The 61276-nt window shown below is 46.7% G+C and overlaps 2 protein-coding genes across 2 annotated transcripts; one reads left to right on the top strand and one right to left on the bottom strand.

Moving 5' to 3' along the window:
* The first annotated feature begins 16552 nt into the window (after positions 1-16552).
* On the top strand, positions 16553-32955 carry LOC100559168 (cocaine esterase). The gene is made up of 13 exons (XM_062973068.1): positions 16553-16709; positions 19497-19695; positions 22095-22224; positions 23121-23254; positions 23785-23938; positions 24393-24497; positions 25455-25565; positions 27461-27601; positions 27694-27774; positions 28245-28392; positions 28965-29114; positions 29724-29796; positions 32150-32955. The coding sequence occupies exons 1-13, from the start codon at positions 16622-16624 to the stop codon at positions 32334-32336; spliced, it is 1701 nt and encodes a 566-aa protein (XP_062829138.1). The 5' UTR covers positions 16553-16621; the 3' UTR covers positions 32337-32955.
* Positions 32956-37792: 4837 nt separating this feature from the next.
* Positions 37793-54462, bottom strand: LOC107983731 (zinc finger protein 420-like). Its single transcript, XM_016998559.2, has 2 exons — positions 54162-54462; positions 37793-42928 (listed from the first exon to the last, which is right to left on the bottom strand). The coding sequence occupies exon 2, from the start codon at positions 42748-42750 to the stop codon at positions 41218-41220; it is 1533 nt and encodes a 510-aa protein (XP_016854048.2). The 5' UTR covers positions 42751-42928; positions 54162-54462; the 3' UTR covers positions 37793-41217.
* Positions 54463-61276: the final 6814 nt, after the last annotated feature.

The following is a 61276-nucleotide window of genomic DNA, read 5'->3' as shown; positions in this document are numbered from 1 at the left end:
GTTGCATCTGTCAGGTATGAAATTTAGGTACCGCCTTATGTGGGGAGGCTAATTTAACTAATTGACGACCCCATAAAGCCTTCCAGCAGTGTGCGGATAGGAATGAGGAAGTACTCCATCAAGGACTCGGTGTCACAAGTGGACAGTGAAGCGGCAGCTCCCCCTGTGGTCAGAATCGAGCATACCCTCATGAAGCCAGAAGCTGGAAAATGTTAAATTGCCTCTGTGTCTTTCTATATATGTCTTATGTCTATGGCATTGAATGCTTGCCACGTATGATCCACCCTGAGTCCTCTTCGGGGTGAGAAGGCCAGAATATAAATACTACAAATAAAATAATTAATAAATTAAAAATGTCCCTGCCTCCACGTTTTCACCCTCTACTTGCCAGTTCTCCATCAGCCTGGTTGCTACCATCTTGGTTTTCTTGTAGTTGAACTGCCACCCAGCTTTTGCCTTTCCTTCCTTCTTCCTTTCCCCTTGGTGAGAAGGCTCCTCAGCTCCTCCTCGCTTCCAGCTTTCATCCGAGTGGTATCATCTGCATATTTGAGGTTGTTCATGTTTCTTCCAGCCATTTCAACTCCAGCCTTGGATTCATCAGTATACCCCTTTACACCGGCCTCCAGAATCCTTGGGCTCCAGCTTCTCTCCTCCCTTTTAATTCTGTCTCTTCCAAATGGTCATGTCTCAGGGCAGCTTCCCCAAAAGTGGAGGTGGTGAACTATTCCTTACACTGGGTTCGTCATTCCCCTTCCACGTTGAGCACCCTCGCCTGGCCTCCTTCTGCCTGAGGGCTGTCCAAGGTGCTGGGCCTGATCTGAGAGAGAGATCATTCCATAATAGTCCCATTGTTGTTGTCTTGCCATTTTCTACTGCACTTTATTGTCCAACTGTGAAATTTCCTTTTCCCATTTCGTATCACTCTGCATTTCGCCTGGGATCTACGAATTAGTCTCCTGTTTTTAACACTGTATCCTGCTTGTTGATTTTAATTATTGTTTTTATTGATGTTGATGTTTTTTACTGGGATAATTGTTTTATTGCTTTGTTACTGTTTTGTTTGTTTTATCGGGCCAGGCCCCATGTAAGCCGCCCCGAGTCCCTTCGGGGAGATGGGGCGGGGTATAAAAATAAAGTAATTATTATTATTGACACAATGACGTTGTATGACACAGCAAACAAGATAGATATGCTGGATTTTATATCACAAAATCACAAGTCGAACACTTCCCAAGTGTCTAGGACTGTGTCATGTATTATTATTATTATTATTATTATTATTATTATTATTATTATTATTATTATTATGACACATCAAACAAGATAGACATGCGGGATTTCATATCACAAAATCCCAAGTCGAACACTTCCCAAGTTTCTAGGACTGTGTGATGTATTTTCGGATGATGCTGCAGATCCCAGCAGGGTGGCCTTTTGCAGCTGGCAGATCGTAATTTTGTCAATGTCTATTGTTTCCAAATGCCAGCTGAGATCTTTTGGCACGGCACCCAGTGTGCCCATCACCACCGGGACCACCTGCACTGGTTTCTGCCAGAGTCTTTGAAGTTCAATCTTGAGGTCCTGAGAGCGGCTGAGTTTTTCCTGTTGTTTTTCGTCAATGCGACTGTCACCTGGGATGGCAACATCCATGATCCAAACCTTGTTCTTTTCCACAACTGTGATGTCTGGTGTGTTGTGTTCCAGAACTTTGTCAGTCTAGATTCGGAAGTCCCACAGTATCTTTGCGTGCTCATTTTCCAATATTTTTGCAGGTTTGTGATCCCACCAGTTCTTTACTGCTGGGAGGTGGGACTTGAGGCATAAGTTCCAATGGATCATTTGGGCCACATAGTTGTGCCTATGTTTGTAGTCTGTCTGTGCGATTTTCTTACAGCAGCTGAGGAGATGATCCATGGTTTTGTCGGTTTCCTTGCACAGCCTGCATTTTGGGTCATCAGCTGATTTTTCGATCTTGGCCTTCATTGCATTTGTTCTGATGTCTTGCTCCTGGGCTGCAAGGATCAGGCCTTCTGTCTCCTTCTTCAGGGTCCCATTCGTGAGCCAGAGCCAGGTCTTCTATTATTATTATTATTATTATTATTATTATTATTATTATTATTATTAATGGCCTTTGTCCTGATGTCTTGCTCCTGGGCTGCAAGGATCAGGCCTTCTGTCTCCTTCTTCAGGGTCCCATTCGTGAGCCAGAGCCAGGTCTTCTATTATTATTATTATTATTATTATTATTATTATTATTATTAATGGCCTTTGTCCTGATGTCTTGCTCCTGGGCTGCAAGGATCAGGCCTTCTGTCTCCTTCTTCAGGGTCCCATTCGTGAGCCAGAGCCAGGTCTTCTATTATTATTATTATTATTATTATTATTATTATTATTATTATTATTAATGGCCTTTGTCCTGATGTCTTGCTCCTGGGCTGCAAGGATCAGGCCTTCTGTCTCCTTCTTCAGGGTCCCATTCGTGAGCCAGAGCCAGGTCTTCTATTATTATTATTATTATTATTATTATTATTATTATTAATGGCCTTTGTCCTGATGTCTTGCTCCTGGGCTGCAAGGATCAGGCCTTCTGTCTCCTTCTTCAGGGTCCCATTTGTGAGCCAGAGCCAGGTCTTCTTCTTCTTATTATTATTATAGAGAGACAGAGAGAGAGGGGGGAGGGATGAGCCTCCTGGGAGGGTCCCAAGAGCCACCACTGGGGGGAGGCAGAGGGCAAGGGGAGGCCGGGCAGGAATCCCATCTCATCGGAGTCTGGAGGCCACAGAGTCTGCAGTGAGATGCTCCAGGAGTCCTCTGCATAGGTGCACTCTCGGGGAAATACACTCATGAATCTATTGGTTGCGTGGGAATTGACAGGCAAGAAGGGAATTGTGATACACTCACATCCTTATGTGTTTTGTAATGGGATCATTCACAAAACCAAAAAACCAACAATGGCTACTTTGAATGTTTATCCTTACAAATGACCTAACCCAGGCATCACCAGGTACCTAAGATAGTGCATATGGATAGTGAAAATATATATGTATGCATCTAGCTAATAATAATAATAATAATAATAATAATAATAAACTCCTCAAAGCACAGCAGACAAAAAACCAGTACAAGAAAACCGCACTACAAACTAGAGCTGACAGCTGGCACAACAAAACATTGCATGGAAAGTTCCTTGACAAAATTGAAGGAAAAGCTGATAAAGAGAAGACCTGGATCTGGCTCACGAATGGGACCCTGAAGAAGGAGAGAGAAGGCCTGATCCTTGCAGCCCAGGAGCAAGACATCAGGACAAAGGCCATTAATAATAATAATAATAATAATAATAATAATAATAATAATAGAAGACCTGGCTCTGGCTCACGAATGGGACCCTGAAGAAGGAGACAGAAGGCCTGATCCTTGCAGCCCAGGAGCAAGACATCAGGACAAAGGCCATTAATAATAATAATAATAATAATAATAATAATAATAATAATAATAGAAGACCTGGCTCTGGCTCACGAATGGGACCCTGAAGAAGGAGACAGAAGGCCTGATCCTTGCAGCCCAGGAGCAAGACATCAGGACAAAGGCCATTAATAATAATAATAATAATAATAATAATAATAATAATAATAATAATAATAGAAGACCTGGCTCTGGCTCACGAATGGGACCCTGAAGAAGGAGACAGAAGGCCTGATCCTTGCAGCCCAGGAGCAAGACATCAGGACAAAGGCCATTAATAATAATAATAATAATAATAATAATAATAATAGAAGACCTGGCTCTGGCTCACGAATGGGACCCTGAAGAAGGAGACAGAAGGCCTGATCCTTGCAGCCCAGGAGCAAGACATCAGGACAAAGGCCATTAATAATAATAATAATAATAATAATAATAATAGAAGACCTGGCTCTGGCTCACGAATGGGACCCTGAAGAAGGAGACAGAAGGCCTGATCCTTGCAGCCCAGGAGCAAGACATCAGGACAAAGGCCATTAATAATAATAATAATAATAATAATAATAATAATAATAATAGAAGACCTGGCTCTGGCTCACGAATGGGACCCTGAAGAAGGAGACAGAAGGCCTGATCCTTGCAGCCCAGGAGCAAGACATCAGGACAAAGGCCATTAATAATAATAATAATAATAATAATAATAATAATAATAATAATAATAATAGAAGACCTGGCTCTGGCTCACGAATGGGACCCTGAAGAAGGAGACAGAAGGCCTGATCCTTGCAGCCCAGGAGCAAGACATCAGGACAAAGGCCATTAATAATAATAATAATAATAATAATAATAATAATAATAATAGAAGACCTGGCTCTGGCTCACGAATGGGACCCTGAAGAAGGAGACAGAAGGCCTGATCCTTGCAGCCCAGGAGCAAGACATCAGGACAAAGGCCATTAATAATAATAATAATAATAATAATAATAATAGAAGACCTGGCTCTGGCTCACGAATGGGACCCTGAAGAAGGAGACAGAAGGCCTGATCCTTGCAGCCCAGGAGCAAGACATCTGGACAAAGGCCATTAATAATAATAATAATAATAATAATAATAATAATAATAATAATAATAGAAGACCTGGCTCTGGCTCACGAATGGGATCCTGAAGAAGGAGACAGAAGGCCTGATCCTTGCAGCCCAGGAGCAAGACATCAGGACAAAGGCAATTAATAATAATAATAATAATAATAATAATAATAATAATAATAATAGAAGACCTGGCTCTGGCTCACGAATGGGTCCCTGAAGAAGGAGACAGAAGGCCTGATCCTTGCAGCCCAGGAGCAAGACATCAGGACAAAGGCCATTAATAATAATAATAATAATAATAATAATAATAGAAGACCTGGCTCTGGCTCACGAATGGGACCCTGAAGAAGGAGACAGAAGGCCTGATCCTTGCAGCCCAGGAGCAAGACATCTGGACAAAGGCCATTAATAATAATAATAATAATAATAATAATAATAATAATAATAGAAGACCTGGCTCTGGCTCACGAATGGGATCCTGAAGAAGGAGACAGAAGGCCTGATCCTTGCAGCCCAGGAGCAAGACATCAGGACAAAGGCAATTAATAATAATAATAATAATAATAATAATAATAATAATAATAATAATAGAAGACCTGGCTGTGGCTCACAAATGGGACCCTGAAGAAGGAGACAGAAGGCCTGATCCTTGCAGCCCAGGAGCAAGACATCAGGACAAAGGCCATTAATAATAATAATAATAATAATAATAATAATAATAATAATAATAGAAGACCTGGCTCTGGCTCACGAATGGGACCCTGAAGAAGGAGACAGAAGGCCTGATCCTTGCAGCCCAGGAGCAAGACATCAGGACAAAGGCCATTAATAATAATAATAATAATAATAATAATAATAATAATAATAATAATAGAAGACCTGGCTCTGGCTCACGAATGGGATCCTGAAGAAGGAGACAGAAGGCCTGATCCTTGCAGCCCAGGAGCAAGACATCAGGACAAAGGCAATTAATAATAATAATAATAATAATAATAATAATAATAATAGAAGACCTGGCTGTGGCTCACAAATGGGACCCTGAAGAAGGAGACAGAAGGCCTGATCCTTGCAGCCCAGGAGCAAGACATCAGGACAAAGGCCATTAATAATAATAATAATAATAATAATAATAATAATAATAATAGAAGACCTGGCTCTGGCTCACGAATGGGACCCTGAAGAAGGAGACAGAAGGCCTGATCCTTGCAGCCCAGGAGCAAGACATCTGGACAAAGGCCATTAATAATAATAATAATAATAATAATAATAATAGAAGACCTGGCTCTGGCTCACGAATGGGACCCTGAAGAAGGAGACAGAAGGCCTGATCCTTGCAGCCCAGGAGCAAGACATCTGGACAAAGGCCATTAATAATAATAATAATAATAATAATAATAATAATAATAATAATAATAGAAGACCTGGCTCTGGCTCACGAATGGGACCCTGAAGAAGGAGACAGAAGGCCTGATCCTTGCAGCCCAGGAGCAAGACATCTGGACAAAGGCCATTAATAATAATAATAATAATAATAATAATAATAGAAGACCTGGCTCTGGCTCACGAATGGGACCCTGAAGAAGGAGACAGAAGGCCTGATCCTTGCAGCCCAGGAGCAAGCCATCAGGACAAAGGCCATTAATAATAATAATAATAATAATAATAATAATAATAATAGAAGACCTGGCTCTGGCTCACGAATGGGACCCTGAAGAAGGAGACAGAAGGCCTGATCCTTGCAGCCCAGGAGCAAGACATCAGGACAAAGGCCATTAATAATAATAATAATAATAATAATAATAATAATAATAATAATAGAAGACCTGGCTCTGGCTCACGAATGGGACCCTGAAGAAGGAGACACAAGGCCTGATCCTTGCAGCCCAGGAGCAAGCCATCAGGACAAAGGCCATTAATAATAATAATAATAATAATAATAATAATAGAAGACCTGGCTCTGGCTCACGAATGGGACCCTGAAGAAGGAGACAGAAGGCCTGATCCTTGCAGCCCAGGAGCAAGACATCAGGACAAAGGCCATTAATAATAATAATAATAATAATAATAATAATAATAGAAGACCTGGCTCTGGCTCACGAATGGGACCCTGAAGAAGGAGACAGAAGGCCTGATCCTTGCAGCCCAGGAGCAAGACATCAGGACAAAGGCAATTAATAATAATAATAATAATAATAATAATAATAATAATAATAATAGAAGACCTGGCTCTGGCTCACGAATGGGACCCTGAAGAAGGAGACACAAGGCCTGATCCTTGCAGCCCAGGAGCAAGCCATCAGAACAAAGGCAATTAATAATAATAATAATAATAATAATAATAGAAGACCTGGCTGTGGCTCACGAATGGGACCCTGAAGAAGGAGACAGAAGGCCTGATCCTTGCAGCCCAGGAGCAAGACATCAGGACAAAGGCCATTAATAATAATAATAATAATAATAATAATAATAATAATAGAAGACGTGGCTCTGGCTCACGAATGGGACCCTGAAGAAGGAGACAGAAGGCCTGATCCTTGCAGCCCAGGAGCAAGACATCAGGACAAAGGCAATTAATAATAATAATAATAATAATAATAATAGAAGACCTGGCTCTGGCTCACGAATGGGACCCTGAAGAAGGAGACAGAAGGCCTGATCCTTGCAGCCCAGGAGCAAGCCATCAGGACAAAGGCCATTAATAATAATAATAATAATAATAATAATAATAGAAGACCTGGCTCTGGCTCACGAATGGGACCCTGAAGAAGGAGACAGAAGGCCTGATCCTTGCAGCCCAGGAGCAAGACATCAGGACAAAGGCAATTAATAATAATAATAATAATAATAATAATAATAATAATAATAATAATAGAAGACCTGGCTGTGGCTCACGAATGGGACCCTGAAGAAGGAGACAGAAGGCCTGATCCTTGCAGCCCAGGAGCAAGCCATCAGAACAAAGGCAATTAATAATAATAATAATAATAATAATAATAATAATAATAGAAGACCTGGCTCTGGCTCACGAATGGGACCCTGAAGAAGGAGACAGAAGGCCTGATCCTTGCAGCCCAGGAGCAAGCCATCAGAACAAAGGCAATTAATAATAATAATAATAATAATAATAATAATAATAATAGAAGACCTGGCTGTGGCTCACGAATGGGACCCTGAAGAAGGAGACAGAAGGCCTGATCCTTGCAGCCCAGGAGCAAGACATCAGGACAAAGGCAATTAATAATAATAATAATAATAATAATAATAATAATAGAAGACGTGGCTCTGGCTCACGAATGGGACCCTGAAGAAGGAGACACAAGGCCTGATCCTTGCAGCCCAGGAGCAAGCCATCAGGACAAAGGCCATTAATAATAATAATAATAATAATAATAATAATAATAATAGAAGACCTGGCTCTGGCTCACGAATGGGACCCTGAAGAAGGAGACAGAAGGCCTGATCCTTGCAGCCCAGGAGCAAGACATCAGGACAAAGGCCATTAATAATAATAATAATAATAATAATAATAATAGAAGACGTGGCTCTGGCTCACGAATGGGACCCTGAAGAAGGAGACAGAAGGCCTGATCCTTGCAGCCCAGGAGCAAGACATCAGGACAAAGGCAATTAATAATAATAATAATAATAATAATAATAGAAGACCTGGCTCTGGCTCACAAATGGGACCCTGAAGAAGGAGACACAAGGCCTGATCCTTGCAGCCCAGGAGCAAGCCATCAGGACAAAGGCCATTAATAATAATAATAATAATAATAATAATAATAATAATAATAATAATAGAAGACCTGGCTCTGGCTCACGAATGGGACCCTGAAGAAGGAGACAGAAGGCCTGATCCTTGCAGCCCAGGAGCAAGCCATCAGCACAAAGGCCATTAATAATAATAATAATAATAATAATAATAATAATAATAATAATAGAAGACCTGGCTCTGGCTCACGAATGGGACCCTGAAGAAGGAGACAGAAGGCCTGATCCTTGCAGCCCAGGAGCAAGACATCAGGACAAAGGCAATTAATAATAATAATAATAATAATAATAATAGAAGACCTGGCTCTGGCTCACGAATGGGACCCTGAAGAAGGAGACACAAGGCCTGATCCTTGCAGCCCAGGAGCAAGCCATCAGAACAAAGGCAATTAATAATAATAATAATAATAATAATAATAGAAGACCTGGCTGTGGCTCACGAATGGGACCCTGAAGAAGGAGACAGAAGGCCTGATCCTTGCAGCCCAGGAGCAAGACATCAGGACAAAGGCCATTAATAATAATAATAATAATAATAATAATAATAATAATAGAAGACCTGGCTCTGGCTCACGAATGGGACCCTGAAGAAGGAGACAGAAGGCCTGATCCTTGCAGCCCAGGAGCAAGACATCAGGACCAAGGCCATTAATAATAATAATAATAATAATAATAGTAGAAGACCTGGCTCTGGCTCACGAATGGGACCCCGAAGAAGGAGACAGAAGGCCTGATGCTTGCAGCCCAGGAGCAAGACATCAGGACAAAGGCCATTAATAATAATAATAATAATAATAATAATAATAGAAGACCTGGCTCTGGCTCACGAATGGGACCCTGAAGAAGGAGACAGAAGGCCTGATCCTTGCAGCCCAGGAGCAAGACATCAGGACAAAGGCCATTAATAATAATAATAATAATAATAATAATAATAATAATAATAATAGAAGACCTGGCTCTGGCTCACGAATGGGACCCTGAAGAAGGAAGGAGACAGAAGGCCTGATCCTTGCAGCCCAGGAGCAAGCCATCAGCACAAAGGCAATTAAGGCCAAGATCGAAAAATCAGCTGATGACCCAAAATGCAGACTGTGTAATACTGGTAGCCAGATTTTGTTCATTTTCATGGTTTCTTCCTTTCTGTTGAAGTTGTCCACAGCTGTGGACAAGTCTACATAGGGACCACCAAATGCAGCGCCCAAACAAGAGTCAAAGAACATGGAAGGCACTGCAGACTAATTCAACCAGAGAAATCAGCCATAGCAGAGCATTTGATGAACCAGCCTGGACACAGAATACTATTTGAGGACACAAAAATGCTGGACCATTCTAACAACTATCATGTCAGACGACACAGAGAAGCCATTGAAATCCACAAGCATGTGGACAATTTCAACAGAAAGGAAGAAACCATGAAAATGAACAAAATCTGGCTACCAGTATTAAAAACTCAAAAATCAAAACAGTGGATGGGAACCAACACTCTGAACAAAGGATGCCCCCAGGCAAGAGACAAAACCTTTCCAATGCTAATTGGGATGATTAACTGAAACATTAATGCTGGCTTCCCAGTGACAAAGGACTCTTGCCACACCCTGGACTCTACACAGATATATATTCTTTCCTTTCCTTACTTAGTTTTTCCATACCTCACAACCTCTGGGGATGCCTGCCATAGATGTGGGCGAAACGTCAGGAGAGAATACTTCTGGAACATGGCAACACAGCCCGAAAGACATACAACATCCCTGTGATCCCGGCCATGAAAGCCTTCGACAACACATTCAATGCCATTTTGGACAGACAGGACTGAACAGAACAGACAGGAGGTATGTTGTGTTTTGAAGTCCAGGCTGTTCTCGGATTCAGCCACAGGGGGTGCTGTTGCTCCATTCTCTATGACAAAGAGCCATCAGGACTTCCTCCTTTCACCTTCCTTCCCACACTTTTTAGTGGTCCCTAATTTATTTACAAGAGCCCCCCCCCCATGGCATAGTGGACTAAGTGACTTGAAGGTTGGGTTGCTGACCTGAAGGCTGCCAGGTTCAAATCCCACCTGGGGAGAGCGTGGATGAGCTCCCTCTATCAGCTCCAGCTCCATATGGGGACATGAGAGAAGCCTCCCACAAGGATGGTAAAAACATCAAAACATCCGGGTGTCCCCTGGGCAACGTCCTTGCAGATGGACAATTCTCTCACTCCAGAAGCCACTCAAGTTGCTCCTGACACGGAAAAAAAAATATTTACAGCTCAGCTGTTTTCCAACTGGTTTGGTAAACAGTGCGGAGGACTTGACAGTCGGGTGCTCACCCCAACCAGGCTTTGAACTGACCACCTTTTGGTTGGTAGCTCTTATTCCTGCTGGTGATTTACCAGCTGTGCTACAGCTATGTATTTTCCAGGATGGCTCCCAGATCCAGAGAGCCCTGCGACACCCACCAGCAATGGATCTGGACCAAACTTGGAACAAACACACCCCTCCACCAATGACCAATTGAAAATATTGAAGGGTTTTCTTTGGAGGGGTGTGATAAAGGATGATGGGTGTTGTAGCCCACCCACATCTGGAGAGTCCTGTGATTCCCATTGATGATGGATCTGGACCAAGGTTGGCACACAGGCTCACCCCTTTAAGTACTGGTTCCGTTTGCAGGCAGTGACAGAGGATGATGGGGGTTGTTGTTTACCCACATCCTTACACTTTCTAATGGGACCACTCAGAAAACCCAAAACCAATGACATTATTTTCTAATGTTTCTCATTACCCAATCCCTAACCTGGGAATCACTAATCTTTTAATTATTTAGGAGGGGGAGAGGCTGCAAACGGGGCCGAGCCCTGGGATTCCCAGAGGGAGGGGCGAGGGGCCAGGCACACCTTGGAGGACAGGACCTCAAAGGGAGGCCACAAAGAAGTCCCAAAAGTTGGGGAGGGGTAGAATCATAGAATCATAGAACAGTAGAGATGAAAGAGACCTCATGGGCCATGTAGTCCAACTCCCCGCTAAGAAGCGGGGTAGGATAAAGGGTCTGAGAGGTGTCCCCAGCAAGAGGGTTGAACTGTCAGAAAGAGGGGGAAGTGCACCTGAGGAGCACCACCCCGCAGCTCTTGAATTCTGGGAAAGCAACTCCCTTTTTCAGAAATGGAAAAGAAAAGAAAAGAAAAGGATCCTCTTGCTGTTGCTGGAGGGACCTTGAGAGGGGCGGTGCTTCTCATGGGACTTTGCCTTGACTTAAGTCTGCTGGGAAGAGGCTGAGCGCCATGCAGTGGTGGCTTTCACAGGGCCCAACCTTCTTTCTCTCCCAACTGGCAACAACTTCCAGTCGCACATGGGGGGGGGGGGGGGTGGCAATGCCAGCAAGCATATAAAGTCTTCTCTTTATTGGAAAAATGTCATCGTGTACTGCTTAAGTCTCTATGGTTAGATAGGAAGCCTAGAAAACAGTTAGGGACACCTTCCCCAGTTCCATGCATGCTTTGATTAGGCTTTACTATTGTTTCCTCCCTCATGTCCTGTTTAGGTCAACCCCACCCTTTGATGCTTTAGAAATGTGATCTCTCCTAGGGCTTTGACATAACTTCCCCCAATTTGGCTTTTGGAATGTTTATGGCCCTAGAGAAGAAGCGACCCACGAGGCTTGGTCGCCATTCCATCTTTGTTCCAGAGAGGACGCACCTCTGTCCTCTTATTAGTCAAGATGTAGCTATCTAGAGCTTTGTTATTTTAATCCGTCTATGTGTATTAGATCAGGTTAGATTAGATAGTTAGCTCCAAACCTTTTCTATCCATCAATGGATTTCTTTCTACCTCAATAAATGCTTTTAAACTTTAAAGCTAACTTTGCATTCCTTTGCCTTCCTGAAGACACAGAGGCCTTCCAAAACTCACACTGTGTAAGTCTCACTGCTGCATTTTACTCTGCTATTTTAATGGGAATTTACGTCATAAAGGGGGTGATTAGAGCTTAGCAGCTCATCCATTCCCAACACTCTTAAAGATGAAGACGTTCAAGAGCTAAACAGGGGCTGCTGTGGTTTTGAACCTTGAATAGGTTTCAATGGATTGCAACTGCACTTATTTACTGCTCCTTCTCTAACGAACAACTCTCTTCCTTGGATCCTGAGAGGGAGGGAGTCCGAGTCCCAGCGCTCTGTTCCCGTTGTCACCTGCTTCAGTCCCGTCCCAGTCGTGTGGTCTGTGCGGGGCATCGGGCATGGACCGTCCTTCTTGGGCCTTGGTGCAAGCCCAGGGATCCTCCGTCCCTGCTCTCTCTCTTGCATTAGGCCTTGGCTAGACTGACACAAAGTCACCTGTGCATGACGCGTTGTCCAAGGCTTTCATGGCAGGAATCACTGGGTCTGTGTTGTCGAAGGCTTTCATGGCTGGGATCACAGGGTTGTTGTTTGTTTTCTGGGCTGCCTGGTTGTGTTCCAGAAGCATTCTCTCCTGACGTTTCTCCCACATCTGTGGTAGGCATCCTCAGAGGTTGTGAGGTCTGTTGGAAACTAGGCCAGTGGGGTTTATATCTATCTCCCTGTGGACTGATGTCCAGGGTGGGAGAAAGGAAGAACCCTTCTCCGTTGGAGGCAAGTGGGAATGTTGCAATTGGTCACCTTGATTAGCATTGAATGGCCTGGGAGCTTCAAAGACTGGCTTCTTCCTGCCTGGGAGAAGAATAGTAAAGGTAAAGGTTTCCCCTGACGTTAAGTCCAGTCGTGTCCAATGACTCTGGGGGTTGGTGCTCATCTCCATTTCTAAGCTGAAGAGCTGGTGTTGTCCGTAGACACCTCCAAGGCATGTGGCCATTGGCATGACTGCATGGAGCGCCCTTACTTCCTGCCGGAGCAGTACTTATTGATCTACTCACACTCTGGGGGTTGGTGCTCATCTCCATTTCTAAGCTGAAGAGCTGGTGTTGTCCGTAGACACCTCCAAGGCATGTGGCCATTGGCATGACTGCATGGAGCGCCCTTACTTCCTGCCGGAGCAGTACTTATTGATCTACTCACACTCTGGGGGTTGTTGCTCATCTCCATTTCTAAGCTGAAGAGCCGGTGTTGTCCGTAGACACCTCCAAGGCATGTGGCCATTGGCATGACTGCATGGAGCGCCCTTACTTCCTGCCGGAGCAGTACTTATTGATCTACTCACACTCTGGGGGTTGGTGCTCATCTCCATTTCTAAGCTGAAGAGCCGGTGTTGTCCGTAGACACCTCCAAGGTCATGTGGCCACAGGCATGACTGCAAGGAGTGCCGTTATCCTCCCGCTGGAGTGGTACCTATTGCTCTACTCACATTGGCATGTTTTCGAACTGCTAGGTTGGCAGGAGCTGGGGCTAACAGCGGGTGCTCATTCTGCTCCCCGGGTTTGAACCTGCGACCTTCCGGTCCGTAAGTTCAGCAGCTCAGAGCTTTAACACGCTTCACCACTGGGGCTCTGGGAGAAGGATATATATCTATCTATATATATAAAAGAGTGATGGCATCACGGCGACCGACAAAACAACAAAACTACAGGCCCCCCAACCTCGAAATTTGACAACACAACCCATCATCCACGCCTCTAGGTTGATACAACAAAAAGAAAAGAAAAATAAAGTCCTAATTAGAGGGAGAGGAATAATTGTTTTTATCCAAAGGCTAAGCTCCGCCCACTTGGTCTCCTAGCAACCCACTCAGCCCAGGGGACAGGCAGAGTTAGGCCTCACTTAGGCCTCTTCCACACTGCCTATAAAATACAGATTATCTGATTTTAACTGGATTATATGGCAGTGTAGACTCAAGGCCCTTCCACACAGCTATATAACCCATTTATAATGGACAATGTAAGGTAAAACCTTTACCCTTTACCTTAACTACCACCAATTCCTCAATACAGGAGAGTCTCACTTATCCAAGCCTCGCTAATCCAAGCTTCTGGATAATCCAAGCCATTTTTGTAGTCAATGTTTTCAATATATCGTGATATTTTGGTGCTAAATTCGTAAATACAGTAATTACAACATAACATTACTGCTTATTGAACTACTTTTTCAGTCAAATTTGTTGTATAACATGATGCCCACCTTTGGGGCCCACCTTTGGGGCCTTCAGAGATTGTGAGGTCTGTGGGAACCTGGAAGCTAGGTATGTGGGGTTGATATATCTGTAGAAGGTCCAGGGTGGGAGAAAGAACTTTTCTTTGAAGCAGGTGTGAATGTTGTAATTAATCACCTTGATTAGCATTTAATGGCCCTGTGGCTTCAAGGCCTGCCTTCTTCTTGCCTGGGAGAATCTTTTTTTGGGAGGAGTTAGCTGTCCCTGATTGTTTACTGTCTGGATTTCTTCTGTTTTCAGAGTGTTGTTCTTTATTTATTGTCCTGATTTTAGAGGGTTTTTTTTTTTAATACTGAGGGCTATCTGGGTTATCTAAGTCCACACTGCCCTATATCCCTGTTCAATGTTTGGTGCTAAATTTGCAAATATAGTAATTCCTACATAACATTACCATGGATTGAACTGCTTTTTGTATTGATTTGTTGTTAAACTTGATGTTTTGGTGCTTAATTTTTAAAATCATAATGTAATTTGATGTTTTATAGGCTTTTCCTTTATACTTCCTTATTATCCAACATTTTCGCTTATCCAACGCTTTTATTTTTCAGTGATTGGTTTGGGGGGGGTGCCAAAATTCTGTTCGCCTACACTTGAAAAATACCTAGGGCCAGCTCTGTCAATAGGCTTTTCCTTAATACCTCCTTATTATCCAAGATATTCGCTTATCCAAGCTTCTGCCGGCCCATTTAGCTTGGATAAGTGAGACTCTACTGTACTTTATTTCCCATACCATCAAACTTCGCCACAGCAATGCGTGGCCGGGCACAGCTAGTATATATATAAATGAGTGATGGCATCACGGCGACCGACAAAACAACAAAACTACAGACCCCCCCAACCTCGAAATTTGACAACACAACCCATCATCCACGCCTCTAGGTTGATACAACAAAAAGAAAAGAAAAATAAAGTCCTAGTTAGAGGGAGAGCAATAATTGTTTTTATCCAATTGCTGCCAGTTAGAGGACTAATCTCTGCCCACTTGGTCTCCTAGCAACCAACTCAGCCCAGGGGACAGGCAGACTTAGGCCTCGGCCTGTTCCACAGATTATCTAATTTGCACTGGATTATATGGCAGTGTAGACTCAAGGCCCTTCCACACAGCTATATAACCCATCTATCATCTTATATTATCTGCTTTGCACTGGATTATCTGGACTCCACACTGCCATATAATCCACTTCAGTGTGCATTTTATACAGCTGTGAAGAAGGGGCCTCATAGAATCCAGTTCTAAGCAGATAATATAAGGTTATAAATATAATATGTAATAATTACTGTGATATAGAATCATAGAATCGTAGAATTGGAAGAGACCTCATGGGCCATCCAGTCCAACCCTATTCTGCCAAGAAGCAGGAAATCGCATTCAAAGCGATTAATAATAATACAGAACAATATAATCTCTAAAATCAGGACAGTAAATAAAGAGCAACACTCTGAAAGCATAAGCCACAGCAACGCGTGGCCGGGCAAAGCTAGTACAGTAGAGTCTCACTTATCCAACGTAAACGGGCCGGCAGAATGTTGGATAAGTGAATATGTTGGATAATAAGGAGGCATTAAGGAAAAGCCTATTAAACATCAAATTAGGTTATGATTTTACAAATGAAGCACCAAAACATCGTGTTAGACAACAAATTTGGCAGAAAAAGTGGTTCTATACACAGTAATGCTATGTAGTAACTACTGTATTTACGAATTTAGCACCAAAATATCACGATGTATTGAAAGCATTGACTACAAAAATGCGTTGGATAATCCAGAACGTTGGATTAGCGAGTGTTGGGTAAGTGAGACTCTACTGTATATACATATATAAACCCGGCTTGCCTCGTTCCCAACACACCTCACAACTTCTCAGGGTGTCTGCCATAGATGTGGGCGAAGCATCAGGAGAGAATGATTCTGGAGCATGGCCAGGCGGCCCAGAAAACTCACAGCAACCCAGTGAATTCATTTGGTTTATGTGCATGCCGCCGGTGGTTCAGCAGGTTGCTATACCTCACTTTGCTGGACCGCAGCGTGTGCGGAACACGCCCTCCTCCTCCTCCTCCTCCTCCTGCTTCTTCGGAGTTGAGAACAAAGTGCAGGTGAGCGGCCCCTCTCTCTCTCCCAGGGGGCGGGGCTTCTTCCTCGAAGGAGAGAGAGATTGAGAAAGAGGAGGAGGAGGAGGAGGAGGGAGGAAGAAGGCGGTGGCCAGGATGGTGTCCGCGTGGGGGCTGCTGCTGCTGGGCTTGTCCCTGGTGTCGTGGGGCCCGGTCCCCTCGGGGGCCTCCGTCCACGAAGAGGGTAAGGCCAGCCCCCTCCCCCACGGCCCCCCCCCCGCCCCCCTCGCCTCTTCCCCGCCTTGCCCTCCTCCTCCTCCCCCTCCTCTTCCTCCCTTTGGGTCTCACATAGAATCATAGAATCGTAGAGTTGGAAGAGACCTCATGGGCCATCCAGTCCAAGAAGCAGGGAATCGCATTCAAAGCACCCCCGACAGATGGCCACCCAGCCTCTGCTTCAAAGCCTCCAAAGAAGCAGCCAGGAAGACCTTCACAACTGCCCGCATAGTGTCTGCAACTAAATCACAAAATCATATAACCATAGAGTTGGAAGAGACCTCATGGGCCATCTAGTCCAACCCCCTGCCAAGAAGCAGGAAATCGCATTCAAAGCACCCCCGACAGATGGCCATCCAGCCTCTGCTTAAAAGCCTCCAAAGAAGGAGCCTCCACCACAGCCCGGGGGAGAGAGTTCCACTGTCGAACAGCCCTTCTCACAGTGAGGAAGTTCTTCCTGATGTTCAGGTGGAATCTCCTTCCCTGTAGTTTGAAGCCATTATTCCGTGTCCTAGTCTGCAGGGCAGCAGAAAACAAGCTCCCTCCCTCCTCCCTAGGACTTCCCTTCACGTATTTGTACATGGCTCTCATGTCTCCTCTCAGCCTTCTCTTCTGCAGGCTAAACATGCCCGGTTCTTTAAGCCGCTCCTCATAGGGCTTGTTCTCCAGACCTTTGATCATTTTAGTCGCCCTCCTCTGGACACTTTCCAGCTTGTCAACATCTCCCAGAATTGGACCCAGTGTGATTCCAGGTGTGGTCTGACCAAGGCAGAATAGAATAAGGGGGAGCAGGACTTCCCTGGATCTAGACGCTATTCCCCTATTGATGCAGGACAGAATCCCATTGGCTTTCTTAGCAGCCGCACCACATTGTAGGCTCATAGAATCATAGAATCATAGAATAGTAGAGTTGGAAGAGACCACATGGACCATCTCATGTTTAATTTGTTTTCCACAAGGACTGGCAAACAGCTCTCCCAGTGAGGAAGTTCTTCCTGATGTTCAGGTGGAATCTTCTTTACTGTAGTTTGAAGGCACAGCTCCCTTGTGTCCTAGTCTCCAGGGCAGCAGAAAGGAAGCCTCCTCCCTCCTCCCTAGGACTTCCTTCCCCTCACCTCTTGAACCCTGGCCCTCATCATGTCTCCTCTCTCTCTGTGGTCTCTTCATCCCAAATAGACTACTGCAACGTGCTCTACGTGAGGTTGCCTCTGAAGACGGTTGGAAGCTTCAAATAGTCCGACAGGGACAGCCAGACTACTCATGGGACTACTCCTTGTTATGCCAGCTCCACTGGCTGCCAGTCTGCTACTGAGCACAATTCAGAGCCTATAAAGCCTTTAATGTTCCAGCCCAGCTTACTTATCCGAATGTATCTTCCTCTACGAACCACTTCAGAGATTAAGGTCATTGGGGGAGTCCCTGCTCTCAGTCCCACCAGCTTCGCAGGCGCTTATGGTGGGAACGAGAGGCAGGTCCTTCTTTCCTTCCTTCTCGGTGGTGGCCCCTCATTTGTGGAACTTCCTCCCCAGTGATATTCAATCAGCTCCTTCCCTTCTAGCCTTTGGAAGGAAAGTGAAAACCTGGCTCTGGGGTCAAGCCTTTGGAGATGAACTAGAGTTCAATAATAATAACTACGAAATATGTGCAATGATTCTTGGAACGGCCTTGGATTGCGATTATGGATGGCGTGATTTGAACACTGATGATAATGTTTATATGTTTGGATGTGCTTTCTAACTCTAACATAAAAGTATTTTATTGTCTATTGTTTAAAGGCATCCAATAGTTGGGTTGTTGTATGTCTTTCGAACTGTATGGTTATGTTCCAGAAGTATTCTCTCCTGATGTTTCGCCCACATCTATGGCAGGCATCCTCAGAGGTTGTGAGGCATGGAGAAACTGGGCAAGGAAGGAAAAAATATATATCTGTGGAGAGTCCAGGGTGTGACAAGAGTCCTTTGTCAGTATTTTTTTCCTTCCTTGCCCAGTTTATCCATGCCTCACCTACCTCTGAGGATGTGATGTGGGCGAAACGTCAGGAGAGAATACTTCTGGAACATGGCCACACAGCCCAAAAGACATACAACAACCCTGTGATCCCAGCCATGAAAGTCTTTGACAACACATCCAATAGTTGCCATGTGTAAAGCCACCTTGAGTCCCCTTCGAGGGTAGTTTATTATTATTATTATTATTTATTATTTATTTATTTCCAACATTTATATCCCGCCCTTCTCACCCGAAGGGACTCAGGGCGGCGTACAAAATTGGCAACAATTCGATGCCTATACATAATTAAAACAGCAATAAAAATCCAATAAAACAATTAAAACAATATAAAAAATATAAAAACATATGATTAAAATCCATTCCTCCAAAATCCTCGTGCTGTAGCCGTAAATCAGTCCGGGTCGTCATTATCGTTTAATCTTCAAAAGCCTGGGCACATAGACATGTTTTTAGGGCTTTTCTAAAACTCAAAAGGGTTGGGGCTTGCCGTATTTCTCTGGGGAGGGTGTTCCACAGCCGGGGAGCCACCACCGAGAAGGAAGGCCCTGTCCCTCGTTCCCACCAGCCGTGCCTGTGAGGCAGGTGGGACCGAGAGCAGGGCCTCTCCAGATAAAGGCGGGATAGAATTAGAGTAAATAGATAGATAAATAAATAAATGGTGGTGGGATAGAAATAAACACTAATGTTATTATTATCATTTGTGGGGAGGGGCTCACGGTTCTCCTGGCTCTGTCTCCTTCTCCAGGAAGCGTCCGTCCAACCGTCTCCACCCGCCTGGGGCGCCTGCGGGGGACACTGCTGAGCGTGGAGGGTGCCCCCGCCCCCGTCAAGGCCTTCCTGGGGGTCCCTTTCGCCAAGCCCCCCCTGGGCGCCCTCCGCTTCGCCCCGCCTGAGCCGCCCGAGCCTTGGTCCCACCTGAGAGAGGCCGCCTCCCAGCCCCCCATGTAAGGAGTGCACACACGGGTGGCCACCTTTGGGCCGGGGACCCCCTTGCCCCCCCTTGCCCCCCCCCTTGAAGCAAGGGCTTCGGAGATGCGGCTCAAGGCTACCTTGGCCTGCAGAACAGGAGTTGGGTGGGTGGGTGTGTGGGCAGCAGGGCCAGGAATGCACACCTTTGGGAGTGCCTTTGATGGGGACAGGTGAGGAATACAGGTGAGGAATGTAGAGGGCAATTGGGGGTGGTTGGGGTGGAGATAGTTCCCAAAGTGATGCAATAGCTGGAAATGCAGCAGGAAAGCAACAGCTGGAACTCCAGAAGGCTGCCTTTCCAAACTCTGAAGGAGTGCCATTGTGTGTGTCCTTAAAGGTATTACAAATGGACTCATACATATCTATTGGTGAGATTTTTTGTGTGTGTCAAGAGTGACTTGATAAACTGCAAGTCACTTCTGGTGTGAGAGAACTGGCCATCTGCAAGGACGTTGCCCAGGGGACGTTGCCCGGATATTTTGATTTTTCACCATCCTTTTGGGAGGCTTCCTACCCTCCTTACTTTTCGGAAGAGCCTGAAACTTGGCTCTTCCAAGAGGCCTTTGGCGGCTGATCTCCATAGTAACGATCGACTTGATACCTATTTTATCTTATTGCATTCTGATTTTTAGCCAGCAAGAGTCCCTTGTGTACGCCTTCCCCAGCATTTTAATGGGAACGATAGCTCTGGTATCTACCTCTCCCTGATGGCACAGACACTACTTGCACTTTTGGCCCAGTTTCTTTTGGAGCCAACCCAAGATTTTATCTTTTATTTATTGTATGTGATCTTTTATGATTTGTTTTATTGTTGATTGACTTGTTTTATTGCTTTGTTTTCATATTGTCTGATGTCTGGGCTTGGCCCCATGTAAGCCGCCCCGAGTCCCTTCGGGGAGATGGGGCGGGGTATAAAAATAAAATTATTATTATTATTATTATTATTATTATTATTATTATTATTATTATTATTATGTCTCTGCATGGGGAACTGGAGCTGGAGCTCACCCCACTCTTCCTGGATTTGGTCGGCAGTCCTGCTGTCACAAGGTGTCGAGATGTGTCCGTACCAGCTTGCGCTGAGCTGCTTCGTCCATCCCATGCCATGTCTGTTGGGAGAGGGAGGCTGGCTACACATCTCTGAAAAGGAGCATCTGGACTCCCCAACAGCCATGGCATGGGGTTGACGAACCCCATACCAGTCCAACCCACTGTGCCACCGGGGCCTCCTGACAAGATCACGTGTGCCGAATTGGGAAAGAACACAACAAAAAAAGTGAGCTGAAGCATTTCCCTGATCTCTTGTTGCTGGACATCATGGAGTTTGTTTTGGTTTCATTGTTATCTTCTGAATGAGGAAATGCGGCACAAGGCTGAACTCCCTTCACCTGGTCAGCTGCCAAACTAGGAAACGGGGGCCCTTGGGGGTCGCGCCAGGCCATTGTGCCTTTGGGGCCTCTTCCTGTTTTCCAGGAGAAGGAGGCGAGGTTGTGTGACCCCTGCGTTCAGGTCTTGGATCCCCTTTGGAAGGATCCATTTGCAGGTGCCTCAAGGGAATGAGAACTGAACGCATGAGCAGGGTGGAGAGAGGCCTCTCTTTAGGGTCCTCGGGGTTGCCCCACAGGAGGGACCGGCCCTGTTATAGAACTCCACTTCAAACAGAGCCAGAGTTACTGATAAGAATCATACTGAGTACAACTTAATTGAAACGGACACAACACCCGAGGAAGTGATAACGAAACAAGGGGAACAACCCGGGAGACCTTGTTGTGTACCAGTTCTTGGCATTGCAAACCAAACGAAGAATTCCTTTGAACATAGAAACTGATGTTTTGGAGAGTGAAAATCTTTGCTTCAATTGACATTGGCCCAAGATTCCACACAACTCCAGGAACAATATGGGCTTGGTTGTCTCTTTATGTTCTTCAATAGTATACTGTGTTAAGATTATGACATGGTATTGTACCTTTGTTGATGATTCTTGAAAGCTATTTTGTTATATACAATATAGTTTGAAGAGAAGTACTCTAATATAGAGTTGTAGAATCCTGATTTGTATTATAATTTTTGGGAGTTTTCAAGTGTGTATATACACATACATTTTGTTTTGTATTATTATAGATATTGTGCATTATTCGCTTTGTTCGCCTGTTCTCTGCTGCCCCAGAGGCACCATGGCTTCACGTAACAGGGAGGGAGATTTCAATGGAGACAGCAGAAGGGACACAGAGAGGTCTTGGGTCCCCCTCCCTCAGGAAGACCCTGGCCCACTCTGCAGGAAGTCAAGGGGGGGGGGCTCCAGGGCTGGCATGTGAGTCTGTGGGGTGAATGCCTTGGCCTGCCTCACCCTGCCCCTCCCTGCCCTGTTTGGAAGGTGCCTCCAGGACCTGAGCTGGATGCCAGGGATGATCCAAACGCTGAATGTGATGCCGCCCAATGTGTCTGCCTCTGAGGACTGCCTCTACCTCAACGTCTTCACGCCGGACACAGAGGCCAAATTGCCGGTGAGGCAGGCGCTGCTCCCCTGACCATCGCCATGGGTCACAACTGGTCCTTGGGGCCCCATGTTGGGGGTCCTTCTGTTTTGATCCTTCCCTTTGGCCCTGAAGAGCTCTCCCCTTGGTCTGTTTAGAGCAGTGTTTCTCAACCTGGGGGTTGGGACCCCTGGGGGGTGGTTACAAGGGGGTATCAGAGGGGTCTCCAAAGACCATCAAAACATATTTCTGGTAGTCTTAGGAACCCCTTTGGCAGAGAAGACTGAGGATCTCTCTGCCTGTCCTCAGGGGCGGCTGAACCGGTAAGCAAAGTACACAAATGCTGAAGGCGCCAATCCCTTGGGGGCGCTATTGAGGCGCCGAGAGAGAGAGAGAGAGAGAACAAAAGCTCCAGGAAACAGCAACACACCCCGGGTTTCCCTAAGCTGGACCTTTGCCGGAGGGAGGAAACTCTTCCCTCCGGTAAAGGCCCGGCACTTTGGGAAAACTCCATGGCTGTCTTCTTCCACTCTCACTGCATTTGGGGGGGGGGGGCACCAAAATACGGGTTGCTTACACTTCAAAGTTGCCTAGGGCCAATTTGGGCATATTGGGTATTTGTGCCAAATATGGTCCAGTGAATGCAAATCCATCCTGCATATCCAATATTTACGTTACGATTCATAACAGTAGCAAAGTAACAGTTATGAAGTAGCAACAGAATTAATGTGATAGTTGGGGGTCACCACCACATGAAGAACTGGATTAAGGGACCATGGCATTAGGAAGGTTGAGAACCACTGGTTTAGAGCAAGGACCCCATAGCCTTAGGACTGAAGGTGGCTAGGAGGGAAGAAAGGGGGCCAGCATAGCCCACAATGTTTGGCCACGAGCCCCGTCCTCCTCTGTGCCCTTTCCCTCTGCAGGTGCTGGTCTGGATCCATGGCGGGGCCCTGCTTGTGGGGTCCGCCTCCTTGTATGACGCACCTGCCCTCTCTGCCTTCGAGAACGTGGTGGTGGTGGTCCTTCAGTACCGGTTGGGAATCCCGGGCTTCTTCAGGTGAGGAAGACTTTTGACCGTTTCACTGGACAGTGGCCCATTGTCTCCTTGGCCATTCACTTGCCTCAAATGTCTCTCAGGCCTCTTCCATGTGGCCCCTCTATCCCGGGATCTGATTCCAGATTATCTGCTTATCCCAGACTATATTGCAGTGGAGACCCATATAATCCAGTTCAAAACAGATAACCTGGGATCAGATCCTGGGATAGAGGGGCAGTGTGGATGGGCCTGAGAAAGGCCTTCTGGTTCTTCTCTACTTGACTGACCAGTCCCAGCTCATTCTGGCCTCAAGCTTTCGTTGTGCTGTCGTGAAATGCTGCATTTTATGGATTTTCAGAAAGAATTTTGAGTGGTTGCAACAAAACAGTTGAGGCAAATCTCCAGGCCCCACAATGGCTGCCTTCCTTACCTTTTCCCCATTGGAGTATTGCAATGAAATGGCCTGGTCACTCACTCACTCACTCACTCACGGGAGTCAAGTGCCACTGGGTTGCTTGACCATCTCTCCTTTCTCGTCATGTCTCTTCCAGCACCGGGTCCAAGGAGGCGCCTGGCAACTGGGGCTTGCTGGACCAGGTGGCAGCCCTCAGGTGGGTCCAGGAGAACATCGAGGCCTTCGGAGGAGACCCCACTTCGGTGACCATCATGGGAGAGTCGGCCGGAGGGTTCAGCGTGGGGGTCCAGGTGGGTCAGTCAGAGAGAAGGCCCAGCGACACCTGTTCTGGGGTGCCTCTGAGCCCTTGGCTTCTGCCTCTTCCTCCTCCTCCTCCTCCTCCTCCTCCTCCTCAAAAGTGCTGCTCTGTCTCAGCAACTGCAGCAAAGAACGTCTTGAGGTCTTAACGAGCAAAACAATCCCTTGCAGCATAATTCAGTGTTCAAGGCCCAGTCAGTTCCATGTGTCCAGAAGGGAAACTCCTGCATGCAAAACATCTGGGCCTGGATCCCAGCAGAGATCCATGGAGGGATCTCTCATCCCAAGGGATCTCTCAATGTGTCGGCTTGTCACCCAGCTATAGATCCCATGGGGTGGGAGCCATTATTTCTGAAAAAAATCTTCAGACACAGAAGTCCTCCTTGCATTGGTTTAGGTGTGTTTTGGAAGGAGACGTCTACCAATACTGTCTTTTTTCTGGTGCAGATTTTGTCCCCGTTGTCCAAGGGCCTCTTTCACAAAGCCATCTCAGAAAGCGGAGTCTCTCTCCTGTCCGGCATTTTTGTGAAGAGCCCTGGAGACATGGTCCAGGTGAGTCCATGGCCCAGGTGAGACTATGGCCTAGGTGTGTTTATAACCCAAGTGAATCCACAGCCCAGGTATGTTCATAATCCAGGTTTGTCCATGGCTCAGGTATGTTCATAATCCAGGTTTGTCCATGGCTCAGGTATGTTCATAATCCAGGTTTGTCCATGGCTCAGGTATGTTCATAATCCAGGTTTGTCCATGGCTCAGGTATGTTCATAATCCAGGTTTGTCCATGGCTCAGGTATGTTCATAATCCAGGTTTGTCCATGGCTCAGGTATGTTCATAATCCAGGTTTGTCCATGGCTCAGGTATGTTCATAATCCAGGTTTGTCCATGGCTCAGGTATGTTCATAATCCAGGTTTGTCCATGGCTCAGGTATGTTCATAATCCAGGTTGGCCATGGCCCAGATGTGTCTATGGCTCCAATGAGTCCATGACCCAGATGTGTCCATGGCCTAGGGATGTTCATAACTCAGGTGAGTCCATGGGCTAGCTGTGTCCATAAACTAGGTGAGACCATGGCCCAATGGAGCCTATGGCCCAGGAGAGTGAGTTGGCAACCCTTCCAGGTGGGCACCCGAGTCTTACTGCTCTCCCCAAGTGCAAGGAGGAGGAGGACCCTCTTGCTACCTTTGGGACATTCTTGGCAGCCCCTCTTCGGCAGCAAGAATTAAGGGGTGCACCTTTGCTCAAGAGGCGCATTGAGCGTGGAGCCTGTGCTGAGGACATCATCATGGGATGGGGTTTTAAAACTACCTAGTACCCACAGATGGGTCCTGTCCCTATTAGACACAAACCCCTGACTGTGACCAAGGTGGTTTGAGATGAGAACGAACCTGAGAACTAGGGCTGGGTAGGTGTCGGGGAATGAAACGTCCTGGCATCTATGGGCTTCTGCTGTCGCTTCCCATTGTCTACAGTGGTTGTTCTTGCTGTTTTGTCTTCTTAACGCATGAAGATGGTTGCCAATGTCTCTGGCTGCGAGAACAGCAGTCCAGCTGCCCTGGTGCGTTGCTTGAGGAGCAAAACGGAGGAGGAACTGGCTGCCCTGAACATCCAGCTGTGCCAGGTGAGAAGCCGGGAGCCCAAGAAGCCCACTCTGGACCCCACTTTCCATTATTTCCTTTGAGGGCAAAAGGGGGGGGCGGGTCTGTGGAGGTCACGGAAGGCAAAAAGCCTTCAAATTTCTGCCCATTTAATGGCCCCGAAACCCTTTCTACTCCCAACTCATGGCTCCTGAGGGTCCCTGCATATTTCTGGAGACAGCCCTGCAATAATAATAATAATAACAACAAGGACAAGAACAACAACAATGCTTTATTTATATTCTGTCCCCCCAAGGGGGCTCAGGTGCACAGTACACATACATGGCAAACATTCAATGCCGTTTGGACAGACAGGACAGAACAAAACAGACAGAAAGGAGGTGTGTTGTGTTCGAAGTCAGCTTCGGTGCCTTGTAGGTTGGGCTCGGGTTCAGCCACGGGGGTGCTGATGCTCCATTCTCTAAGACAAAGAGCCATCAGGACTTCCTCCTTCCTTTTGGTCACTGGCATTTTATGGTGTCCTGAAATACCTCCCCCTAATTTAGCGGACCCAAATTTTTCTACTCACAGCTCTAAGCTGTTTTCGAACTGCTTAGCTAAACAGTGAGCTGGGCTTGACAGTCGAGTGCTCACCCCGACCCGGGCTTCGAACCGTCCACCTTTCGGTTGGTAGAGCTTATTACTGCTGGTGATTAACCAGCGATGCTACAGCCTTGCCCAGCAAATCCAATCTCTCGGCTGCCCCACCAAAGCAGTCCCTTCTTCATTGGGCTTCCAATTTGTGAATGCTTCCAAAATTCCCAGCTTCGCTTCATGGGACTGCCTTGCAATTCATTTTAGGAAGAAGTCACAAGTAAAAGTGTGTGTAGACTTGCTGTACCCGGCCACGCATTGCTGTGGCCCAGTCTGGTTTCAAATGGGAAAGAAAGGATAGAGAAAGAGCAGGTTTCATACATATGTGATTTCACAATGCTTGTGTGTAGGCAATATTTGTGGTGGTTCCATTGTCTGTGCAGATACGGAGATTGTCTGGTTTGGCGAATCTGGAACACAGAACACATACTTTCCATGTGATAAGCAATCCGTGTTCTGATGTAAATTGCAAAATTCTAAAGATTGCTTCTGAGTGTAAACATAGATCAATAAATGGATGGATGGATATTGATCTCTTTCTTTCTCTGCTCTCCCCTTGAAGAGAATGACGGGCGTGGCTATCTCATTGGCCATGCCCCTGTGTTATTTTCCTGTTTCCTCCCTGGGGAAATCCTTTGTTGCGAAGTGTTAGCTGGCCCTGATTGTTTCATGTCTGGAATTCCCGTTTTCAGAGTGTTGCTCTTTATTTACCGTCCTGATTTTAGAGATTATATTGTTCTATATTATTATACCACAGCAATTATTATATATTTATAATCTTATATTATCTGCTTAGAATTGGATTATATGAGGCCCCTTCTACACACTTGTATAAAATCCACACTGAACTGGATTATATGGCAGTGTGGACTCAAGATAATCCAGTTAAAACAGATAATCTGCTTTGGCATTCTGGATTGTATAGGTGTCTGGAAGGGCCTTGAGTCTACACTGCCATATAATCCAGTTCAAATCAGATCATCTGTATTTTATAGTCAAGTGTGGAAGAGGCCTAAGTGAACCCTGCCTGTCTCCTGTGTGCCATTGTGGCTGAGGGGGTTGCTAGGACACGAAGTAGGCAGGGCCTAAAGGCGGTGAGGCCTACCCTTCTGACTGGCAGCCAGGGGGAGAACGGCTCTTCCTCATCCTCCCCTTGCTTTCTAATTGGATGTCTATGTGTTCCTGTGTGTGCGAGGAGGGAGGGAAGTGTGATTTGGCCCAGTAGTTTTGTTAACTCGGTCCTAATTTTGCACAGTACACATATATATATAACCCAACCAAACAGGTTCTTGGAATGGTCCCTGCTGTGGTTGATGGGGAGTTCCTTCCAAAGGCACCGGAGGAGATGCTGGCTGAGAAGGAGTTTAGCAATGTTCCATATGTGATCGGCATGAATAACCAAGAATATGGCTGGGTTATCGCTCAGGTGAGTGGGGCATTCCTAGTTTTTCCATTATCCCTTTGTGTTGGGCTGGAGGATTTCAGTTGTCAACGAAATATTGCATTTTTCCCTACCAGTCACCTATCTTACCTTCCCTCACGGAAGGCATGGACCGGCAGGCGGTGGCAGCTGCCTTCCAGGAATCGGCCCCCATCCTGGTAAGAGAGTGCTTGTACCCTTCTCCTAGATGTAGGAATCATGAATCCTGGAGTGGGACAAGGAAGGGGCTGCGAGGTGGTAGGTCTCCCCAAGAGTAGGGCTCTGGCCTCCATCCCTGTCTGCAGCCGAGGCAGCGGGGTCCCTGTGCCTGCACCTGGCGCCAGGGAGACCCTTGAGAGACCTTTGGGACACTCAGCGTGTGACACCCGGTGTGGAGAACGACAGTCCCTCCCAATGGGTGCAAGGAGGGCAACCAGCCTGGAAGGACAACCAGTCTGGAGGGCAACCAGCCTCCTCCCTTGAGCTGGCTTCCAAATAGGATCCTGAGCCAGACTCTAGTGGCCTGCTGCCATGAAGACAGCTTCTGCCCCACAGCTGTGGCTGTCAAAGGGAGGCCAAAGGTGGAAGAGGTGAGGGATGGGGCCCGTGGGGTGGCTGGTGAGGCCTCGACTTCTCTCTCTTCCCACAGAAGCTACGGCTAGAGGTCACGCAGAGGGCCCTGGAGGAGTATTTGGGGGAGACGGAAGACCCGCAGGAACTACGGGCTCAGTTTCAGGATTTCATGGGGGACGTCATGTTTCTCCTTCCTTCTGTTCGGGCAGCTAGAGCTCATAGAGGTAAATTCACGCACAAAGCACATTGTTCTGCTGTGGCATTTGATGTTTGGGAGGGAATCTAGCAGACCCCAGCGGAGGAAGAGCAAGGGCTGTGAGGAAATAGGTGCTTGAACTCCCTGACTGCCCTACGAAGGCCATCACTCAAAGACCTCCTCCCACTGGACCCCAAGGAGGCCCTTTCAGTGACCTAGGAGCAGGGAAGGTTCCTGGGGTCAGTTCCCCTCAAATTCCTCCAGCAGGTTCAGTTGGTCGTGGGGATTCTGGGTGCCAAATGTGGTCCAGGTCCTGGGAGTTGTAGTTCACCTACATCCAGAGATATTGTGACCACCACCAACAACGATAACTCCCAGAAATGAAGGCCAGTTCCCCTCAAACCCCTCCAGGAGAAGTGAAGGCGCCTGGGTTAGGGTTAGACCTTGTGCCCCTGAGGACATGGGACATCCCTATCTGGGATGGGACCACAGGGATCTTATCCAGGGATCAGGTCAAAGTAATCTTCCACCTGTTGGTTTATTTGGTTTCTTCATAACTCCAGACAGTGACATTCCCCATTCTATCTCCTTTAAATTAAGACTCTGGTGCCCCCGTCTACTTTTACGAATTCCAGCATCGCCCTTCCATCTTCAGAGACACAAAGCCGGCTTTTGTCAAGGCCGACCACGGAGATGAAGTCGCCTTTGTGTTGGGAACGCCGTTCTTAAGCAGCAAGGATTCCCCGCTTGGTGAGGCCGCGGCAAGGGAACAAGCGCCTTTGGGGTGGGAGCAGAGGCGGGAGGGTTTAGGGCAGTAGATCTGGAACTGTCTCCAGGTGTTTTGGCCTGCAACTCCCAGAAATCCCAGCCAGTTTACCAGCTGTTTCTGGGAGTTGAAGGCCAAGACATCTAGGGACCCACAGGTTGAGAACCACTGGTTTAGGGGTCTCTCTTCCATGTTCAGCTTGAGAGGAGGCAGCTAAACTGAATCACTGCTCAATTTCTTGAAGGAACATTCAAGGGTTGATAAGACATCAGCAAGCACAGTCTATGCAACGGGTCCCTTGACCAAGTCATTGGGCACAGGGGCTCCCAGCAGCGCCTTGATTGCCAAGGCCCCCCAAAGACTGGGGCTGAGTGCCTTGGGCCCCGCAGAGCCCAAGGGGCCCCTCCTGCCCTGCTCCAGAGCGGCCAGTGCCAAGGCCGGCCAGGCTGACCCTGTGCCCCACTGGCCCTGAACAGGGGCAAGCTCCTCTCCTGTTTCCTCCCCCAATCTGTGGGTCTCCCTTGGTCCCTCCCTTGGGCCCAGGTGAAGCGGGCACGGAGTGTCTGAGGGCGCCTTCCTTCTGGCCTTTGCAGGGGAATACACGGAGGAGGAGAAGCGGCTCAGCAAGACGGTGATGAGATACTGGGCGAACTTTGCCCGCAGCGGGTGAGACTCCCTCTTGGCTTGATGCTTCTGCTGTGATGTTGTGATTAGAGATGTGCACAGTATTTGCCTCATTTGTTTCATTCATGTTTCTGTTTCGTATTGTCCATTCGACTGGTACAAAACAGAAAGACCTCCAAGGAAACAAAAACTTTGCCTGCAGCAGGTGAGGCTCCCTCTTGGCTCAATACTTCTGCTGTGATGTTGTGATTAGAGATGTGCACAGTATTCGTTTCATTTGTTTCATTCATGTTTCTGTTTCGTATCATCCATTCGGACGGCACCAAACAGAAAGACCTCCAACGAAACAAAAACTTTGCCCGCAGTGGGTGAGGCTCCCTCTTGACTCGATGCTTCTGCTCTGATGTTGTGATTAGAGATGTGCACGGTATTTGCCTCATTTGTTTCATTCATGTTTCTGTTTCGTATCGTCCATTCGGACGGCACCAAACAGAAAGACCTCCAACGAAACAAAAACTTTGTCCGCAGTGGGTGAGGCTCCCTCTTGGCTCGATGCTTCTGCTGTGATGCTGTGATTAGAGATGTGCACGGTATTTGCCTCATTTGTTTCATTCATGTTTCTGTTTCGTATCGTCCATTCGGACGGCACCAAACAGAAAGACCTCCAACGAAACAAAAACTTTGTCCGCAGTGGGTGAGGCTCCCTCCTGGCTCGATGCTTCTGCTGTGATGCTGTGATTAGAGATGTGCACGGTATTTGCCTCATTTGTTTCATTCATGTTTCTGTTTCGTATCGTCCATTCGGACGGCACCAAACAGAAAGACCTCCAACGAAACAAAAACTTTGTCCGCAGTGGGTGAGACTCCCTCTTGGCTCGATGCTTCTGCTGTGATGCTGTGATTAGAGATGTGCACGGTATTTGCCTCATTTGTTTCATTCATGTTTCTGTTTCGTATCGTCCATTCGGACGGCACCAAACAGAAAGACCTCCAACGAAACAAAAACTTTGTCCGCAGTGGGTGAGGCTCCCTCTTGGCTCGATGCTTCTGCTGTGATGCTGTGATTAGAGATGTGCACGGTATTTGCCTCATTTGTTTCATTCATGTTTCTGTTTCGTATCGTCCATTCGGACGGCACCAAACAGAAAGACCTCCAACGAAACAAAAACTTTGTCCGCAGTGGGTGAGACTCCCTCTTGGCTCGATGCTTCTGCTGTGATGCTGTGATTAGAGATGTGCACGGTATTTGCCTCATTTGTTTCATTCATGTTTCTGTTTCGTATCGTCCATTCGGACGGCACCAAACAGAAAGACCTCCAATGAAACAAAAACTTTGCCCGCAGTGGGTGAGGCTCCCTCTTGGCTCGATGCTTCTGCTGTGATGCTGTGATTAGAGATGTGCACAGTATTTGTCTCATTTGTTTCATTCATGTTTCTGTTTTGTATCATCCATTCGGATGGTACAAATTAGAAAGACCTCCAACTTGAAACGAAAGGCAGGCGGGAGCCAATATCAGCTCCAAGGCTGCCTTTTGGATCGATCAGCTGTAGGCCCTGTGGGGCCCAGGTGTGTAGGCCCAAAGCCTGCACCCATAGACCCAAAGCTCCTAGGCCTACGGGTGCAGGCTTTGGGCCTAGGTGCCCGGGCCTCGCAAGACTTACAGTCGAGTGCCAAGTAAGAAGCAATCCTTACTCGGCAATCGGCTGTAGGCTGTGTGAGGCCTGGCTAGGTACAGCCCAAAGCCTACAACCGTAGGCCTGGGTGTCCGGGGCTAAGGGTGCAAGCTTTGGGTCTACACGCACAGGCCTGGCGGGGTGGGGGAGGTTGGGGTGGCTGGGTTGTCCTGCACCCCCTTCCCTTTGATATTGAGCTAGGATTTGAGCTAGGATTTGGGGGGGGGATCTCCTTCTTTAAGAGGGAACCCTAGCTCCTACCCCCGGCCGTGGCTCCCTGACGAACGATCGCTGGTGTCATCCATTTCAGCTGAACTGAATAAACAACTCGGTCTTCTTTCTTCACATCTGAGGGTGAGATCTTTGTCGCGAGAAATCTTGACTTTTAGCGACTCCCCCCTTGCCAGGATTCTCGGACCTACGGCTGGGGGTAGGAGCTAGGGTTCCCTCTTAAAGAAGGGGATCCCCCCAAATCCTAGCTCGATATCACCTTGGCTGGCTCCTTACCGGGCATTTGAGTGACTCTGGCTGGTGCTGTGGCCATTGCCAGCACCTTCTCCCCCCTCCAAAAAACAAATGTCTGACCTCCCGATTTCGGGATCAGAGCCTTAATGAAAGCCGGGACACGAAACAGAACAAGGTAAGTCCCGAAAGCCCATCTTTAGTTGTGATTCGCAAAGTTGTGCCAGGCCTCACCTCTGCCTTCCTCTGGTGCTTTCAGGAACCCAAACGGCCACGGGCTGGTGGAGTGGCCCCAGTACGACCAGAAGGAGGGCTACCTGGAACTGGGCCTGGAGCCAAGAGGAGCCCAGAGGCTAAAGCAGAACAGAGTCCACTTCTGGCTGAAGACCCTGCCTGAGCAGATGCGGGGGGAGACGGCGGAGGGGAAAACACATCAAGAGCTGTAGGGAAGGGAGGGGTGGCCACGGAGGAGCACCTCCAGGGAGGAGGCAGCAGCTTCAGGAGCAGAGCAGTTGAGTTGCCTCTCCGTCTCACAAAAACAGAGCCTGGTGAACGTCATGGGGAAATCATTGGCAATGAGTTGGGTGAGGAGGAGTCCTGGGGACACAGGGAAGGGCTGGGGCCTCCTGGGGATTAGTCAGAAATCCCTTCCATTGATTGAGAAGATTGGTCAGGCAGCACATACTCATGCGGCATGTATTTCAAAGCTTATGGACACATTTCCATTTCAGGGAGGCATCTCCCCGTTGGTTCTGCTGCCTAAGAAGGCTGTGGAGATGCTTCCCTCTCTGTGCCTTCTTCTGGGTCATGGCTCCTCGCCCAAGCAACAAACCCACAGGCACCTAGGATGTTTACCAGCCTCTGCCCTTTGTTCTGGGGAGGGGCCGCCAGTGGGGCTCCTGGGGGGGGGGGGAGTCCACTCTGAAAGGGAGCAGGGCCTCTCTCCTGGAAGGGCTGGCCTCAGGGATCTCTCCATTGTTTTGTTGGATTGTGCACAGGGTTCCTTTCATGAAGGCATGTTTGTACTCGTAAAATAAACACCGTTCCTCTGTGACGGCAGAAAAGCCTGGGCATGCAATGCGCCTTCCTGCAGAAAACAATCCCTGCAAACAAAGAGCTAATCGCTCCCCTCATCACCCCGCCCCGTCTTTGGAGCCAAAGTCTGCAATCGCTGAGCAGGGATCGAGCAACAGCCAGAGGGAAGCCAGATAGACTATCTACCCTTCCGTGCCTGGCTCTGCCTTCTGTGCCATTGTTTTATGACAAGGGGTGGAGTGTCCCTCCTGGCAGGGCCTTGCCTTAACCCCCTCCCTCCTGAATGTTCTTTGGAGCTGCTTGAAGAGCAGGCCCCTGAGCATGGGCAGAGAGTTCACCCACTGCTTCCAGGCAAAGACTGTGGCTATTCATCGGCTGAGAGGCACCTGCAACATGGCATTGTATGCGGATGCCGCTCTTCCAGCAAAGCTCCAGATGCTTCTCATGGGGTGGAGGGTAGACTAATAGAAGCACAGAACTGGGAGGTACCCTAAAAGCCACCCAGTCCAATCCCCTTCTGCCAAGCAGGAAAGCATCATCAATCCCTCCCTACAGATGGCCATCCAGTTTCCTCTTAAAATCCCCAGAGAAGGAAGGAAACTCCACTGGACTCTCAGGCAGTCTGTATTCCATCAGAGTTGGGAGGGACCCCAAAGGCCATTCAGTCTGATCCCATCGGTCACATGGAGACTAAATAATAGGAAAACCTTATAGGATCCTAGACATATTAGGATTATAACCTACTGGGGATTATGACTTGTTAGGATCATAACCTATTGGGTAGCAGAGTTTCAGGGGTGTTCCTTTAGTTATAGTAGAGTCTCACTTATCCAACATAAACGGGCTGGCAGAATGTTGGATAAGCGAATATGTTGGATAATAAGGAGGGATTAAGGAAAAGCCTATTAAACCAAATTAGGTTATGATTTTACAAATTAAGCATCAAAACATTATGTTATAATAATAAGAATAAGAATAGGTTTATTTATATCCCGCCTCCATCTCCCCCGAAGGGGACTCGGGGCGGCTTACAGCACAATCGGATACAAAACAATACAAAATAAAATATGAAACATCAGGAAAAAAACCAATAATAATTGGTTCAAGTAGGCTTCTTTTAAAATAACGTGTTTGTTTTACTCATAATTTCATGTATTTAAATATACAGGTATGTTTCTTGTCAGGTTAAGCTTCAAAACGTTTCAGTTTGTATCTTCAACTTATAATCTTTAACAGTCTCTTCAAAACTATATTGCTCTGTATAGCTCTCTTTCATAACAATCTACTTCCAAGAGAACTCAAGCCTCAACTGACTTTTAACTTCTAACACTGGTTTCTGCACTCAAAGAGACGCAAGCCTCGACTGACTTCTAACTTCTAACACTGGCTTCTGCATTCAAACAGGCTCAAGCCTCAACTGATATTTCTAACTTCTAACACTGGCTTCTGCACTCAAACAGACTCAAGCCTCAACTGACTTCTAACTTTTAACACTGGCATCTGCATTCAAACAGACTCAAGCCTCAACTGATATTTCTAACTTCTAACACTGGCTTCTGCATTCAAACAGACTCAAGCCTCAACTGATATTTCTAACTTCTAACACTAGCTTCTGCATTCAAACAGACTCAAGCCTCAACTGATATTTCTAACTTCTAACACTGGCGTCTGCACTCAAACAGACTCGAGCCTCAGCTGACTTCTAACTTCTAACACTAGCTTCTGCATTCAAACAGACTCAAGCCTCAACTGATATTTCTAACTTCTAACACTAGCTTCTGCATTCAAACAGACTCAAGCCTCAACTGATATTTCTAACTTCTAACACTGGCGTCTGCACTCAAACAGACTCGAGCCTCAGCTGACTTCTAACTTCTAACACTAGCTTCTGCATTCAAACAGACTCAAGCCTCAACTGATATTTCTAACTTCTAACACTGGCGTCTGCACTCAAACAGACTCGAGCCTCAGCTGACTTCTAACTTCTAACACTAGCTTCTGCATTCAAACAGACTCAAGCCTCAACTGATATTTCTAACTTCTAACACTGGCGTCTGCACTCAAACAGACTCGAGCCTCAGCTGACTTCTAACTTCTAACACTAGCTTCTGCATTCAAACAGACTCAAGCCTCAACTGATATTTCTAACTTCTAACACTGGCGTCTGCACTCAAAGAGACTCGAGCCTCAGCTGACTTCTAACTTCTAACACTAGCTTCTGCATTCAAACAGACTCAAGCCTCAACTGATATTTCTAACTTCTAACACTGGCGTCTGCACTCAAAGAGACTCGAGCCTCAGCTGACTTCTAACTTCTAACACTGGCTTCTACACTTAAACAGACACAAGCCTCAACTGACATTTCTAACTGTCATCCTTTTAAAAACTGACCATTCTAAACAGTCACTGAACCAGTCACATGGTCTGCAGCCCCTCCCACTGCTTTAAGTACATAGAGCTAAGATAATTGCAAACCAAAGAAGACATACACCTCAGGAGATAAACTGACACATTATAAAACAGACAAACATCAAATACAGGATGCTTGAGAAGGTTGCTACCTCCAACAAAAGTTTGAAGAGACCCCAAGGGCTATCCAGTCCAGCCCCCTTCTACCAGGCAGAAAGACACCATCCGATCCCTCCCAGCAGATGGCCATCCAGCCTGTTTAAAAACTCCAAGGGGCTCTCAGGGAGCAAATTTGACCATCTCTTTCTGTCAAGAACATCTTCCTCATGTTGAGGTGGAATCTCTCTTCCTGTCATGTGAACCCATAACTCCATTGTGTCCCAGTCTCTGGGGCCGCAGGAAGAGGACTAAGGGGGTGGCAGAAAGGAAAAAATTGAATTACAGTTTGTACATGTTTCAATTGTTGTGCAAGATCAAGTTAAAGCCAGAGTGGTGGGTTAATTTTCCCAACAAGCAGGCCAAATGCCAGTTCTAATCCATCAAGTCCTCCCACGGAGTCTCCAAAGGCCACGCGTGATCGCCGAGCTTCAGGAAGCCCAACATGCAACGGAGGGCCCTGTGCTTGCCGTGACTTGTTCAGAACAGGGGACGGGTATGAACGTGAAAGCATTGATAGCAGCACAGCAGGCGCATCCTCCTCATTTCGGCAGGAAGACACCATCAATGCAGTCCTGACAGAGGGCCATCTAGGCCCTGCTTCAAGGCTGTTGATGTTCCACTCTCAAAGAGCTCTGACCCTCAGGACATTATCCCAAATGTTTTGTGGGACTTTTTTACCCAATTTTGTTGAATGGCTCTGTAGTTTGCCTGTCTTTGATGGCAACTCCCCCGTTCAGAGATCTGGGCATGGCTCTCCTGTCCCTTTCTTGCCCTTCTCTTCTCCAAGCTCAACGTCTCCTTAAGATGCTCCTCAGGGGGGTTCTTGGCTTCCAGACTTTTGCCCTTTTGCTCTCCATTCTCTGGGCCCCTTCCATCTCGTCCATATCTAATAATAATAATAATAATAATAATAATAATAATAATAATAATAATAATAATAATAATAAGAACCCTAATAACTGCAAAAGGCCATCCTGCTGGGATCTGCATGCATCATCCGAAAATACATCACACAGTCCTAGACACTTGGGAAGTGTTCGACTTGGGATTTTGTGATACGAAATCCAGCATATCTATCTTGTTTGCTGTGTCATAATAAAATAATAATAATAATAATAATAATAATAATAATAATAATAATAATAATAATAATAATTTGGCACAACAAAACATTGCATGGAAAGTTCCTTGACAAAATTGAAGGAAAAGCTGATAAGGAGAAGACCTGGCTCTGGCTCACAAATGGGACCCTGAAGAAGGAGACAGAAGGCCTGATCCTTGCAGCCCAGGAGCAAGACATCAGGACAAAGGCAATTAATAATAATAATAATAATAATAATAATAATAATAATAAAAGACCTGGCTCTGGCTCACGAATGGGACCCTGAAGAAGGAGACAGAAGGCCTGATCCTTGCAGCCCAGGAGCAAGACATCAGCACAAAGGCCATTAATAATAATAATAATAATAATAATAATAATAATAATAATAATAATAATAGAAGACCTGGCTCTGGCTCACGAATGGGACCCTGAAGAAGGAGAGAGAAGGCCTGATCCTTGCAGCCCAGGAGCAAGACATCAGCACAAAGGCAATTCAGGGCAAGATGGAAAAATCAGCTGATGACCCAAAATGCAGACTCTGCAAGGAAACTGACGAAACCATTGGTCATATCCTCAGCTGCTGTAAGAAAATCGCACAGACAGACTACAAACAGAGGCACAACTATGTGGCCTAAATGATCCATTGGAACTTATGCCTCAAGTCCCACCTCCCAGCAGCAAAGAACTGGTGGGATCACAAACCTGCAAAAGTCTTGGAAAATGAGCACGCAAAGATGCTGTGGGACTTCCGAATCCAGACTGACAAAGTTCTGGAACACAACACACCAGACATCACAGTTGTGGAAAAGAAAAAGGTTTGGATCCTTGATGTCGCCATCCCAGGTGAAAAACAACAGGAAAAACTCAGCCGCTATCAGGACCTCAAGATGGAACTCCAAAGACTCTGGCAGAAACCAGTGCAGGTGGTCCCGGTGGTGATGGGCACACTGAGTGCCGTGCCAAAAGATCTCAGCCGGCATTTGGAAACAATAGACATTGATAAACTACGATCTGCCAACTGCAAAAGGCCACCCTCCTGGGATCTGCGCACATCATCCAAAAATACATCACACAGTCCTAGACACTTGGGAAGTGTTCGACTTGTGATTTTGTGATACGAAATCCAGCATATCTATCTTGTTTTCTGTGTCATAATAATAATAATAATAATAATAATAATAATAATAATAATAATAATAATAAACATAATAAACTTTATTTATATCCTACCACCATCTCCCCGCGGGGCCTCAGGGCAGCTCACACGGGGCATAATTTACAAAAACAACAGCGTAAATACATTGCACAATATACAAAAGATAAAACACAATAAGGCAATAAAACAAGAGTTAATACAACAGTAATAATATCAATCAACCACCAATTCAGTCGACTTCATAGATGGGGGAATCTTGAATTGCTTTGCCCAGAACAGGACCCAAGATCGTTATTCCAGGTGAGAAGGTTCTGGCCAAAGGAGAAGGGGGGACACCAGGACTCCCCTCCATCTGGACACGAGAGTCATAGAATCATAGAATAGTAGAGTTGGAAGAGACCTCATGGGCCATCTAGTCCAACCCCCTGCTAAGAAGCAGGAAATCGCATTCAAAGCACCCCCGACAGATGGCCATCCAGCCTCTGTTTAAAAGCCTCCAAAGAAGGAGCCTCCACCACGGCCCCGGGGAGAGAGTTCCACTGTCGAACAGCTCTCACAGTGAGGAAGTTCTTCCTGATGTTCAGGTGGAATCTCCTTTCCTGTAGTTTGAAGCCATTGTTCCGTGTCCTAGTCTCCAGGGCAGCAGAAAACAAGCTTGCTCCCTCTTCCTTATGACTTCCCTTCACATATTTGTACATGGCTCTCATGTCTCCTCTCAGCCTTCTCTTCTGCAGGCTAAACATGCCCAGCTCTTTAAGCCGCTCCTCATAGGGCTTGTTCTCCAGACCCTTCATCATTTTAGTCGCCCTCCTCTGGACGCTTTCCAGCTTGTCAACATCTCCCTTCAACTGTGGTGCCCAAAACTGGACACAGTATTCCAGGTGTGGTCTGACCAAGGCAGAATAGAGCATGGGGAGCATAACTTCCCTGGATCTAGACGCTATTCCCCTATTGATGCAGGCCAGAATCCCATTGGCTTTTTTAGCAGCCGCATCACATTGTTGGCTCATGTTTAACTTGTTGTCCACGAGGACTCCAAGGTCTTTTTCGCACATACTGCTGTCAAGCCAGGCGTCCCTTGGCCTTTTTGGCTGCAGCTTGGGCAATGAGGACAGTGTGGGTTGGTGGTCTGAGGAGGGCACCCTCTTTGCAAGGCCATGAAGACCCTCTGGATGACTCTTGGCCTCAGAGGAAGTAGGCAAGAGAGGCGAATCTGGAGGTGCCATGAATGTCCTGCAGAGGGTTCAATGAGACTCAATGGAGTCAAAGAGGAGGAGGAGGAGGAGGAGGAAGACGAGGAAGTGTCAATAGTGGGTAATAAAACAATAGTAATCTCATCTCCTTGCCTGAAGGGGCAGAAGGGGTTCAGGCCCGATGGCTCTTGGCTCCCTCTCCGCCCCATCCCTCTGGGACCCATTTTTCTGCAGCTGCTCCTACTACTGAGGGTCTCCGCCAGAGAAGGCAAGTCCAGCCCTGGCCCAGGAGTGATGCTTTCCAAAGGCGTCACAATGCTCTTGCTGGGGAAGCCCATCTCGTGGGAGAAGCCCCTCCAGACCGGGAAGAGCAAGAGCTGAAGGGGAGAGAAGACTCGCTGCCCGATTTCGACAGAACACCCCGTGTTGGGTTGGGAGAACAGTCCCTACTGATAAGAACTGGGCAGAGGACAATATACAGCGTTCCCTCACTTATCGCAGGGGTTAGGTTCCAGGACCACCCGCAATAAGTGAAAATCCACGAAGTAGGGACACTATATTTATTTTAATATTTATACATTGTTTTAGTAGTTATACACTATTTTAAAACTTTCTGCTGCCCTGGAAACTAGGACTCGGAGCAACGGGTTCAAATCACAGGAGAGGAGATTTCACCTGACCATTGGGAAGAACTTCCTGACTGTAAGAAGAGCTGTTCAGCAGTGGAACTCTCCTTCCCCAGTTCTTCTAATATTTTACAGCTTTAGTATACTCCTGAACTGAAGTTTCGTCTCTTTTGTAGTAAGTCTATACATTTTTGTGCATTCTCCTATGAACAAAAAAGTGTGAGTGTTGTGGAAGCTTCTTCCTTGGATATGGCCATCTGTCAGGGGTGCTTTGAATGCGATTTTCCTGTTTCTTGGCAGGGGGTTGGACTGGTTGGTCCATGAGGTCTCTTCCAACTCTATGATTCTAGGACTCTAGGATTCTATGAACAGGAATCTCAAACAAAATTCTTCCCCTGGTCCAAATACCTTTACCTCTAATTTCTATAAAATATTCCAACCTGAAATCTAATCTAGTAATTTTATTTAATGAGATAGTGACTAAAAGAACTACCCCAGAGTCACGGAAAAGGTCAGGAACAATTACAATGTTAGAACCTAAGAAAGAGATCAATCCCATCTCATACAGACCAATCACATTGTGCAACATAGACTCTATTTTTTTTCTTTACAAAAATCCTAGCTAATAGACTGAAATAAATAATCCCAGTTAATAAAGGAAGACCAATATAGTTTTTATCAAAAATAGGAGGTTAGCTGACTCAATCAGGGATATTCTTAATGTAATAAATCACATGACAAGAGGAAAAGAGAAACTATTGATAGATGTTTATAAAGATTTCAGTACGGTAAACCACCAATACTTGTTCCAAGTTTGTGAAGACATTAACTTGGGTAAAAAAAAATTGTGAAGTAATTAAGGAATTATACAAAGGCAACCAGGTAGAACTACTTATCAGTGACTCTAGATCAAGAACAATTAAGATCAAAAGTGGGACAAAATAAGGTTGCCCCATTTCCCTCATTTTCTCTGCATTGGCAATAGAACCACTAGCTAACTAGTTAAAGTTAAAGGATATAAAACCGGCAAAGAAGAAATAAAAGTAAATTTATATGCTGATGATGCTATGGTTCTACTCGGATCACCAGGGGATTCTGTAAAGGAAGTAACTAACATTATAAAGAAATTTGAAAAGTTATCAGGACTGGCCATAAACATTCAAAAATCAGAAATCTTACACAAAAACCTTATATGGAAAGAGTTGAAAGGATTATAATCCAGTTTTGGGATAAAACTGGGTGAGAAGAAGCTAAAATATCTGGGCGTATATCTCCCCAAAACCCTAGATAATATAATACAATTAAACTGCAATAAATTATGGAAAATGTTAATGAACACACACACAATTAGAAAAATTGGAATATGTCAGACGGAATACAGACACTTGTATTTACAATAAAAAATAATTAAAAATGGAGCAGCTATAGAGGAAGCTACACAAAAATGTTTATACAGTAATGATCATAATAACTTAATTTCTCTCTATTATTAAATGATATTATACATATTGAAAATTTTAAATGGGGTTGTTTTAACCTCTGGTTTGCTAAACTGAATTACTTTACCACAAAAGGATGCATGTCTAAAAAGTGTGTCACCAAAAATTAAAAGCTTGGAAAGTTCTGTCTTAGAGAGTCTCTCTGGGGTCAAATATCACTGTTCTCTCCAATGTGAAAACTATTTCTAAGTAGATCTAAACTTTCAAAGAAGCTATTTCCATACACTATGCATTTATAGGGTTTCTCCCCAGTGTGAATCCTTTGATGTTTATGTAGACTTCCATTCTGAGTGAAGCTCTGCCCACATTCCAGGCATGTATATGGTTTCTCCCCAGTATGAGTCCTTTGATGTGAACGTAAACTTGAACTATGAGTGAAGCTCTGTCCACACTCCAGACATTTATAGGTTTTTCCCCCAGTGTGAATACTTTGATGTGAACGTAGACGTGAACTATGAGCGAAGCTCTGTCCACACTCCAGGCATGTATACGGTTTCTCTCCAGTGTGAGTCCTTTGATGTTTATATAGATTGCCACTGTGAGTGAAACTCTGTCCACAATAGAGACACTTATAGGGTTTCTCCCCAGTGTGAGTTCTTTGATGTGAATGTAGATCTCCATTGTGAATGAAACTCTTTCCACATTCAAGGCATTTATAGGGTTTCTCTCCAGTGTGAGTCCTCTGATGTTTATGTAGACTTCCACTATGAGTTAAGCTCTTTCCACACTCAATGCATTTATAGGGTTTCTCCCCAGTGTGAATCCTTTCATGTTGCTGTAGATGATTCCTCTGAGTGAAACTCTTTCCACACTCCAGGCATTTATACGGTTTCTCCCCAGTGTGAGTCTTTTGATGTGAACGTAGACCTAAACTATGAGGGAAGCTCTTTCCACACTCCAGGCATTTATAGGGTTTCTCCCCAGTGTGAGTCCTTTGATGTGAACGTAGGCTTCCAGTCTCAGCAAAGCCCTGTCCACATTCCAGGCATTTATAGGGTTTCTCCCCAGTGTGACCCCTTTGATGTGAACGTAGACGTGAACTATGAGAGAAGCTCTGTCCACATTCCAGGCATTTATAAGGTTTCTCCCCAGTGTGACTCCTTTGATGTGATTGTAGATTTGCACTCTGAGTGAAGCTCTTTCCACACTCCAGGCATTTAAAAGGTTTCTCCCCAGTGTGAGTCCTTAGATGTGAACGTAGACTTCCGCTCTGAGTGAAGCTCATTCCACACTCCGGGCATGTATAGGGTTTCTCCCCAGTGTGAGTCCTTTGATGTAAATGTAGATTTCCACTCTCAGTGAAGCTCTTTCCACACTCCAGACATTTATACGGTTTCTCTCCAGTGTGAGTCCTTTGATGTGAACACAGGCTTCCACTCTGAGCAAAGCTCATTCCACACTCCAGGCATTTATAGGGTTTCTCCCCAGTGTGAGTCCTTTGATGTGAACGTAGACGAGAACTGTGGGTGTAGCTCTGTCCACACTCCAGGCACATATAGGGTTTCACCCCAGTGTGACTTCTTTGATGTAAGTGTAAACCTTCACTGCTAGTGAAGCTCTTTCCACCCTCCAAGCACGTATAGGTTATCTCCCCAGTGTGAGTGCTTTGATGTATATGTAAATCTCCACTGTCAGTAAAGCTCTTTCCACACTCCAGGTATTCAGATGCTTTCTCCTTCATGTCAACAGTGATATGGATGTTTAATTGCAATTCAGATATTTGAATCTTTTTCCTTTTCTTGTCTGTAAGTGAAATCTTACAGCTTCAGCTAGGCCATCATCTTGCGATGATTTCTTCTTCCTATATGATTGTTTTCCTTACTGCATCCAAGAGTTGGCTCCATAAAATCCTCATTTCCCTGGTCAAGAAAGAAGCAAAAGATCAGGGACGAAAGCAGAAACCTTCTTCACCTCCAAGATTTCCCCCTTTCCCTTCATGGGCCATGATGAAAACAGAAATACCAAGAACGCAAACATCAGGGTCTCAAGCACATACACAGATACCAGCAACACCAATCACTGATTCTTTTTTTTTTAATACCTTTTATTTATGGGTTTTTGAGATGCATAAAAAGAGAAAAGAAAAAGAAAAAAAACACAAAAAACACACACATAACTACAACAACGATAAAAACAATAATAGACTGTGGTTTACTCCTTTGTCTCTCTCACCCCGAGTTTTTATCTTTGTGTTCATGCGGCCCGCCCTTGTTTTTACTGTTTCTTTGACTTCTTGTTGTAATGTATATTATTATCTATTGTATTGTTTTAATTGTGCTATGATATGTTGTTCTTATATTTTGTTATATTGTATTGCTCTGGGCATGGCCCCATGTTAGCCGCCCCGAGTCCCCGTTGGGGAGATGGTGGCGGGGTATAAATAAAGTTTTATTATTATTATTATATAGACTATACAAAAATACACAAATAACCCCTACTTTCCCTTCCAGATCTTTTGCATAACTTTTCCTTTGGTTTAAGATTTCTTTCTGCGGCTCCCCTGGGAACCTTATGTCTTAGAGTAATTTCTTACCATATTTTATATTTATTTCATAATTTCTTTGTTCCTATATTCTTTCAGTTTGGACCAATTTGTTTCTTGCCTTGGAGCATTGTCCTGTTTTAAAATTTGAGTCAATAAATCCATATTTTTAATATCCAAAAGTCTCAGAAGCCAGTTTTCTCTGGAGGGAGTTTCTTGTGTCTTCCACAGTTTAGCCAGACATATCCTGATTGACACCTTCACAATTTGGAGCCATGGAGAGGAAGAACTCAGCAAGTTCCTGGACCATCTTAACAGCATCCACCCAAACATCCAATTCACCATGGAAAAAGAAAAGGAAGGAAAACTGCCATTTCTAGATGTTCTGGTCATCCGCAAACCCAATCAACAATTGGGCCACACAGTTTACAGAAAACCTACACACACAGATAGATACCTTCATAAAAACTCCAACCATCACCCAAGTCAAGAAAGAAGCCCAATCAAAGCCCTGACAGACCGTGCACAAAGAATCTGCGAACCTCACCTCCTCCAAGGTGAACTCAACCACCTAAACTGGGCTCTCCAGGCCAATGGAGACTCCACCACAGACACCAGAAGAGAAGCAAGGCCAAGAACAAGCCATGAGAGTCAAGGGAAAGATCCACCCAGAGGAAAGGTGTTCTTACCAGACATCAAGGGAACTACTGACCGCATAGGGAAGCTGATGAAGAAGCACAACCTACAAACCATCTACAGACCCACAAAGAAAATCCAACAAATGCTACGGTCAGCGAAGGACAAGAGGGATCCTCTCCCCTCTGTAGGTGTCTACCATACAACATGCAGCTGTGGACAAGAAGTCTACAGAGGGACCACCACAAGCAGCAGCATTGCCCAGACACGAGTCAAGGAACATGAAAGGCACTGCAGACTAACTCAACCAGAGAAATCAGCCATAGCAGAGCCCTTGATGAACCAGCCTGGACACAGGATATTATTTGAGAACACAGAAATGCTTGACCACTCCAACAACTATCATGTCACACTACACAGAGAAGCCACTGAAATCCACAAGCATGTGGACAACTTCAACAGAAAGGAAGAAACCATGAAAATGAACAAAATCTGGCTACCAGTATTAAAAAACTCAAAAATCAGAACAGTAAATAAGAAGCAACACTCTGAACAAAGGATGCCCCCAGGCAAGAGACAAAACATTTCCAATGCTAATTGGGGTGATTAGCGGAAACATTAATGCTGGCCTCCAACTGACAAGAGTTCTTCCCTCACCCTGGACTCTACACAGATATATATATTCTTTCCTTGCCTTACTTAGTTTCTCCATTCCTCACAACCTCTGAGGATGCCTGCCATAGATGTGGGCGAAACATCAGGAGAGAATGCTTCTGGAACATGGCCACACAGCCCGGAAGACATACAACATCCCCATATCCTGATTCTTAAAAAAAAGAAGGGAATGAATCCAGAATGAAGAAAAGAAGGAAGGGAGGGAGGAAATGAACAATAGAAGGAAGAAAGGAGAAATCCTTCCAGTATTGGAGCATCACACTGATTTCATTGGGTCGAACACAAATGTGGCGAAGGGAACGACAGGCAGGAGGCAGGTAGAACGGGATCGTTCTTTCCGATATTAAAGGGTGTCATTCACTGGATAATGGTTTCCCCTGGATTATGAGGATGTGCTAAATCAGGGGTCCCCAAACTAAGGCCCGGGGGCCGGATGCGGCCCTCCGAGGTCATTTACCTGGCCCCCACCCTCAGTTTTATAATATTTTTATATCATTTAAATAATATATTGTATTCACATATAATATTGATAATAATATTATAATGTTATACAATATAATACTAATACCATATAATAATATTAATTATATGTTATGTATTACATATAATATTACAGTATAGTGGTATAGTTCAATATCTCTATATATAAATGAGTGATGGCATCACGGCGACTGGCAAAACAACAAAACTACAGGCCCCCCAACCTCGAAATTTGACAACACAACCCATCATCCATGCCTCTAGATTGATACAACAAAAAGAAAAGAAAAATAAAGTCCTAATTAAAGGGAAAGGAATAATTGTTTTTATCCAATTGCTGCCAGTTAGAGGGCTAATCTCTGCCCACTTTCTCCTAGCAACCAACTCAGCCCAGGGGACAGGCAGACTTAGGCCTCACTTAGGCCTCTTCCACAGATTATCTAATTTGCACTGGATTATATGGCAGTGTAGACTCAAGGCCCTTCCACACAGCTATACAACCAATTTGTAATCTTATATTATCTGCTTTGCACTGGATTATCTTTACCTTAACTACCACCAATTTCTCAATACTTTATTTCCCATACCACATACTTCGCCACAGCAACGCGTGGCTGGGCACAGCTAGTAGTAATATATAAGGCTAATATTGTGCTATGCTAATAATATAATATATTGTATGTACATACAGTTTTTCTGAGTTCCCTTCGGGGTGAGAAGGGTGGGATATAAATGCAATAAATAAATGCAGTAAATGAATAAATAAATAATTTTAGACTTAGGCTTGGCCAAAGTCTGAAATGACTTGAAGGCACACAACAACAACAATTCTAATTAACTTGACTATCTCATTGGCCAGAAGCAGGCCCACACTTCTCATTGAAATCCTGATAGGTTTATGTTGGTTACAATTGTTTTCATTTTTAAATATTGTATTGTTCTTTCATTGTTGTTGTTTTGCACTACAAATAAGACATGTGCACTGTGCATAGGAATTTGTCAGGTTTTTTTTCCAAATGATAATTCGGCCCCTCAACAGTCTGAAGGATTGTGGACCGGCCCTCTGCTTTAAAAGTTTGGGGACCCCTGGGCTAAATGATAAGGGAGACAAAGACTACTGGGCTGCCTCCCATCCCACCGTGGGTCCCAGGTCTGATTCCTCAGCATCCCTTTCTCTTCCGACAAGCTTTCGATGGGTGAAAAACTCGGGGCCATGTCTGTTTTTATTGTTGTTTTATTGTTCTTTATATTGTTATTTTAAAGCTAATAGTATTGTTTTAATCTATTTCTGTAAACCGCTCCGAGCCAAACTGGGAGTGGCGGTATACAAGTCTAATAAATAAATAAATAACCACCAATACAGTTCAGTCAACTTCATAGGTGGTTGGGGGGGGGGGGGGGGACTGTAGCAGCAATATAAAATAGAATCATTAGATTAAAATACCCTGATAAGAGGGACCTAGTAAAATTCAGACTAGAATTATAATATACAGTAGAGTCTCACTTATTCAACGTAAACGGGCCGGCAGAACGTTGGATAAGCCCTAGAGGAGTGGCGGCATATAAGTTTAAATAATAAATAAATAAATAAATAAGCCGGGCTGTGGCGCAGCTGGCTAGTAACCAGCTGCAATAAATCACTACTGACCGAGAGGTCATGAGTTCGAAGCCCGGGTCGGGTTAAGCCTCCGACCATTAATAGCCCCGGCTTGCTGTTGACCTATGCAGCCCCGAAAGACAGTTGCACCTGTCAATTAGGGAAATTTAGGGACGCTTTATGCGGGAGGCTAATTTACAACACCATAAAACTGCCAGCAAAACACGAGGAGAGGAATGAGGAAGTACAGCCACTACTGGATGGTGAAGCAACAGCTCCCCCTGTGGCTGGAATCGTGAAGCTGGAAAAATGTTAAAAATGCCTCTGAGTCTGTCTAATGTGTGTTGTTGTCTGTTGGCATTGAATGTTTGCCATATATGTGTTCATTGTAATCCGCCCTGAGTCCCCTTCGGGGTGAGAAAGAAGGGCGGAATAGAAATACTGTAAATAAATAATAAATAAATGAATAAGCGAATATGTTGGATAATAAGGAGAGATTAAGGAGAAGCCTATTAAACATCAAATTAGGTTATGATTTTACAAATTAAGCACCAAAACATCATGTTATACAACAAATTTGACATAAAAAGTAGTTCAATATGCAGTAATACTATGTAGTAATTTATTTATTATTTATTTACAGCATTTATATTCCGCCCTTCTTTCTCACCCCGAAGGGGACTCAGGGCGGATCACATTACGCATATAGGCAAACATTCAGTGCCTTTTAACATAGTACAAAGACAAACAAACATAGGCTCCGAGCGGGGCTCGAACTCATGACCTCCTGGTCAGAGTGATTAATTGCAGTTAATTGCAGCAGCTGGCTTGCTCTCCCGCCTGCGCCACAGCCCGGGCTGTTGTATTTACGAATTTAGCACCAAAATATCATGATGTATTGAAAACATTGACTACAAAAATGCGTTGGATAATCCAGAACGTTGGATAAGCGAGACTCTACTGTACTCACTTATCCAAGGTTCTGCTGGCCCGTTTAGCTTGGATAAGTGAGACTCTTCTGTAATAATCTTGGGCTCCACCTGGTGGCCGAAAGCCCCCATTGCACCCTCTGAGGATAATATAATAATCTTGGGCTCCACCTGGTGGCCGAAAGCCCCCATTGCACCCTCTGAGGATAATATAATAATCTTGGGCTCCCCCTGGTGGCCGAAAGCCCCCATTGCACCCTCTGAGGATAATATAATAATCTTGGGCTCCCCCTGGTGGCCGAAAGCCCCCATTGCACCCTCTGAGGATAATATAATAATCTTGGGCTCCCCCTGGTGGCCGAAAGCCCCCATTGCACCCTCTGAGGATAATATAATAATCTTGGGCTCCACCTGGTGGCCGAAAGCCCCCATTGCACCCTCTGAGGATAATATAATAATCTTGGGCTCCACCTGGTGGCCGAAAGCCCCCATGGCACCCTCTGAGGATAATGTAATAATCTTGGGCTCCCCCTGGTGGCCAAGAGGCCCCATGGCACCCTCTGAGGATAATGTAATAATCTTGGGCTCCACCTGGTGGCCGAAAGCCCCCATTGCACCCTCTGAGGATAATATAATAATCTTGGGCTCCACCTGGTGGCCGAAAGCCCCCATTGCACCCTCTGAGGATAATATAATAATCTTGGGCTCCCCCTGGTGGCCGAAAGCCCCCATTGCACCCTCTGAGGATAATATAATAATCTTGGGCTCCCCCTGGTGGCCGAAAGCCCCCATTGCACCCTCTGAGGATAATATAATAATCTTGGGCTCCCCCTGGTGGCCGAAAGCCCCCATTGCACCCTCTGAGGATAATATAATAATCTTGGGCTCCCCCTGGTGGCCGAAAGCCCCCATTGCACCCTCTGAGGATAATGTAATAATCTTGGGCTCCCCCTGGTGGCCAAGAGGCCCCATTGCACCCTCTGAGGATAATATAATAATCTTGGGCTCCCCCTGGTGGCCGAAAGCCCCCATTGCACCCTCTGAGGATAATGTAATAATCTTGGGCTCCCCCTGGTGGCCAAGAGGCCCCATTGCACCCTCTGAGGATAATATAATAATCTTGGGCTCCACCTGGTGGCCGAAAGCCCCCATTGCACCCTCTGAGGATAATATAATAATCTTGGGCTCCACCTGGTGGCCGAAAGCCCCCATGGCACCCTCTGAGGATAATGTAATAATCTTGGGCTCCCCCTGGTGGCCAAGAGGCCCCATGGCACCCTCTGAGGATAATGTAATAATCTTGGGCTCCCCCTGGTGGCCGAAAGCCCCCATGGCACCCTCTGAGGATAATGTAATAATCTTGGGCTCCCCTGGTGGCCGAAAGCCCCCATGGCACCCTCTGAGGATAATGTAATAATCTTGGGCTCCCCCTGGTGGCCGAAAGCCCCCATTGCAACCTCTGAGGATAATGTAATAAGCTTGGGCTCCCCCTGGTGGCCGAAAGCCCCCATTGCAACCTCTGAGGATAATGTAATAATCTTGGGCTCCCCCTGGTGGCCGAAAGCCCCCATTGCAACCTCTGAGGATAATGTAATAATCTTGGGCTCCCCCTGGTGGCCGAAAGCCCCCATTGCAACCTCTGAGGATAATGTAATAATCTTGGGCTCCCCCTGGTGGCCGAAAGCCCCCATTGCACCCTCTGAGGATAATATAATAATCTTGGGCTCCCCCTGGTGGCCGAAAGCCCCCATTGCACCCTTTGAGGATAATGTAATAATCTTGGGCTCCCCCTGGTGGCCGAAAGCCCCCATTGCACCCTCTGAGGATAATATAATAATCTTGGGCTCCCCCTGGTGGCCGAAAGCCCCCATTGCACCCTCTGAGGATAATATAATAATCTTGGGCTCTACCTGGTGGCCGAAAGCCCCCATTGCACCCTCTGAGGATAATATAATAATCTTGGGCTCCCCCTGGTGGCCGAAAGCCCCCATTGCACCCTCTGAGGATAATATAATAATCTTGGGCTCCCCCTGGTGGCCAAGAGGCCCCATTGCACCCTCTGAGGATAATGTAATAATCTTGGGCTCCCCCTGGTGGCCGAAAGCCTCCATTGCACCCTCTGAGGATAATGTAATAATCTTGGGCTCCCCCTGGTGGCCGAAAGCCCCCATTGCACCCTCTGAGGATAATATAATAATCTTGGGCTCCCCCTGGTGGCCGAAAGCCCCCATTGCACCCTCTGAGGATAATATAATAATCTTGGGCTCCCCCTGGTGGCCGAAAGCCCCCATTGCACCCTCTGAGGATAATGTAATAATCTTGGGCTCCACCTGGTGGCCAAGAGGCCCCATTGCACCCTCTGAGGATAATGTAATAATCTTGGGCTGCACCTGGTGGCCAAGAGGCCCCATTGCACCCTCTGAGGATAATGTAATAATCTTGGGCTCCACCTGGTGGCCAAGAGGCCCCATTGCACCCTCTGAGGATAATGTAATAATCTTGGGCTCCCCCTGGTGGCCGAAAGCCCCCATGGCACCCTCTGAGGATAATGTAATAATCTTGGGCTCCCCCTGGTGGCCGAAAGCCCCCATGGCACCCTCTGAGGATAATGTAATAATCTTGGGCTCCCCCTGGTGGCCGAAAGCCCCCATGGCACCCTCTGAGGATAATGTACTAATCTTGGGCTCCCCCTGGTGGCCGAAAGCCCCCATGGCACCCTCTGAGGATAATGTAATAATCTTGGGCTCCACCTGGTGGCCGAAAGCCCCCATGGCACCCTCTGAGGATAATGTAATAATCTTGGGCTCCCCCTGGTGGCCGAAAGCCCCCATGGCACCCTCTGAGGATAATGTAATAATCTTGGGCTCCCCCTGGTGGCCGAAAGCCCCCATGGCACCCTCTGAGGATAATGTAATAATCTCGGGCTCCCCCTGGTGGCCGAAATCCCCCATGGCACCCTCTGAGGATAATGTAATAATCTTGGGCTCCCCCTGGTGGCCAAGAGGCCCCATTGCACCCTCTGAGGATAATGTAATAATCCTGGGCTCCCCCTGGTGGCCAAGAGGCCCCATGGCACCCTCTGAGGATAATGTAATAATCTTGGGCTCCCCCTGGTGGCCAAGAGGCCCCATGGCACCCTCTGAGGATAATGTAATAATCTTGGGCTCCCCCTGGTGGCCAAGAGGCCCCATGGCACCCTCTGAGGATAATGTAATAATCTTGGGCTCCCCCTGGTGGCCAAGAGGCCCCATGGCACCCTCTGAGGATAATGTAATAATCTTGGGCTCCCCCTGGTGGCCGAAAGCCCCCATGGCACCCTCTGAGGATAATGTAATAATCTTGGGCTCCCCTGGTGGCCGAAAGCCCCCATGGCACCCTCTGAGGATAATGTAATAATCTTGGGCTCCCCCTGGTGGCCGAAAGCCCCCATTGCAACCTCTGAGGATAATGTAATAAGCTTGGGCTCCCCCTGGTGGCCGAAAGCCCCCATTGCAACCTCTGAGGATAATGTAATAATCTTGGGCTCCCCCTGGTGGCCGAAAGCCCCCATTGCAAACTCTGAGGATAATGTAATAATCTTGGGCTCCCCCTGGTGGCCGAAAGCCCCCATTGCAACCTCTGAGGATAATGTAATAATCTTGGGCTCCCCCTGGTGGCCGAAAGCCCCCATTGCACCCTCTGAGGATAATATAATAATCTTGGGCTCCCCCTGGTGGCCGAACGCCCCCATTGCACCCTTTGAGGATAATGTAATAATCTTGGGCTCCCCCTGGTGGCCGAAAGCCCCCATTGCACCCTCTGAGGATAATATAATAATCTTGGGCTCCCCCTGGTGGCCGAAAGCCCCCATTGCACCCTCTGAGGATAATATAATAATCTTGGGCTCTACCTGGTGGCCGAAAGCCCCCATTGCACCCTCTGAGGATAATATAATAATCTTGGGCTCCCCCTGGTGGCCGAAAGCCCCCATTGCACCCTCTGAGGATAATATAATAATCTTGGGCTCCCCCTGGTGGCCAAGAGGCCCCATTGCACCCTCTGAGGATAATGTAATAATCTTGGGCTCCCCCTGGTGGCCGAAAGCCCCCATTGCACCCTCTGAGGATAATGTAATAATCTTGGGCTCCCCCTGGTGGCCGAAAGCCCCCATTGCACCCTCTGAGGATAATATAATAATCTTGGGCTCCCCCTGGTGGCCGAAAGCCCCCATTGCACCCTCTGAGGATAATATAATAATCTTGGGCTCCCCCTGGTGGCCGAAAGCCCCCATTGCACCCTCTGAGGATAATGTAATAATCTTGGGCTCCACCTGGTGGCCAAGAGGCCCCATTGCACCCTCTGAGGATAATGTAATAATCTTGGGCTCCACCTGGTGGCCAAGAGGCCCCATTGCACCCTCTGAGGATAATGTAATAATCTTGGGCTCCCCCTGGTGGCCAAGAGGCCCCATTGCACCCTCTGAGGATAATGTAATAATCTTGGGCTGCACCTGGTGGCCAAGAGGCCCCATTGCACCCTCTGAGGATAATGTAATAATCTTGGGCTCCACCTGGTGGCCAAGAGGCCCCATTGCACCCTCTGAGGATAATGTAATAATCTTGGGCTCCCCCTGGTGGCCGAAAGCCCCCATGGCACCCTCTGAGGATAATGTAATAATCTTGGGCTCCCCCTGGTGGCCGAAAGCCCCCATGGCACCCTCTGAGGATAATGTAATAATCTTGGGCTCCACCTGGTGGCCGAAAGCCCCCATGGCACCCTCTGAGGATAATGTACTAATCTTGGGCTCCCCCTGGTGGCCGAAAGCCCCCATGGCACCCTCTGAGGATAATGTAATAATCTTGGGCTCCACCTGGTGGCCGAAAGCCCCCATGGCACCCTCTGAGGATAATGTAATAATCTTGGGCTCCCCCTGGTGGCCGAAAGCCCCCATGGCACCCTCTGAGGATAATGTAATAATCTTGGGCTCCCCCTGGTGGCCGAAAGCCCCCATGGCACCCTCTGAGGATAATGTAATAATCTCGGGCTCCCCCTGGTGGCCGAAATCCCCCATGGCACCCTCTGAGGATAATGTAATAATCTTGGGCTCCCCCTGGTGGCCAAGAGGCCCCATTGCACCCTCTGAGGATAATGTAATAATCCTGGGCTCCCCCTGGTGGCCAAGAGGCCCCATGGCACCCTCTGAGGATAATGTAATAATCTTGGGCTCCCCCTGGTGGCCAAGAGGCCCCATGGCACCCTCTGAGGATAATGTAATAATCTTGGGCTCCCCCTGGTGGCCGAAAGCCCCCATTGCACCCTCTGAGGATAATGTAATAATCTTGGGCTCCCCCTGGTGGCCGAAAGCCCCCATTGCACCCTCTGAGGATAATATAATAATCTTGGGCTCCCCCTGGTGGCCGAAAGCCCCCATTGCACCCTCTGAGGATAATATAATAATCTTGGGCTCCCCCTGGTGGCCGAAAGCCCCCATTGCACCCTCTGAGGATAATGTAATAATCTTGGGCTCCACCTGGTGGCCAAGAGGCCCCATTGCACCCTCTGAGGATAATGTAATAATCTTGGGCTGCACCTGGTGGCCAAGAGGCCCCATTGCACCCTCTGAGGATAATGTAATAATCTTGGGCTCCACCTGGTGGCCAAGAGGCCCCATTGCACCCTCTGAGGATAATGTAATAATCTTGGGCTCCCCCTGGTGGCCGAAAGCCCCCATGGCACCCTCTGAGGATAATGTAATAATCTTGGGCTCCCCCTGGTGGCCGAAAGCCCCCATGGCACCCTCTGAGGATAATGTAATAATCTTGGGCTCCACCTGGTGGCCGAAAGCCCCCATGGCACCCTCTGAGGATAATGTACTAATCTTGGGCTCCCCCTGGTGGCCGAAAGCCCCCATGGCACCCTCTGAGGATAATGTAATAATCTTGGGCTCCACCTGGTGGCCGAAAGCCCCCATGGCACCCTCTGAGGATAATGTAATAATCTTGGGCTCCCCCTGGTGGCCGAAAGCCCCCATGGCACCCTCTGAGGATAATGTAATAATCTTGGGCTCCCCCTGGTGGCCGAAAGCCCCCATGGCACCCTCTGAGGATAATGTAATAATCTTGGGCTCCCCCTGGTGGCCAAGAGGCCCCATTGCACCCTCTGAGGATAATGTAATAATCCTGGGCTCCCCCTGGTGGCCAAGAGGCGCCATGGCACCCTTCTAGGATTCCCTTCCCCTCCCCTTCCGTTCTTCTTCCTGGGGGGGGGGGGGGAGTGCAGGGCCCCCTCCCGCAAAGGGACACATTCATAGATACCTCCGTGTGTGTCTTTCCTTCTTCGTGGCTGAACCCGCCGCCTCTTCGCCTCACAATCCAATGGCGACGGAGAAGCCCCCTCCCTCTCCCCCTCCTCCGTCCTTTCCCCCCTCCCACGGGATGCCTTCGTGAAGCCCCGCCCACGGAGGACCCATTGGCCGCCGGCCTCGCTGCAGCTTTGATTGACGGGTTGCAAAGAGAGCAGGGCGGGGCCAGAAGGCAGGGAGGGAAGGAGAGAGATTGGGGGGGGGGGGGAGAGGCGACTATTCCTGGCCACGCCCCTTTATCTTCCTCGTGGGGCTTTTTCTTCCTTGCCCACCCGACAGAAGGATTTGGCCAAATAAACCTATTGTACCTGACCTCCTCGTCACATCATGTCTAATTGGATAGAGACCCCAAGGCAGTGGTTCCCAACCTTTTTTTAACCAGGGACCCCTCTCCAACATTATCACCCAAAGGGTTATGAATCAGTTTTTGGTCAACTTTAGTTTGGTTATTTGGGGGTGCTGAATCAGAAAACTGCATTGGATCGACCACAACAGCTCTAGTTTCTGATCCAGAACATATGCCATCCAGTAGTCGCCATCTGAAGCTGTTGTGATCTATCCAATGCAATGTTCTGAATCGGCTCCCCAAACAACCCCAGGAACTGGCCTCAAAACAAAGACACTCTCCTCGGGAGCAGTCTACCGGATCCCACGCAGCTGTGGACAAGTCTACATAGGGACCACCACACGCAGCAGCATCGCCCAAACACGAGTCAAAGAACATGAAAAGCATGCAGACTCACTCAAGCAGAGAAATCAGCCATAGCAGAGCATTTGATGAACCAGCCTGGACACAGGATATTATTTGAGAACACAAAAATGCTGGACCACTCCAACAACGATCATGCCAGACGACACAGAGAAGCCACTGAAATCCTCAAGCATGTGGACAACTCCAACAGAAAGGAGGAAACCATGAAAATGAACAAAATCTGGCTACCGGTATTAAAAAAGCTCAAAAATCAAAACAGTAGATGGGAAGCAACACTCTGAGGGCAGAGGAGCCCCAAGGACAGCTAATGACTCTGAACAAAGGATGCCCCCCAGGCAGGAGACAAACCTTTCCAATGCTAATTAAGGTGATTAACTGAAACATTGACGCTGGCTTCCAACTGACAAAGGACTCTTGTCACACCCTGGACTCTCCACAGATATATATTTGTTCCTTTCCTTGCCTAGTTTCTCCATGCCTCACAACCTCTGAGGATGCCTGCCATAGATGTGGGAGAAACGTCAGGAGAGAATGCTTCTGGAACATGGCCACACAGCCCGAAAGACATACAACAACCCCGAAGACACCAAAGCTACCCTGCTTTCAGGCACCACGTGGAACGGCTCCGCTCAAGGGGCGGGAGAGAAGCAGCAGTCAGGAGGCGTGTTGTCATGCCTGCCTTTTGTGGGTAGTCATCCTCTCCCCTCCCAACATCCCTGTTGCCTCCACACTAGAAAAGGGTTGTGTGAGACCAGTCGCTTTCGCTGCAACGGTGTAGTAACGGCGAGGCTGAGGACCATATTTTAGTTCTTGGGGACCACTGATGGTCCACGGACCACAGGTTGGGAACCACTGCCCTAGGGGTTTGTGGGTTGCCTTTTAAAAGGCACAGAGCAATGAGTCTCAATAGAAGAAAGGGAGGGAGGGAGGGAAGGTGGCCTTGCTCTCTCCATTCCATGTCAAGAAGGGTGTCCCTCTGAATCCTAGAGTTGGAAGAGACCTGGTGGGCCCTCCAGTCCAACCCCATTCTACCAAGATGCAGGGAAATCGCCTTCAGCCCCCCCCCCCCCCCCCGGACAAAGGGTCATCCAGCCTCTGCTTCAAAGCCACCAAAGGAGGAGCCTCCACCATACTCCGAGGCAGGGAGTTCCACTGCTGAAACAGCTCTCAGTGCGGAAGTTCTTCCTGATGTTCAGGTGGAATCTCCTTTCCTGTATTTTGAAGCCGTTGTAGTCTGCAGGGCAGCAGAAAACAAGCTCCCTCCCTCCTCCCTAGGACTTCCCCTCACGTATTTATTACTTACTTACTTACTTAGGCGATCCCTCGTAGTTTGAGGATGATGGTCCTCCGTCTCTTTTGTCTTGAGCAGGGGTCCCCAAACTTTTTAAACAGGGGGCCAGTTCACAATCCTTCGGACCATTGGAGGGCCGGACTATAGTTGGCCACCGAGCAATAATAATAACAATAACAATAATAATAATAATAATAAATAGCAATAATAATAAAAAGAGAGTTGGAAGAGACCCTTTGGGCCATTGAGTCCAACCCCCTTCTGCCTTTGTGCACCGAAAGCACAAGCAAAGCACCCCTGACAGATGGCCACCCAGCCTCAATGTTAATAATAATAATAATAATAAAGAGGGTTGGAAGAGACCCCTTGGGCCATTGAGTCCAATCCCCTTCTGCCTTTGTGCACCGAAAGCACAAGCAAAGCACCCCTGACAGATGGCCACCCAGCCTCAATGTTAATAATAATAATAATAATAACAACAACAAGAGCAATATTAATAATAAAGCGGGTTGGAAGAGACCCCTTTGGCCATTGAGTCCAACCCCCTTCTGCCTTTGTGCACCGAAAGCACAAGCAAAGCACCCCTGACAGATGGCCACCCAGCCTCAATGTTAATAATAATAATAATAATAACAACAACAAGAGCAATATTAATAATAAAGCGGGTTGGAAGAGACCCCTTGGGCCATTGAGTCCAACCCCCTTCTGCCTTTGTGCACCGAAAGCACAAGCAAAATACCCCTGACAGATGGCCACCCAGCCTCAATGTTAATAATAATAATAATAATAAAGAGGGTTGGAAGAGACCCCTTGGGCCATTGAGTCCAATCCCCTTCTGCCTTTGTGCACCGAAAGCACAAGCAAAGCATCCCTGACAGATGGCCACCCAGCCTCAATGTTAATAATAATAATAATAATAACAACAACAAGAGCAATATTAATAATAAAGCGGGTTGGAAGAGACCCCTTGGGCCATTGAGTCCAACCCCCTTCTGCCTTTGTGCACCGAAAGCACAAGCAAAATACCCCTGACAGATGGCCACCCAGCCTCAATGTTAATAATAATAATAATAATAAAGAGGGTTGGAAGAGACCCCTTGGGCCATTGAGTCCAATCCCCTTCTGCCTTTGTGCACCGAAAGCACAAGCAAAGCATCCCTGACAGATGGCCACCCAGCCTCAATGTTAATAATAATAATAATAATAATAACAACAAGAGCAATATTAATAATAAAGCGGGTTGGAAGAGACCCCTTTGGCCATTGAGTCCAACCCCCTTCTGCCTTTGTGCACCGAAAGCACAAGCAAAATACCCCTGACAGATGGCCACCCAGCCTCAATGTTAATAATAATAATAATAATAAAGAGGGTTGGAAGAGACCCTTTGGGCCATTGAGTCCAACCCCCTTCTGCCTTTGTGCACCGAAAGCACAAGCAAAGCATCCCTGACAGATGGCCACCCAGCCTCAATGTTAATAATAATAATAATAATAATAATAACAACAACAAGAGCAATATTAATAATAAAGCGGGTTGGAAGAGACCCCTTGGGCCATTGAGTCCAATCCCCTTCTGCCTTTGTGCACCGAAAGCACAAGCAAAGCACCCCTGACAGATGGCCACCCAGCATCAATGTTAATTAATAATAATAATAATAATAATAATAATAATAATAATAATAATAATAATAATAATAAAGAGGGTTGGAAGAGACCCCTTGGGCCATTTTGTCCAACCTCCTTCTGCCTCTGTGGACCAAAAGCACAAGCAAAGCACCTCTGACAGATGGCCACCCAGCCTTAATGTTAATAATGATGATGATGATGATGATGGTGGTGGTGGTTGTAAGAGAAGAAGAGAACCCTTGGGTCATTTAGCCCAACCCCCTTCAGCCCTTGTGCCGTGGGGGCTGGATAAATGGCTTCGGTGGGCCGCATCCGGCCCCCGGGCCTTAGTTTGGGGACCCCTGGTCTTGAGGGTGAATTCTTAGGTGGCTGAAGAGACCGATTCTTGATCCGCATGTTTTTCCACAGTGAGGACATCGGTTTCCATGTGGAAGGCGGTCCCGGTCGGGGTTGGCTTGACGCTCCTTCTTCCTCTTGGCACGTTTCTCCCTTAAGCCCTCCGTTCATTCGTGCCTCTTCGAACTCCGCAGCACTGCTGGCCACAGCTGACCTCCAATCAGAGCGCTCAAGGGCCAGGGCTTCCCAGTTCTCAGTGTCTCTGCCACAGTATTTATACATGGCTCTCATCATGTCACCTCTCAGCCTTCTCTTCTGCAGGCTAAACATGCCCAGCTCCTTAAGCCACTCCTCAGAGGGGTTCATGATCTCCAGACCCTTGACCCTTTGAGTCTCCCAGCTTAGAGTCAACCTCTCCCTTCAGTGGCGGTGCCCAGAATGGGACACAGAGTGATTCCCGTTAAAGTGGTCTGGCCAAGGCAGAAGAGAAGAGAGCGGGATCCATCCCTGGATCTAGGCACTATTCTCCTCTTGATGCAGGTCAAATTCCCATTGGCTTCTTTAGCTGACGCATGAAGTTCCTGGCTCCTGCTCCCCATCCTCCCCACGAGGACTCCAAGATCTTTTCCGCACGTACTGCTATTGAGCCCGGCGTCATCCCACAGTCGGTGTCTTTGGATTTAATTTTTTTTCTGCCTAAGTGGAGTCTTTTGCATTTGTCCCTTTCTTTCCCAGAGACATCACAGAGGCACTTCACCCAGCAAATGGACAAACCCACAAATACGTACATATGAAATATTGATATATATATATATATATATATATATATATATATATATATATACACACTAGCTGTGCCCGGCCACGCGTTGCTGTGGCTTAGTCTGGTGGTGTTGGTCAGTCTGCATTAGGTTGTATTGATGCTGTGACCTCCACCCTTCTTTATACTCACATTAGTAGTAGAATTTGAAGTCTGTTACCTTCTTCAATTTTTGTGTTGATTGATAATTGCTTGAGATCCCTGATGTCTTTGGTTTGTTGTTAATTGTAATGTCTTGATTCTGCTGAGTGCGGTTTATATTTTTATTGTGGTACAATAGTCTTTTTTTGTTTTGCCTATGTATGTGTTTATTATTATTGTTGTTGTAGTGATTGTGAAGGTTGGATGTTAGATGCTACTGTATTGTTTTTTGGAGGCCCAGTGTAGCACTGACTGGCCTCTCAGCCTCAGTGCCTGGCTGTTTCTTGCCTGTGATGGTGTTGATTCTTATTGTTGTTGTTGTTGTCATTGTTATTATTGTAATTGTTTTTTTGGAGGCCAAGTGTGAATGTAGGGATTGGGGAGGTGGATGAGTTGTGTTGTCAAATGTTGTATTTGTTATAGTCACAATACGTTGTTGTGAGTTTTGTGGGTCTGGATTGTGGTTTTGTGGTGTGGTTGTGTTGTTACAACTGAGAGGCAAGGCTTTTGTGTTGTGTTGCCAAGTTTCGTATTTCTGGGGCGTTTAGTTGTGTTGTTATAGTCATGATGCGTTGTTGTGAGTTTTGTGGGTCCGGTGTGGTTTTGTGGTGTGGTTGTGTTGTTACAACTGGGAGGCAAGGCTTTTGCATTGTTTTGCCAAGTTTTGTATTTCTGGGCCGTTTAGTTGTGTTGTTATAGTCATGATGCGTTGTTGTGAGTTTTGTGGGTCCGGATTGTGGTTTTGTGTTGTGGTTGTGTTCTGACAACTGGGAGGCAAGGCTTTTGCATTGTGTTGTCAAATTTTGTATTTCTGGGGCGTTTTGTTGTGTTATAGTCACAATGCGTTGTTGTGAGTTTTGTGGGTCCGGATTGTGGTTTTGTGGTGTGGTTGTGTTGTTACAACCGGGAGGCAAGGTTTTTGCGTTGTGTTGTCAAGTTTTATATTTCTGGGGCGTTTAGTTGTGTGCCAAGTTTCGTATTTCTGGGACGTTTAGTTATGTTGTTATAGTCACAATGCATTGTTGTGAGTTTTATGGGTCCGGATTGTGGTTTTGTGGTGTGGTTGTGTTGTTACAACCTGGAGGGAAGGCTTTTGCGTTGTGTTGCCAAGTTTCGTATTTCTGGGGCGTTAGTTGTGTTGTTATAGTCACGATGCGTTGTTGTGAGTTTTGTGGGTCCTGTGTGGTTTTGTGGTGTGGTTGTGTTGTTACAACTGGGAGGCAAGGCTTTTGCATTGTGTTGCCAAGTTTTGTATTTCTGGGGCGTTTAGTTGTGTTGTTATCGCATGATGCGTTGTTGTGAGTGTTGTGGGTCTGGATTGTGGTTTTGTGCTGTGGTTGTGTTGTTGTAACCTGGAGGCAAGCCTTTTGCATTGTGTTGCCAAATTTCGTATTTCTGGGATGTTTAGTTTTGTTGTTATAGTCACTGCGCCCGCAACTTTATCATTTTATATATATAGATATATAGGTAATGAAATTTTGGCCTAAGACAAAACAACAAAACTAAACACCCCACAACCTCGAAAATTGACAACACAGCCCCTCATCCATGTCTCTACGTTTATACAACAAAAAGAAAAGAAAAATAAAGTCCCAATTAGAAGGAGAGGAATAATTGTTTTTATTCAATTGCTGCCACTTAGAAGGCTAAGCTCCGCCCACTTGGTTTCCTAGCAATCCACTCAGCCCAGGGGACAGGCAGAGTTAGGCCTCACCCAGGCCTCTTCCACACTGCCTATAAAATACAGATTATCAGATTTTAACTGGATTATATGGCAGGAACCCCGGTGGCGAAGTGTGTTAAAGCACTGAGCTGCTGAACTTGCAGACCGAAAGGTCCGAGGTTCAAATCCCAGGAGCGGAGTGAGCGCCCGCTGTTAGCTCCAGCTTCTGCCAACCTAGCAGTTCGAAAACATGCCAATGTGAGTAGATCAATAGGTACTGCTCCAGCGGGAAGGTAACGGAACTCCATGCAGTCATGCCGGCCACATGACCTTGGAGGTGTCTACGGACAACGCCGGCTCTTCGGCTTAGAAATGTAGATGAGCACCAATGCCCAGAGTCAGATACGACTAGACTTAACGTCAGGGGAAAACGTTTACCCTTGACCTTAACTACCACCAATTCCTCAATATTTTATTTCC

Source organism: Anolis carolinensis, chromosome 2 (genome assembly GCF_035594765.1).
Source record: "Anolis carolinensis isolate JA03-04 chromosome 2, rAnoCar3.1.pri, whole genome shotgun sequence".
NCBI lineage: Eukaryota > Metazoa > Chordata > Lepidosauria > Squamata > Dactyloidae > Anolis > Anolis carolinensis.
Note: the sequence above shows the minus strand (reverse complement) of the source record. Positions and strands in the feature narration are given on the sequence as shown.

Excerpts from the sequence above, each read along its gene's own strand:
- LOC100559168 (XM_062973068.1), top strand. The coding sequence starts at position 16,622 with ATGGTGTCCGCGTGGGGGCTGCTGCTGCTGGGCTTGTCCCTGGTGTCG. Across the intron at positions 28,393-28,964 it reads GGCAGCTAGAGCTCATAGAG|ACTCTGGTGCCCCCGTCTAC; the intron begins GTAAATTCACGC and ends CTTTAAATTAAG. Across the intron at positions 29,115-29,723 it reads CAGCAAGGATTCCCCGCTTG|GGGAATACACGGAGGAGGAG; the intron begins GTGAGGCCGCGG and ends TGGCCTTTGCAG.
- LOC107983731 (XM_016998559.2), bottom strand. The coding sequence starts at position 42,750 with ATGAAGGAGAAAGCATCTGAATACCTGGAGTGTGGAAAGAGCTTTACT.